The sequence below is a fragment of the Equus quagga genome, chromosome 12 (assembly GCF_021613505.1).
Source record: "Equus quagga isolate Etosha38 chromosome 12, UCLA_HA_Equagga_1.0, whole genome shotgun sequence".
Taxonomy (NCBI): Eukaryota; Metazoa; Chordata; class Mammalia; order Perissodactyla; family Equidae; genus Equus; species Equus quagga.
Window position 1 is genome coordinate 12,115,795 of NC_060278.1, and position 72,089 is coordinate 12,187,883.

The window sequence follows — 72,089 nt, forward strand, 5'->3', positions numbered from 1 at the left end:
GTGGGACTGAGCCCTTAACCTGTGGGGTCTGCGCTGACTCTGGGTAGTTCATGTCAAAATTGAATCGAATTGTAGGACACTCAGTTTGTGTGCAGATAGTTGGAGAATTAACCAGTGTGGGGGAAACCCTCATGTTTGGCGTCAGAATTGTTGTGAGTAAAAACAGCACAGGAGAAGGAACAATGAGGTCTCCTCGTGGAGGAAATAGAGCACAGTAAGGAACCCGGAAGTGAGCAGAGAGAAAGATAAACTCTTGAACTATCTGACAAGGAAGAGTTAGGGTAACCAATTAGAAGTAGAAGCTTATAGGAAAAAAACAGGTGAACTCAGCTATCAGGACAGAACAGCCTGGGGCCATTTAGTGTCATATCCATGGTTGTACGTGCCTCCTTGGTCTCTGAAGACACCATTTTATATCAGCATTCCACCTTACCTGATATTCATAATAAGGACCCTGAGATACTAAGGAAAGGTTAAACTACATGGCCTCACACATTCAAGAGATTCTCATTTTTAAACACTTTTTGTTTTGTTTTCATTGTTATCGTTGGATGCTTAATGATAAGTTTGAGCTATCTGGAAAATTCACAAAGAACACATTATTCTCTTAGAATGCTAGATAAATTACTAATGGACCTTGTAAATTTAGCAGAAAAAAATTGGCATTTGTTCCTATATATCATCTGCAAAAATTTACAATTTGTCTAAGAAGACATTCTGTAACTCAGCTAATAAGCACGATACATAATACATCAGCACCTTGGAAACATTATTTTCTCTGCTATAAATTTGAGGAGCTTAAAACTAACCAGAATTAAGGGTCAGATACACAAAGATCAGAGGCAGAGCCGTTAAACATGCAAAAGATTTGAGAACTCTAGCAAATATGCACACGAAATTTGTTTATTGCTTTTAGTTTAATTGGTGTTTTCACTGCACTTGAATATTGACAAAGGAGACACAGCATGATGGAGCAGATTTTTCCCTCCAATTAGATTGAAGACCAGCCCATTCCAAAGTTTGTACATGGTTTCCGTGGATAGTTAAAGATTATAAGAATTTTACTTTGCTAATGGAGATGGACTTTTATCAAAAAAAAAATTGCTTCTTTTCAGAGACTAGAACAGAGATCACGATAGTCGTTTATGCAGAAAAGTATCCATGTGTCACATTTTAAAAATCTACCTGGGTAGTATCTTTTTCTTGGTATATTTATAATAAGATATCTTAAAATTTTGCTATATGTCTGATCTACAGGGTTTTTTTTAATTTCAGTTTCATTTTGGAGAAATTTTAGATTTTTTTGAAAAAAACACAACTCAGATGACAGAAAGCAAAAGTAATTGGACAGTTTAAACAAGAGGATATATTTTTGTTTTAAAAGAAATACTTAATAGAAAATGGATTCCCATAAAGCCAAAGGATTTTTCCTCTTGCCCTGGTTTAAGAAATGTGTAACAAGACGTAGACATTTTATAAGAGAGGCCTCATCTGAAATGAGATTGTAGTCAGTTTTAAAGGACATCGTTTAACAGAGGTTCTTTCTTTATTTGTGAAATTCTCACTTAATACTCTGCACTGCTTAACGTGTTTGGGCTGGAAGGCAAGTCCCACAGTCAGCTATCTCGTTTCCAGCCTGCTTGTGGCGGACAAGCTGTGAAAGATGACATGAGTGGCGCCATATTATTAAAACAGAACCAGAACAGCCATTTGAGAGGAATTTCCTTGCGTGTCATCTTTATCTTCCAAACTGGACCAAACGACCAACATACCAAGAAGTCAGTAAGGACAAGAATATCCTGTTTGTAAGACTGATAAAACTGGTCTTTGCTGATGACCCAATCGATAACCAATCAACAAAGTACAAGTCTAGCCGTTGGCCTCATGACAGGATCCCAAGGCAATCTCATCTAGCACCAACGAACTCTTCTTTAATGCCACTCACCTCATCCTCCCCTTTTCCCATAAAAACCCTGTAATCAGAACATGGTTTGGGTTTCTACCTGAATCTGTGTTGCCTGAATTGCAATTCTAATTGCCCAAATAGATATCTGCTGTTTAAATTGTAGTGATTTTTCCTCGATCAACAAACCCAGGGTTGAGGCTCTGACCTTGTATGAATCATGAGAAATGCGAGAACACAGAACTTATTAATGCATTTTGTTCCCTGGTAAAAGGAAGTCATTCTCAAACCATGCTCTCAAAGAATATTGATTTTCTTGTGCGGCACAAAGATATCCTGCTCCTTAAAAATTAAACAATGATGACTCTTACACAACTCAAAGAGAAATTTAGGTTAATGGCTAGTGTTTTATCTTTTTTCTACAGTTTTTTTTTTCTTAAATCTTTGACTCGCTAGAAATTGTATATAGTCACTATTTGTCTATAAGAGATAGTATTTGATTTAACACAAAAGTATCTATTTAGTTCCTACATATTCACTCTATTGATATTTCATGGTATTCCATAAAAAGCATCGTGACTTCTAGATACTCTGCCACATGAAATTATTTGAGAGCCGCTAATATAACTGTTATTAACGTTAAAATTTTTGACCTCTGATTTCTATTTATAATAATATAGTATATATTTTAAGGCAAAGCACAAACTAATATAACACAGAAACAGCACATAAAACGTTGACCAACTTAAACCAGTTTCACTTCCTTAAACCTTGCTCAGCATCAGAGATAGCACTTCACATGTGCCAGGTGGGAACCCAAAGGCCCAGGATGACCCAGGCCTTCAATAAGAAAAACATGGCTTCCAGCCACACGAGCAGCTTGGTTACCATTTATAGACTGATTCAAGACTAGTCAATCAGCTTATATGGGCCCAGCTGCAGCGTGGCCCCTAACTCCTTAAATTTTGCCCCCAACCTTGGATTTGGGAGGCAGAGGTAAGAGCTTTGCCTCCTGTCTCCTTGCTGGTAGACCTAGAAGTAAAGCTTTTTCTTTTCTCAAAAGCCAGTGCCAGGGGCTGGCCTGGTGGTATAGTGGTTAAGTTCGTGTGCTCTGCTTCAGTTGCCCAGGGTTCACAGATTCAGATCCCAGGCACAGACCCATGCACCACTCATCAAGCCATGCTGTGGTGGCGTCCCACATACAAAATAGAGGAAGATTGGCACAGATGTTAGCCCAGTGATAATCCTCCTCAAGCAAAGAGATATTAGCTCAGGGCCAATCTTCCTCAGCAAAAAAAAAAAAAAAAAAAGTCAGTGCCATAGTATTGGCTTCTATGCATGTCAGGCAGCAAGCCCTTGCTCAGTAACAACACCTTGATAGAAGTTTGCAGGTTTTCTCAATCTATGTCACTGTTATCTGAGAATGCTTGCTAACAAATCGTTAACCTCCTTTGTTTTTTTCTTATTTTTAACTACTGACTATGTAGTTTCTTTCCTGTTCAGTTGATGGATGCCTTTTACAATTTAGCTTTCAATCACTCCCTTAAGAATGTAGTTTTCATTTCTCCCAGAAAAGGCCACACTTGGGTTTTTGTTCATAATATTCTGTCTCCCAGCTCATTGGAAAGACGGCCTCGGTGGCTGGCCTTCCTTCGGAACGGGCAGTGCTCTGCACTGGAGGTCTCACTCCAGCTCAGTGTTTTCAAACGTGGCTGCACACTAGAATCACCTGGAAGCTTTAAAAGCTCCAGGTATCCAGGCAGCACCCCGACCAATGAAATCAGAATTTTGGTCTGAGACCCAGGCAGAGGTGAGTTAAAAGCTCTCCAGGTGATTCTAATGTGCACACAAGGTTATAAACCGCTGCTTTAGACAGAGGTCTTGCCTCCACGTCACGACCTGGCCTCCATGGAATTCTCTGATGCACCATGATTCAAGGAGGTAAGTTTTCCTCACTCCTCCTCCTAAATAAAACCTGAATAAATAAAACAAAACAGCTATGAAGGCAAAGCTTATGTGATTTCTTCCTGCTCATCCCCCACCTTTTTAAGTCAGCTCTCCAAGCTTAGAAAAAAAGGCCAAAGCAGATTAAAAAAATAGCAATGAATGCTCCCTGCTATCTCATCTCCTGACTTTGCCATGATTTCCTACCGTTAGCTTTGCATAGTTGTGACCAAGAACGTTTCAAAAGTCCTAGATTTATACATAACATGCACATGAAAATAGTTAAGTAACTGTAAAAGGCCAAGAATAATATAAAGTCAAAATGAGTGATATGCATAAATTGAATTACGTAATTTCATAGGAGATGGAGATTACTGCAGCTTAAAGCTGCTGAGAAAAGCTCTATGGACCCAAGATAAACTTTTACATACAATCTGGATTTAGAAATGGTATGAGAAGGAAGATCGCCCAAGGCAGGAAAATAGCAGAGGCAAAGGGCTGGAACTGGGAATGAATGTGGGGCATATTCAAGAGACAACACGGAGACAAGTCAAGCTGGATCAGAAGTTTCCTTGTGCGGAAAATGGAGTTTGGATTTTGTCTTATAACCTTTGGAGGGTGTGTGTGTGTGTCTGTGTACCTGTGTTTAAGCAGGGCAGTGATATACTATTTGAGTTTTCAGAATAATTTATATGGTAGGAAGTATGCAGATGAAGAACCAGAAATGGGAGTCAATTTATTAGGACAATAGCCCGGGTGAGGGGCATCTGGAAATAAGTGTTCATATTAAGAACTAAAAAGAAAAGGCATGACAGCAAGTGGCATTTAAGGTGAAGAAACCATGGGACTTCAGGACCAGTGTTCTCTGTGAAACAAAGGAAAGGGAACAAGCAAAGACGATGCCAAGGCTTAGAATCTAAGCGATACCCAATTAGCAAGGAGACTGAGGGACAAACAGATCTCTCCCCATTTTAAGACAGCATCTAAAATCCTCTTGTTAGGATTACAATGACAGTTTAGGTTAGCAAAGCGGAAGTAAGCTTCTGTTCACTTCAATAATCAAATCTTAAGAGGAGGTATCAATTACTAAGGTAAATTTAAGCAGCCATTTGATATAATTTATTTTCAGAGGCACGGATGTACGTTATTTTCAATGCAATTAACCTCTAACTGAAAATACCCCCTCCGATGTCTGACAAGCTTTCTAATTTTATCAGAGAAGAAAATGTTCAGGTGGGCAGTCATGTATACCACACATTCTGAAGGTTTATATCAGCCTTGAACTTATAGGCCAGAGTACATCTTTAAGTGACCCAAATAAAACCCAATCAGAAGGTGAAAGGATAGTAATACATTTTTGTATCAAAGGCACACTCTGAATAAATTTAATTTTTTTTAACTCTTTGAGATGGTAAAATGGATGGAAAGGTCAGTGGTCTTCGGTAGTACAATCTGAAAGAAGCTATCCTTTTTAAACACTCCTGGCAATAATGTTTCCAATTACATCTCACAGCCGTCATGAACCACAACAGCTTGTGCCGTTCACAGTAAGCAATACAAGCATTCTCTGAAAAAATAGAATTAACTGGAGTCATTAGACCAGAGTCTTCTATTTTCCCTTGTCTGGGCTCTTGCTCACGGCACCATCTCACTAGTGGGCTTCTCCACATGGTTCTACCCGTCCTCAAGAGTCTGCTTAAATATCATGTCTCCTTTGTTGAAATTCTATTGCACTTGCTGGCTTTACACCTTGTCTTAGTTAGTTCAGGCTACTAAAACAAAAACCACAACCTGGGTGGCTCATAAGCAACAGACATTTATTTCTCACAGTTCTGGAGGCTGGAAGCCTGAGGTCAGGGTGCCAACATGGTCAGGTGAGGCCCTCTTCCAGGTGGCAAGCTTCTCCTCATGTCCTCGCGTGGTGGATGGGGCAAAAGGGAGCTCTCTTAGGCCTCTTTTAAAGGGCTGTAATCCCATTATAGGAACCTTGTCACCTCCCAAAGGCCCCATCTTCTAAGACTGTCACCGTGGGGGTTAGGTTTCATCATATGAATTTGAGGGAACACATTCATACCTTAGCACACCTCATTTCAACTTGTCATTTTCTATGCTTATTCCTTGCTTTTTCTTCACTAGTGACTATGGAAGAGCCTTCCTGCAGGATGGAGGAATAAGCTAAATGACACCCCCTCTAGGAAGTACCAGATAGATCCAGAAGGTGCGAAATTCTGCCGTTCAACTGGCCTTGTCTCTTTAAGGAGACAGTACTATGAAGAAAGAAATTGTGCTCTATGAAATAACAGCTACGATATGTAACCATCAGGTGCATTTCATGGTTTGGGGTTGGAACCTGGTTTGGACAAACTAGATACAAAGGCCTTTTTGAGGACAACTGGGAAAATTGTAATACAAACAGGATGTTAGATGGGAAGAAACTCACAGACACGAAAAGTTAGAGATTGTTAACTGAAAAAATCAACTAATGAGCCAACTCAGACAGTACGATCTCCTAGAAGAAAGATTAGGAAGGCCACACACTAAGAAATTAATAGTGATAATCAATGGGTGATGGAATGGGGTCTTTTAATTGGCTTATTTGGGGCTTCTTTGCATTTTCTAATTTTCTACAATGTACATACAGTGCTTTTATTATAGTGAAAGCTTATTTCTTTTAAGAGAGAAAAGTCTCCCTGTGTTCACAGCTGATCTGTCCCTGCCTCATATCTGCTTCTGCTCCCATATTACATGTCAACTGTACCAAGATCCACTCAGGGGCCCAGAGTCCTGGGAGAAAGGCCGGGCAGCTCACTCTCCCTCACCCACCACAGATTGTACCTCCTAGACATTCTCCAGTCTGTCTACTTCCATCCTTCTCTTCTACTGCTGACCTCCAGCCAAGCCCGATTGTCTCCCACTGTGGGTAAAGCAATGGTTTCCCAGCCAACCTCCCTGTCTCTGGTCAGGTTCTGTTCTCCACCAGCCGCCAGAGTGAGCTATCCAAAACACCGGGCTGACAATATCATTCTCCTGCCTAATTTCCCTCACTGGTTCCTTAGCCCCTATAGGCTGTGGTCCAGGCTCTTGGTATAAGATAGAGATGTATGAAACTTGGAGATGTCCCTCTTTATCCTTTGCCTCATATGCCCTGGGCTAGCATTACCGATCTGCACTCAGGTCTCTGCACACATTACCCCTTTCAGGCCTCGCTGCTTTTCCTCTCTCTCTCTTGAATGTCCTTCCCTTCTCGCCCTTACCTATGTGTGGCCAATTCCTATAATCCTTCAAGTATTATTCCTCCAGCAACACTTTCCTGACAGGCCCTGGTACTCAGGCTGAGTGTCCCTCTTTCTGCATTCAGGGTACTGTGCATACTCTGCTGTTGCACTCATCACTCACCCCGTTGTACAGAAATCATATGTCTGTGTGTCTGCATCTCCCACAAAACTAGCAGCTATTCTGAGGAGGCGCCGTGAAGTCTCTTGTTCACAGACATGGTAGGTGTGCGACACACATTTCAAAGGCTGATCTGAATGGTGCAACTGGGCGGTGTCCTCCTTCAGCACTGGTTTCCTCGCTCTCCCACTATCTGTAGCCACTTCCTAGAGGGGTACAAGAAGCAATATCAGGACTGCAGGTCTGATGCCTGCCCCCAGAAAGAATAATGCCCACCAAGTGATGATAACGGCCATCTCTGAGCTTGGCTGGACTGTGAAGTTATTGGAGAGCCACCAGCCTCCTGGGTAGATGCCTGCCTGAGCCAACCCTGGGAAGCCGCTTTCCCTCTGGCTTCCTGCCTTCTAGACTCTAGCTTCGTTATGGCCACAGATAGACACAGATGCTCTATGGCCGTCCAAAAATATCTTCTGCAGAACCTGACCCACTTTATTTAAACTTCCTAAGCTCCAGTCTAGTCCCCGAGATGGGCTCCTGGGCAGCACAGACCCTGCTGCCAGTGGCTCCTTCGTCACCGCCTAAGCCTTGCAGGACAGTAAGCCTTGTCTTTCCAGCTGCATCATAGGCTCCCGAGAACAGAACCGATGCATGTCCTTGTGTTTCTGATCATGCCTAGCTCAGAGCTTTACATCTAGTTAGTTTCAGCCCATCTTTGTGGTTTCACTTATTTCCTGACTATTATCCTTCAAGGCACTCATAATTTCGTGCTCTATTGCTAACACTATTTTTAACGTTTCTAGAATAGTCCTTATCTGAATCATTGGTTAGTATCTCTAACCATATCTCCATCTTCCGATGGTTTTAAAGTCTACTACTCGCCCTTTTCATCTACTCCCCATTAATTCATTTCTTCTCCGATCTGCCTTTTAAAAATTATTTTGAGCATATTTAAAAGCACCTTTTGTAGAAACCACATTGGGATCAGCTATATTCTGGAAACATGCATATTTGAATTTTTTTATTCAACTGTCTTCAACTGAATTATTAAATGCTCTTTTTTCTTCCAAGTTCTGTAGATGGTGCCCCATTATCTCCTATGTCCCACTGCTGGAGAGGAGAAGTCTCAGCCTGAGCTGGCTCTGGTTCTTTGGAAATAATATCCTTCTAAGCCTTCCCTTCTCCAGCTCCACGGAATGATGGACTGGGAACTGTAGGTCCTGAGGCCAAACTTGTGTCTTGGTTTCCGGGATAGAGTCCCCTGAGGCCCGGTAGACCATTCAACTGCTGAGAAGAGACAATGTGAGGGCCTGGAGGACAAAGCGGGGACCAAGGCTGGGTTCTGGGAGCCCAATGCCTCAGGGTTCAGAACAGGAGAGGAAGTGAAAGCAGAGGAGAATGTGAGCAGGATCCAGGAAGGGTTCTAGTCCTTCGTTTTAGGAGCCAATGGTAGGTGATGTCAGAGTAGGTGAGTCAGCCTAGATTCAAGGGCTGAGGCTACAAAGATAAGATCCTTTCCCAGTTTAAACATTTCACCACAATATGCTCTTTGTTTTTGCACTGTCTTTGAAACATGCATCGTGTGTTTTCTCTCTCTCTTCCCTACCTCTACCCTACCTCACCCATCTGGAGCCTTGGTTCTTAGATTTGTTTTAGAGTTAGATGTTAAATGTTTTAGATTTTTAAGTGATGTTTTTCTCTATTCACTTTTCATTATTATTTCTGATTTCTTTTGCTCTACTTACTTTTTTCATAACAGTAGTTTATATATTAGCAGCTCTCCATATCTGCCTCCTTATTTTGATTATTTGTTTCAGACAAAAACATAGGAGAATATCTGTGTGGCTTTGAGTTAGGCAAAGATTTCTTAGAGGGGGCATAAGAAGCACAAGCTATAAAAGAATAAATTGATAAATTGAACTCCCTAAAAATTAATAATGTTTGTTTCTTGGAAAACACCGTTAAAAAAATGAAAAGGCAGAGCCAGACCCAGTGGCCTGGTGGTTAAGTTCCGTGTGCTCCACTTGAGTGAGTTGGGTTCAGTGTCCAGGTGCACACCTACACCACTCGTCTGTCAGTGGCCATGCTGTGGCAGTAGTTCACATACAAAAAAAGGAAGTGGGCAGCGGATGTTAGCTCACAGCAAATCTTCCCCAGCAAAAGAAAAAAAAAGAATGAAAAGGCAACCCACAGATTAGAAAGGAATATTTTTTTAATCTGTAATATAAAAAGAACTCTTAAAACTTAATGATAAGAAGACAATCTGATTGGAAAAATCAGCACAAAAGTTTGACTAGACGTTTACAAAAGAAGGATAGTTGAATGGCCAACAGGCAGATAGGAAGATGTTTAACCTCATTGGTCAGTAGAGAAATCCATAATGAGATGCCACTACACATCCGCTAGAATGGCTAAAATTAAAATGACTGATAATGCCAAGTGTTGGTGAGGATGTGGTGAAACTGGAACCCTCACGTATTGTTGGTAAGAATGTAAAATGGTACAGCCCTTTGAAAACAGTTTGACAGTTTTCTTTAAAAGTTAAGCCTACATTTACCATATGTGTGTACCAACTTACCAATGTACGTACCAACATTTTTATTGCTAGGTACCTACCTAAGAAAAATGAAAACATATGTCCATATGAAGACTTTTACATGAATGCTCCTAGCAGCATTATTCATAACAACTCCCAAACCACCCAAATGTTTAGCCATGGATAAGCACAATGTGGTATATCCATACAGGGGAACAACCATAAAAACAAATGAACTACTGAAATACACAACAGCGCACATGAATATCAAAAACATCGTGCCAAGTGAAAGAAGCCAGACACAAAAGAGTCTATACGCTTTTATTCCATTGGTAAACTTTTCTATAAAAGGCAAAACTAGAATGACAGAAAGTTGATTAGTGGTTTCCTGAGACTATGGGCTGAGGTGGAGGTGAGAATTGAGTGCAAAAAGGCACCAGAAAGGTCTCAGGGTGATAAGTCTTCTAAAACTTGTTTGTGGTTGCGCAACTGTGTACATTTACCAAAACCCATCAAAATGCATGCCTGCAATGGGCAATTTTATTGTGTGTAAATTATACCTCAAGGAAGCTGTAAAAAAGTATTTCCTTCACATTCTAAATCATTTCCGTAAGCCAGTCATCTACACATGATTCAATTTTCTACAGTGTTAGGTGGCATAATACTTTTTATTGCTTTCAATTAAAGTTTTATTTCAGTTCATGTGTGTGTGTGTGTGTGTGTGTGTGTGTGTGTGTTTATTCCAAATATCCTCTTTTATTGAGAACTAAAAATATATTAACCACACTTTTCTTCTGTTTCATGAGCAAATCTCCTTCATGGAAGTGGGGTGGGATTTTTCTCTAAGCATTTGTAAGTTATAAATCACTGGTGAATTTATTCACAACTCCATTTGTTTTCTCCTTTCTCATTTTAGAGTATGATTTGTTGGTCTTTGCTGAATATGTTAGGAAGCTGTTTTCCAAGCCTGGAAGGCTGGATGGGAAGGCTCAGGGTGGGTGGAGAAGTGGGTCCGTGGGACTTGACATCTCAGAGCACAGAACAGAAAGCAGGACCAGGCTGGAGCTCTGCACGCCACCCCCCTGCATGTGGCAGGCAGGGCTCTGAGTGTGGCTCAGGAACAGGAAAGCAGGGCAGTACTGTCCAAGTCTGATCATCAGGCATAGAAAGCAGAGACTGGAGGCTGGCTGGGGAGAGCCGGGGCCAGAGGTAGAGTGGGAAGAGCTACAAGGCTGCCAGGCGGGCTGGAGTGCCTCTCATCTTCCTGAGATGGCAGAGAACTGGAGAAATGCCTACAGAATCTGGAAGGGTTTCCGTTCTTCTGCTTCTCACAGTGGCTCCTTGAAATTCTCTTTACGGATGGACACACGGGAGGCTGGGAGGCGAGGCTCGGTGCTTTCATCGCCTCGCCACCCCGCTCCCGGTCCTCCCGGTTGTGGCTCCTGAAATCCCCAAGCAGCATTTGATCCTCCATGAGCTCTCAAGATGCAAATGTGCTTCAGGAGCTTCATTTTAAAAGAGAAGAAAAGTGTGAAAGCTTCCTTCCATATCTAAAGAAAACTTGCCTTTGGTTGTCTTCAGGTGGGCTCTCTATTCCTACCAGATAGATAATGAAATAATTAATTTTCCAAGTTGCACCTTAGGAGTAACTACTATTAGAAAAGGCTTGTTAGAACCCATTTCTTCTCGGCTAAATTCCCTCCCTACCCCGCTCCTGCCATCTGCCTCCTTTCTCATTTCTTACCCCAAGTAATTGCTCATTGCACCCCAGTACAGTTCTGTCCATTGAGATGTTCCCTTTCTGCTGAATGGGGACAAAGTAAAGAGTATCTTTGTGTTTCCAATACCCTCTAGAAGTGCCTTGCCCTTAGTGACTGTCCATGAGCTATGGTTAAGCGACATTTAATCGAGATGGGGTAACTGTTTGGGAGAGGCAGTGGGACAAGGAGAATGCTGAAGCCTCTCAATTGACCTTCCAATGTAGGTGGAAAGGGAGAAATATGAATGTATTAGAGGATAATTCCAGAAAGTAGGAGAGAACAAAGGACTTCAAGAACAAATAGGCTCTGAGAGGGTCTTCTGAATGAAGCAGCATCCGCTGATGACTTCAGAAAGGAAGAGACGGTTATTATCTGAAGACTCAGACGCACATATTGTTCTGGCCCGGGGCCAAGCGCACGTGACGATCTGGCCAGGATTATCAGAGTTCCACTGTTAAGCATGGATCACATGTGTGCTGAAAATGTGTTCTTTCTCTGGGTTTGAGGTGACAGACAGCCACATCACACGCCATCTCTTTTTCCATCCTGGTTCCAGCAGGGCAATAAACCCACTCATCACCCAGTCTGTCTCAACCATGTGGTTTCCCTAGCCAGCTGAACAAAATATTTTCAGAATGTGGAATGTAAACAAGGTTCCCACTGTTAGCAATTCTGTGTCATTTACTTGTGGTTTATTTTATTTTACTTTAAGTCGCTTTTAAATTCAAAAGATTGCCAGCCTGCATGATGCACGTAAACAAATCAGAAATATAGATTAGAATTGCAACTGATAAGTTAGCTGTGAAAGCGTCTGTGTAAATGGAAGAAGGAGGAAGAAATCTATTAGGCTCCTGGGATATTGCTTCTCCACAGGAAATTCAATTGTGAAAAGAGCTTTAAAAGCAATGACTTTAGTCGTCTGTGTTTTCTACACACTAGTTACAGGAAATGCTAATGGAATACCTAGGCAGAACCTCCGCCAGTGTTCACGTGACACAGCCTCACAAAGAAAGACAGGGAGCGATTCCAAGATGGAAAAGAAGTCGTAAAAATATGCATTAGCAGACGGTGATCACAAAATGGGTGTCTCTCAAGCTATTGAAGATGTTTTTCAAGAAAACACGATTTTCCAAGTCTATTATTTCCTGTTGTTTGACAGTATATGTCTACCGTGTATGTTGCTAAGTGACAAAGGTTGTCTGAGCCTTCCATTACTCACTGAGAATCCAAATCAAGACTTGCCTTCGTTTATCAATTTCCTCTGAAATGTATTCCGTCTTCCAAATCGATAGGGAGCTAAATGAGGCATAACAATTTCATTATTTACCCAAGAGTCTATATGATTGATGTTTTCCTGGCACAATGCCATGAATTATACATTTTTCTAAAATTTGGTAGACACTCTATAGTTACATTATCCCCCTTTTCTATATTATTTGGAAGCTTGTAAGCTAACATGAAAATTAGCTAAACTATACATTGCTTTGAATTTTTCATGGTATCTTCAGAATTGTGGTTAAGTAGCAAACCTGGGGTCACAAACGCGTCAGGCAGCAGACGATGTACCCCTGTGAGTTGACAGCTTTCCATCTTCACCTGTTCTGCCTCCTTCACTCCGAAGTAATTGGTTTCTAGATCACCCAATTAGTCTCATCACACTTTCTCAAGTGACACCAGCTGGACCATGACTCACAAAAGAATCTTCCTCAGAATAAAGCCCCATGAAATAAGAGTGTGTGCCCCACAAGATTAGGCACCTGGAGGATTGGAGGAACAATCGCCTTGAACCACAAATTATTTGGATCATTTGGCAAAAGGAAAAGCAACTTCCTCTAACAGATGAGATTTGAAAAAGTTTTCATCTCAGAGGGAGAAATGGATAGCTCAAGAATGGGAACTGAAAGCATGCTGGGAGGGTTGGGAGAGGATAATCTGGGTTTTGAATCAAGTGGTTCTCCAGAAAGATTTTAGTTCCACACCTGAGCACTCTGACAAAGAAAAGCGAAATTTAATTGTTATCAAGTAAAGCCCTGAAACCAAATAAGACCTTCTCCAGCGTGACAGGCGGAAGTTTAATTTTCCCATACGTTTCTGGTTTCTTTTATAAACATAAATTTCAACTCAAGCTCTCATTAATTTGTTCTGAACATGAATCATTTTTGATCAATTATGGAAAAATTATTGTCCATTTTGTTGGATTACTGTGCCACACTTTTCTATGTTTTCTGTGTCCAGAATCTCCTATTTTTCAATTGCATTCGCCTGTTTCAATTGCTTATAGTAAGTACATGCATGAACTATATGGAAATCTGACTTCAATTAGGCATCCACTTGAAAGCCACATCTTGCGCGTTTCAGTGAGAACTGTTTTCATTGTGAATAATTCTTACTGAGAGAAGAATCTTTCTTGATCTAACTTGAATCTCCTTGATCTAAATTAAAACCATGCTTGCCCGTTTTATGAGGAGAAATGTTTATTCCTCCTACTCATAATTCCAATTTGGCTCATGAAGGATGGGGCATCTACCTAGCCCCCATGAGGCAGTCATTACGTTCAGGTCTTGCCCAAATCCTCCCTTCTTGCACGGACGAGAAGGACAGGGCTATCCTCTGCTTCCTGTCCCCTGAGTGTCCCAATGTGCTCTGAAACCCACCGCATACCACTCTCCCCAAGGGTACTCCAGAGCCTGGAATCTTCAAAGAAAGGAGCCAGGAGCCTTACTTGGGTCCCAGGGTGGAATAACATTCTCTACCACAACTATCCTGCATTGGGGGTGGGGAGGTAGGGGAGGAGAGTCATTAATCTGACCGTTTTAAAAAGTGTGACTAATGGTCTCCATGAGATAGGTCTTAATTAGCGCATCTGCCAGAGGCTGGAGTGGTCTTAGGCCTGCTATGGTCTGAGTGTTTGTGTCCTCCCAAATTTGCATATTGAAATCCTAATGCCTGATGTGATAATATTAGGAGGTAGGGTCTTTGGGAGGTGTTAGGTCATGAGAGTGGGGCCTTCATGAGTGGGATTAGTGCTCTTATAAAAGAGACCCCACAGAGCTCCCTAGCCACTTCTGCCACATGAAGACATAATGAGAAGTCTGCAGCCCAAAAGAGGGCCCTCATCCAACCAGGCTGGGACCCTGATCTTGGACTTCCAGCCTCCAGAATTGTGAGAAATAAATTTCTGTTTATAAACCACCTAATAGGGGGCCGGCCCAGTGGCGAGTGGTTAAGTTCACGTGTTCCACTGTGGCGGCCCAGGGTTTCGCAGGTTCGGATCCTGGGCTTGGACACGGCACCGCTCATCAGGCCATGCTGAGGCGGCGTCCCACATGCCACAACTAGAAGGACCCACAACTAAAAATACACTATGTACCAGGGGGCTTTGGGGAGAAAAAGGAATAAAATAAAATCTTTAAACCACCTAATATGTGGTATTTTTATTATCGCAGCCCAAATGGACTAAGACAGACCCCAAGACCTAGCATCTGTATATTCTCTAGAGAAGTATTATTCTTATAATTGTTTTACATGTGAAATAAGGCTGTCTGTAGTTGTTAGTTAGGCACTTGAGGGACCCAAAAGAGAACAAGCCATGGTCTCTATCTTCCAGAAGTTTCAGTTTTATCTCCGTTGACTGAATGATTCAAGGAACTTACTATTTCCCTTAGGTCTTGTTTTATTAGATAGTAATAATTTTATAGCTTCCCTTCTGGATATTTCTAGTTTCTAAATGTGATTCTGAGAGTGCAGAGTGTTCTAGTAAGGCCTCATCAAAATGAAGTACTGCTTCCTGATCTTGCAGAGTCAAAGCTTTGCATTTGTGTTAAACTTTAAAAATAGCATCTTTGTCTAAACAATGGGCACCACTTCGCCTGTTCATGTAGCAGCTGCGGGTGTGTCGTGTTCTCTGCCATTCTCACACTTCTGGTGTCATCCAGCTGGGAGCAGCTCTCCCTGACTCAAACACATATGTGGCACACATTTGAGCTCTCGGCCATCTTTCTTGCTATATAGTTAAAGAATAGCACACAAGTCGCGGAGCCAAATGACTCAAGAAGTTAGATTAAATGTCATTGGCTGGTTCCAACCCTACTGCTGTACAGAATTCTGGTTATTACAACAGCTCCAGATTTTTTTCTTTCAATTTTGGGTAAAAATGGCTTGAAGTTATGTTGACAGCACATTGTGATGCTACCCTGTCTCAGCTTCCTGAAGCCTTTTTTGAAAATTTGATTCGTTGCTTCTTCTATTAGTTTATCATTGGGTAGTGTTCGCTCAGGCTGAACTAATAGAGTGTTTAGGATGGATGTAAGAAAATTATTTTTCCCTCTCAATGGCAATTGGCAATTTCCCAAAAAAGCCATCAAGGACTCATAAATAAAGCTCATGTTATGTTTTATTTGAAAAAGAACATACACTGTTTACGTGGTATTTAAATTAAGAGAATATAACATTCTATTCTATAAAAACAAGAAATAATAAAAATGTATACAGTGGTTCTATACTGTGGACTAATTAAATACACAGAGAGAAAAGACAAAAAATAGAAAAAGAAAAAATTAAGAAGGAAGACCAGATGGAGAGTGAAATAGGAAAAAAACACAGAAACACAGGTAAAGCGAGAGAGAAAAGTTCAGACGAGCCAGGAGCATAAGCTTTAAAGAGTAACAGCAAAACAATGGCTTCTTAACATGTTGCCATTAAACAATGAAACGTTTTCACAACTAGAGCATAAATGAAGAAATTATCTGAGTGGACTTTGCGCTCAGAGCAGGTACCCGAGGGAGAACTCGAGGGCCAGCGTTCTCTCACCCTGGCCTCGAAGAATGAAATATTACAAAATAGAACAGCTGAGTATTTGGTATTTAGAGATTGGGCTCATTTTAGGCAGAAGTATCCAATAGGAGTTGGAAAGAGAGAAGAGTGAGTCAGAGGAAACAAGAGTGTTGCTCTAAGCTGGTTTCCATACACCATCCAATCAGCATGCCCCAGAAACCTGGGGATCGACCATCAAAAAGTGGTAGAAAGCCCTCAATGAAAACACGACGTGATTCTGGCTGAGCCTGCATCCTCCATCCCGCAGCCCCCCTCCCCACTTTTCTCTGCTTCCCTGGTAGAACGTTCCAGGAGCCCACATGCCATCCTCTTTGTAGACATCGGTGTAGCTGTGATAGGATGAGACAGAGAAGGTGCTGGAACCTGTTCATACTGATTTGTAAGAACCAATTATTAAATTTGCAGGAATTCTGCAAACGGGTTGTTAAACACAAACGTTATTAAAAATTAAATAATATAAATGGACAATAAGTTGTATTAAAATCAATGAGAGTAACTGCTCAAAACTCATCATTTCCTAATTATTTTCCTACCTTTTATTTTTACCTACGCTCTGGCGGTTATTTACATTATTGTACCTGCATGGTGGGAATATAATAATGGTGTGCGCCTCTCTTCCCACCGCCTCACTGAGTGAAGTCCTGTTGGTAATTTGAAATCAGCCACGTGGGAGTATTCACACCACGGAAACCAGCAAATACTACAAATCAGGGCTATTTTACACAGAACTAGTTGTTGACCATTTACCAACTCACCACTGGATGGAGGGGAGAGTCGAATGCCATTGCCTGATTTCCGAAAGAAAAATAAAGTTCTCTTACTACTAGAATGCCATGGAATGGTCAATGTCTATAGTAAGGCAACTGCTAAGTTATGAACACAAATCAATTTTATTTGTCTGTCACAAACATAAAAACTGTGATTTTGTATAAATATATAAAAGAAAGAACAAAGAGGAAAAGATGGGGGTTAGCAGCATCCCAGTGGCATTAACAGCGTTCCCACTGTCTGCTGCGTTGTGTTGGCTACTCACTCACTGGTCAGAACAAGTCATATGGCCAAGCCCAGTGTGAACACGGGTTAGACGTGAACACCTTGGGACCCTTCCTGAAATCAACCCACCACCCAACCAAACCAGAAGTACTAACATCTTTATGTTTCCCATATAGCATTTCTCCAATATCCTCCATCTGTGCAATGATGCAGCTATGAACTTTGAAAAGGAAAACAACAACAAGAATCCATGCTCATACGTGCGTGTGTGCATGTGCGTGTGTTCTAGAGAGAGGGAATTTCTGAAAATAAGAAAACTACACAGAATGCTAATTAAAAATAGGAGCTACAAAATAACTAGGCACATTTTGCCAACTACATTTACCGACCAGTCTTTCTGGCTGTGTACTGTCGTATTCATTTTTCCTCCTTTCTTACTTAGCACTTAACCGCACCTCTGTCAAGCTACAGTTCCCTGGATAGACAGATGTTTTCCTGGCATATAAAACATTTTTACTCAGTTTATCCCAACAGAATCTAAGCTCCCAAGGAGGATTTTCCTCTTTCTTAAAAATTAAAAACTTAAGGAGCCAGCCCAGTGGCACAGTAGTTAGGTTCATACATTCCACTTCGGTGGCCCAGGGTTCACTGGTTTGGATCCCAGGTGCGGGTCTATGCACTCCTTATCAAGCCATGCTGTGGCAGGCATCCCACATATAAAGTAGAGGAAGATGGGCATGGATGGTAGCTCAGGGCCAGTCTTCCTCAGCAAAAAAGAGGAGGATTGTCAGCAGATGTTAGCCCAGGGCTAATCTTCCTCAAAAGAAAAAAATTAAAAATTAAAAACACTGGAACCAGTAGTTCATGTACAAATGTACCTCATAAGGGTAGGGCCTGTGAAACAGCAACCCCTCACCTATAGGATGCATTTCGATGGGTACCAGGAAAACCCCTTTACTGCCCAAATAGTCCCTCACTTCCAGGGAGCACGGGATGCATGTTTAACAATTTCAAATGAACCTTTTATGAACGAGAGTTTTACTGGTTAATATCTGTTTTGGCTAAATTCAGGCTCAACAAAATGATATATGTGCCAGGCGCTTGGGATGGGGCCAAAAAGATGTGTAACAGAAGCAGGGAGAAAACCTTTAAGAAGAGATGTGTAGAGATTTTTTTTAAAGGCAACCTTTGATTATTTAAAAATTTAGCTAAAGTGAATTTAACAATGAGCTGGCTAGTCTGTCAACTGATACTGATTTTCTTGGGGTGTGACTTGAAGCTGGCAGCATCCCCAGTGTGGTCTGTGGATGACCCTAGACGAGGGCTGCCATGAAGCGTGCTTTGGTTCTCCAGGAGCTGTGGTTTTGTCCAGGTGTATTTAGGGTGTAGCAAGAAGATCTGGCGTTTATCCTACGTTCAGTGGAAGTGCCCAATTGAACAGCTGCCGCTCTCATTTCTAGGACTGCCTCTTTGCAACCATCACAGCTCTCCTTTCAAAATATTTAAAAATAACAACTTGGGAACTATATCAAGTTTTCTCCTTTTTAGAATCTTTAGATTCCTGAATTCTTTTCTGATGTCTCAAAATTGAAGTTAATGACCATACCCTAACTTTAGTCAATTTCCCAAGTATCTATCAATTAAAAGAGGTACTTCCTGGTGCCAGTCCAGTGGAGTAGTGGTTAAGTGGCCTGGGGTTTGCAGGTTCAGATCCTGGGTGTGGACCTACACACCACTCATCAAGCCATGCTGTGGTGGTGTCCCATATACAACATAGAGGAAGATTGGCACAGATGTTAGCTCAGGGCCAATCTTCCTCACCAGAAAAAAAAACGGGGGGGGGGGGTACTTCCTTCCATAAACTAACCTCATTCCCTGCCCTACCATCAGAAAGAATGTAAACTCAGGTTTCTGATGCAACTGATCTTTATTTTTAAAGACTGAAGCTAGAAAGTCCTTCTCTTAATAACGTCATCTATATCTTTCCATTCCCTATAAAGAGAGAGAAAATACCTTTCTGGGTCTTTATTTTTGGTCACATTCATTCTGAATTCCTTATAATTCAGCAAGGAATAATCTGATTTTCCTTTGAACTACCCATGAAGAAAAGGGCTGAGTAAGTAAAAAATGAGCAAGATTACAAGGACAATAAATAACTGGCCTAGCTTAGATAAGAACTTTCAGCAACTTTAGGAGAATACATTTGCTTACAATTAATATAAAAAATATAAATACATCGCTGATGGGAACGTAAAATGATACAGGCACTTTGGAAAACCATTTGCCAGTTTCATAAGTTAAACATACACTTACCATATGACACAGCAATTTCACTCCAAGGTAACTATCCAAGAGAAATGAAAACACGTGTCTGTCAAAAACCTGCACACCGATGTTCATAGCAGCATTATTCACAATAAACAAAAAGCTGGAAACACTCCCAACATCCATCAGCTGGTCAATCGAGAAACGAATTGTGGTACATCCATACAACGCACCAACGAAAAGGTGAGAACTGTGGACACCGTCAACAACACAAATGAACCTCAAAAGCATGAGGCTAGTAAGAAACCAGACACATAAGACCACATATTGTGTAACTCCATTGATATGAAATTTATAGAAAGAATAAAACAATAGAAACAGAACACAGATGGGTGGTGGCTTGGGGCTGAGATGGGAGTGGGGGTTGTCTGCAAATGGGCATGAGGGCAGCTCCTGGGAGGATGGTGGTGTTCCTCTAAAATAGGATTGTGGTGATGGTTGCACAAATGTATAAATTCACTAAAACTTGTCTAGCTGTCCACTTAAAATGGGTGAATTTTATACCAGGTAAATTATGCTCAATAAAGCTGTTTTTAAAAAAGCATATATAGTAGCAGGAAAAATAAGAAAATCTGTGACTGTTTACCTGTACAAAAAGAAAGACAAGAAGGATAAACCAGAAAACCATGAAGCTGGTTACCCATAAGGAGACTGTGGTAGGCGAGATCTGGGGAGGAGTGGCACGCATATACCTTTCTGTTCAGTTTTTCTTTGGAAAATATGATAACCTTCTATATACTCAAAAATCAATTAAGTTAGTAAAAATGGGATGTGGGAAGTAAAATGAGAGCAAATTGAAACCAGTCAGCTTAATTAGATTTCAAATGGGTAGTATAACCACACAGGAGGGAAATAGAAACAGAAAGAACGAATCTGAGCAAGGTATTAATATTCGGCATTTGACTATCTACCCTCAGTTTGTGGCGGACTGATGGGCATGGAGGACATTACAAACCAATCCTGAACTCTTTTCAGTGGGTTTGTTTTACGTAGAGACAAGGATGAAGCAATTCTGAAACTATTTTCGATGTATTATGCAATTGAGCAAATAAGTGAATGTATTGTTTGAGGAATCCAAGGTCCTCACTGAAAAAAAAAAGTGCAAATATGGAATAGAGGAGAATGCAAGAAAAAAATCCCTGTGGGAACGGATGGAAATTGAAATTATTTCTGTGAATTCGTGATTTCTAAAGTACATGTATGTTCACATGTTTATGATTTATCTATGCATATACTTATATGTCTAGGTATATTTGTATGTAAGTGTATATATGTACACATATAAATATCTGTTGATTTTCTAGTTCACTCAACTGAAAGATACAAGAAGCAAAGACTCCCCACAAGCAATGAGCATAGCTCACATCCAGATCTTGGTTTCTAATGCCTTTCCCCATTAAAAAGAACCAAGGCTCTTCATAGAAATGGCTGACTTCAGGGCCAGGGCAGATAGGTACAAGAAAAGCCTGGAAAATCTTTTTATGCCAGATATTAAGGCAGTGCTCAACATGCTGGGCAGAGGTGGGTCACACATCACAGGGACACAGGAGCCAGCTTGTAGGGACTCCACTAGGCAAATCTGGGACAATTTGAGCAGCAAAATAATCAAATACATTAGTGAATTATAAATCATTGAAAAAATAGGTATTCATGAGCCCTTGCCTGTGACAAATATATAAAAAACTGAGGGGATTACAGAGGGTTCCTGCTTAAAGCAGAACACTCAGTGCCAAATGGTATATGGTGAGGGGTGCTAGAGTTGGAAGATACCCATTTTGCAGCCATCATAGTAAAGATCAGTTCAACAGAAATCATCCACGGATGCTGAATCCAGAAGGAAATCTTGATGAGGAGAAAGATATTTGTAAGGACTTAAAGTGTCTCCCCATAGATTGCAGAGAGAGAGAGAGAAAACGAATGATGAAGCAAATGGATAAAGTGTTAAGAGTAGTTGAATCTGGATAAACGGTATAGAGGTATTATTGGCAATACTCTTACTCATGCAACTTTTCTATGTTTAAAATAATTTCCAAAAAAAGGTTTAAAATTGAAGGGAAAAAACCCTGAAAGTCACCCTTCTTCCCAACTCTTCTTCCCAAGAATTGGCCAATGTGAACAGTTTGTATGTATGTTTCTAGATCCATTTCTGTGCATATTTTTAACTGCGGTAAAATATACATAACATAAAGTTTGCTGTTTTAACAATTTTTACGCGTACAGTTTAGTGCATGACGAACCAAAAAGCGGGATGCTTCTTGAATTTGTGTGTCATCCTGTGCAGAGGCCATGACAACCTTCTCTTTATCTTTCCAATTTTAGTATCCACACTGCTGAGGCGAGAACTCTATGCATATTTGGAAGTACCTGTTCCGGTATCACAAATGCAATTACTGCACAAAGGAAGAAAAAGAAAAAAATAAATAAAGGTGAAAGACAGACTTTTTCAGTAAAACAAATACAAAAAATTTGTGACCAGCAAAACTGCAGGAACGTTCAAGAAAGCTCTTCCGGCAGAAGGAAAATCATAACAGACGAAAATTTTAATCCACACAAAGGAATAAAGAACACCAGAAATGGTAAATAGGTGGGTAAATATAAAAACATTCTTTCTCCTATTTAACCTCTTTAAAAGATGTTTGGCTCTTTAAAGCAAATACAATAAAGTGTGTGGCATTTATAACATATGTAGAAGTAAAATGTATTTTTTACAACAATTACACAAAGGACAGGAGGAGGAAAATGGAAGCATACTGTTGTAAAATTCTTACACACCACATGAAGTGATATAATATTATTTAAGGATAGAAAATGATTAGTTAAATATTTTAAACCCTAGAGCAACCATTAAAAATATTTTTTAAAAAGACGTATAGCCAGTAAGCCAGTAGTGGGGATAAAATGGAATTATAAAAAGATTAGGTTACTACAAATGAATAAAGGAACAAAGGAAAAAGAGAACAAAGAGTTGATGGGGACCCATGGAAAGCAAATAGCAAAATGGTAAATGCAAACCCAGCTACATCAATAATTACATTGAATGGAAATGGTCTAAACACTCCATTATTATATATATGGAATCATTATGTTGCATGCCTAAAACGAATACAATGGTATCTGTCAATTATATCTCAATTTTAAAAAAACACTCCATTAAAAGACAGAGATTGTCAGATTGGATAAGGTAAAGCAAGACTCAGTTATACGCTGTCTGTAAGAAGCAGACTTTAAATATAGAGACACGGGCAGGTTAAAAATAAAAGAGTAATAAATATACCAAAAAACTTACCGAAAAAAGTAAAAGGATAGATAAATCTATGCCACACAAGCACTAGGCGGAAGAAAGGGAATTGGCTATAAGAATATTACACAAAATAGGTTTCAGATCCAGGGATCATAATAATAAAGGAATTGATCCATCAAGACAGAATAATGCTAACAGAGCTTCAAAATACATCAAGCAAAAACTCATCAAAGTAGAAGAAACAGACAAAATTATAGTTGTAGACTTCAACACTCCTCTCTCAATAATTTTTAAAATATATGGACAGAAAATCAGCAAGGATACAAAAGACTTGACTAACGTCCACTGACTCAAATTAATTGGCATTTGTAAAATATTTCACATAACAATAGCAGAATAAACATGGTTTCCAAGTGTGTATGGAATGTTTATCAAGACAGACCATATTTGGGGCCATAAAACAAATATCAATAAATTTTAAAGGATTGAAATCATTCATAATATTCTTAAGAAACTAGAAAAGGGGGCCAGCCCGGTGGCCGAGTGGTTAAGTTCGTGCGCTCTGCTTCGAAAGCCCAGGGTTTCGCTGGTTCGGATCCTGGGCGCAAACATGGCACGGCTCATCAGGCCACGTTGAGGTGGCGTCCCACATGCCACAACTAGAAGGACCCAAAACTAAAATATACATCTATGTACTGGGGAGATTTGGGGAGAAAAAGCAATAAAAAAAAAAAAAAGATTGGCAACAGCTGTTAGCTCAGGTGCCAATCTTTAAAAAAAAGAAAAAAGAAATAAACTAGAAAAGTAAGAGCAACTTAACCCAAAGTGGAAGGAAAAAAATAACCAGAAATCAGTCAAATAAAGAGTGGACAAACAACAGAGAAAACCAATGAAAGCAAAAGCTGATTCTCTGAAAATACAACTGGTAAATCTTTAGCCAGACTGAACAAGAAAAATGGAGAACCCAATTACCAATATCAGGAAAGAACAATTTTACACACACTAACAGGGCAGTAAGGGAACATTATGAATAACTTTAAGCAAACAAACTCATCAAATTAGATAAAAAGGAAAAATTTCTTGAAAATCAGAACAACTTAAAGCTCGCTTAAGAAGAAATAATTTAAATTTCTCAATTCATATTACAGTAATTGAAGTTCTAGTTATAAATCTTCCTATGAAGAAAATCTGTAGGTCCAGATGGCTTTACCAGTGAATTCTACCAAATATTCAAGGGTGGAATGAAACCAATCCTATCCAAATGAGTAGAGAGGAGAAGATTTTCCTATTTATTTTATGAAGCTAGCATTACCCTAATACCAACATTAAAGAAAGAAATTAAAAAGACAGGAAATTACAGACCAATACTCCTTATGGAGACAGACACAAAATCATTAACAAAACTTTAGTAAATCAAATCCACCTATATCTAAAAAAAGAATACATCATGACCAAGTAGGGTTTATCCCAGGGATGTAAGACTGATCCAATATGCAAAAATCAATAAACACAATTCATCATATGAGACTAAAAAAGAAGTGACAAATTTCACTACTCATTTATGATTTAAAATTAAACTCTTGACAAACTAGAAATAGAGGGAAATTTTCTCAACCTGATAGAGGAAATCCACCAATAACTTACAGCTAACACCATATTTAACCATTTAAAACTGAATTATTTTCCTCTAAGATTGAGAAGAAGACAAAAAGTCCCCTCTTGCTATTTCTAGTCAACAGGAGTTCCTAGTCAATGTTATAAGTCAAGCAGCCAAATTAAAATCCATGTAGTTTGGAAAGGAAGAAATAAAACTGTCATTATCCACTGGCTATGTGGTTGTATATGTAGAAAATCCTAAGAAACCTACCAAAAAGCAACTATAACTAAGAAGTAAATTTAACAAGGTCACAGAGTACAAGGTCAACATACAAAAACAACTGTATTTCAATCTGCCAGCAGCAAATAGTTGGAAACTGAAAAAATTTAAATATATCATTTATAATGGCATCACAAGGCATGAAATATTTAGGGATTAATTTAACAAAATATGTGATGGCATGTATATTGAAAACTCCAAGACTTTGTTAAAATAAATTAAGGAAAATCTGAACTATGATACTGGAGGAGAGCTCTATGGATACCCTGGACTGCCAGAAAGATGAACAAGTGGGTCCCACAGCAAATTAAGCCTGAACTGTCACTGGAGGCAAAAATGATAAAACTGAGGCTTTCCTGGGGCCGGCCCTGTGGCCGAGGGGTTAAGTTCGTGCGCTCCACTTTGGCGGCCCAGGGTTTCGCTGGTTCGGATCCTGGGTGCGGACCTAGCACCACTCATCAGGCCATGCTGAGGTGGCGTCCCACACAGCACAACCAGAAGGACCTGCAACTAGAATATACAACTATGTACTGGGGGGTCTTTGGGGAGATGAAGGAAAAAAAAAAAAGATTGGCAAGAAATGTGAGCTCAGGTGCCAATCTGTAAAACAAAAAACCGAGGCTGCCCTACTTAGGGAACATCATGAAGATGCAGGATTCTGGGAAAATTCTGGGAATAATGCTGGGAAAAGTAGAAGGCAGAAGGAAGGAGGAAGACCAAATATGAGATGGATTGACTCCACAAAGGAAGCCATAGGCCTGAGTCTACAGGAGCTGAATAGGGCTGCTAAGGACAGGACATTGTGGACATCACTCATTCACAGGGTCTCCAGGAGTCGGAGCCAACTTGCCAGCACATAACGACAAAAATAAATAGTGAGACATACCATGTTCATAGTTCAAGTAATTCAATATTGTTAAGATGTCAATTCTCCCTAAATTGATCTATTGGTTCAATGCAATCTCAAGCAAAATTCAAGCAGGATTTTTTTTGTAGAAATTTATATAGAAATGCAAAAAACCTAGAATAGCTAAAACAATTTTGGCAAAAAAAAACAATCACTAGCTGATTTCAAGACTTGCCATAAAGCTAAAATAATCAAGGCAGTGTAGTGTTAGCGTAAGTTTAGCCAAATACATCTATGAAACTGAATTGAGAGTCCAGAAATAGGCCCACATGTAACTGGTCAATTGGCATTCAATAAAGGTGCCAAGATATCAATTAGGAAAAGATAGTCTTTCTAATAAATGGTTGAAATCATTTCAGAAAAGATAGGCTCTTCAGCAAATGGTTCTGGAAAAAATTGAATTCTCATATGCAAAACGAAAATGAAAAACCCTCAACCCTTATCTCACACAACATAGAAAATTAATTCTAAATATATTCCAGACCTAAATGGAAAATCTAAAACCATCAAATTTCTAGAACAAAACATGATAAAAATCTTTATGAGTTAGGGCTAGACAAAGATGTCTTAGGACACAAGGCACAAAGCATCAATATAAATTAATAAACTGGAGATCTCATCAACATTTCAAACTTTTGCTCCCCAAAATGCACTGTGAAGAAAGTAAAAAGGCAAGCCACAGATTGGGAGAAAGCATTTGCAAAATACATATCTGATAAAGGACTTGTATCCAGAGTTTGTACAGAATTCACAAAACTCAGTAATAGGACAAGCAACCTGATTTTTAAAATGGGCAAAAGATTTGAACAGACACTTTACCAAAGAAGATATACTAATGGCAAGTAAGCACATGAAAAAACGCTTGACATTATTAATCATTAGGGAAATGCAAATAAAACCAAAGTGGGGGCCGGCCCACTGGTGGAGTGGTTAAGTTTGTGTGCTCTGCTTCAGCAGCCCAGGGTTCAAGGTTTCAGATCCTGGGGACGGACCTAGCACCACTCGTCAAGCCACACTGTGGTGGCATCCACATAAAATGGTGGAAGATTGGAGGGAGATTGACACAGATGTTAGCTCAGTGACAATCTTCCTCACAAGAAAAAAACAATGGGCTACCACGATACACCCTCTACAACAGCTAAAAAATTTTTAATGGGCAGTAGCAAATTTGACAAGGATGCAAAGCAACTGAGATTCTTGTACCCAGCTGATAGGAATGCAAAATGGTGCAACCGCTTTCAAAAACAGTTTTTCAATTTCTCATGAAGTTAACTATGCACTTACCATGTGACCCCACAGTTCCTCTTCTAGATATTAACCCAAGAAAAATAAAAACGTACGTCCCGGTGAGGACGTGAATGTTCATAACAGCTTTCCTTAATAATAGTCCAAAACTTGAAACACACCGAATGTCATCAACAGGTGAACGGAAAAGCAAATTACAGACCAGTAACTGGCAATATAAAGGAGCAAACATCTGAGACATGTGACCACATGCCACATTGAAACTGCATCTTACTTGTTCTTTGGCTCCTTAGCTGTCCCCCCACACACCTTTGCCACTAGAAACCCCTTGAGATCTGGAACTATTTCCTCTTTCCCATCATAGCCCCAGTGCCAAGCACAGAGCCGACACACAGTGTGAGTGCCCAGTAATTATTCGTTGATTGAAGGAATTTTATTGCTTTTCAATGTTCATGAAGTTCTTATTTATGCCAAGTCAGCTAGGGCATTGGGTTCTTTTCTCGTGCACTCTGTTTTGGTGAAGAACACCCTTCATTTTGAATCCTTGATGACTTGGCAGAGTTTACAGGGCGGTAATGAAAACTCTCGCACTCCTGCTCCGTTCTTCGTTCCTTTTGATCCACGAAAGGTTTGAGCCAAAGTTTCTTCCATCTCTTCTTTAGGCTCAGGCACAGTGCCAGCTCCAGCCCCAGTGTTTGAATTATATGCTCCTTTGGCCAAGCCTGAGGAGCCAACTTGCAATTTGGCTGTTGCAATATGTTCTGGCTCATTCCCTGTGTGGTTTGGGCTCATTGATATTCATGAACTTGCAAAGACGAGGCTCAGCTCACCAGGGAGGCCGGGCAGTGGAAGAAGGGCCTTTCCTCTGGCTCACTGTGGCATTGGCCGGGCTGCTGTCTCCACCAAGAACAGCCCAGATGCTTCTAGAGGAATTCTTTGTCTTCCCTTCCAGACAGAACAGACCTTTCATCCTTGAGCTTTGGGTGTTTTGGCCTCCAGAGATGAGTACTCAGAAGCCCATGTCACCTTGTAAGACATTGACTAAGTTTTGACCTCTTGGGACCCCTGATGTGTTTTTCATTCAGTTAAAGATGTGTTCCCAGGTCCAGCATCCCAGAGCAGCTAAGAAGGAACACCGGAGCAGAGAGCAATGTCGGTGGTGGCAGAGGTTGCTACAGTCCTGTGGGCCAGCAGCCAAGGAGATTGTTTTTTCTTGGAATAGATTACTACTTCTGCTTTTTTGTTCTGGTTAGGTCATGGACTCATAATACAAGAATGCCTTTGCTTTATTCAATTCAATTAATTCATTTTCCAGAATCAGCACTCCAGCTCCTTGTTTGATTTCATTAACTGGTGTGTGTCATGGGGGCATGTGTGGTTGTATGTATGTGTGTGTCACTTTCAGGGAGTATCCAGCGTGAGGGCCTCTTGGTAGCTATGGTAAAATAATAAAGCTGCAACATTTATATCCGTATTTATAGTACATTCTATGTGCCAGGCAGTGTGTTCAATACTGTTCAAGGTTTATCTCCTTTAATCCTTATGACAAGCATGTGAGGCAGACTAGTGTCAGTTCTGCTTCACAGGTGAGGGAACTAAGGTTTGTGAAAGTGAAATGATTTGCCCAAAATCCCACCTCTAGAAGGGAGAGAGCTGGTTTTCAGCCTCTGCAATCTGACTTCAGAACTATGCTTTTGATCTCCACGTACTGAGATTGATGGGGCAGCCATCAAACAAAGATGGAGGACCACAGCAACCTCTAATTTGACGTTGTTGGCTGCAAATGGGTTGCGTGTTCCTCAAAGGTAGAGGTCAAAGGGTCTGGGCTCTGACTTACTGGTTAATTTCTTGCAGAAGTGACTGCTTGGTGTTTCTCAAACATCCTCTAACCTAGAACCACAGAAACTTGACCGAGGTTCCTTGAGATAGGAAGGGGTTAGTGTTTATGTAGGAGCCTATGAAGAACTGTAACTCTGGTGGGAAGAGTGTCCTCTCCTACTTCTGGGAAAGGACTGGGAGGAGCCATTCCTTCATCAAAGATTTTAAGCACCTCTTTTTTGAGGGTGAGAAAGGCAGCAATAGACCCTGCCTTCATAGAGTAGAAAAGATGACAATTCCATAAGGTGCCGAGAGAGAGATGCTAGTGGATGTGCTGGGTGTGACGGGAGCGTGGAGTCCTAGAAGACGCTGTCTCCCACGTCAGGGTCAGGAGCCACAAGAGGCACAGAGGCAAACCCCAGGGTCAGCCCAACAGTGAGGAGAGGTAGATGAAGACCACGCGGAAGCCTCATCTGTAGCTGTCCCAGGACGTTTTTAATGAGCGTCAAAGGAGTCGTGTGAGCTCTCTGGGACACTGCCCGAGCAAAAGACAGTGGGGGGCGTTTCAGGGTTCTGGTGTTTCCACTGGCAACCATACAGAGCCAAAACATTTCTCATTCTCATTGTTAATGTCAACCACACTGCTAACCGGCTTTGACCTACTGAAGCTTGATTACATCCAGCCATTGTTAAGAAGTTTCTTTTTTTCCCCAAACATAATTTTTTTTCATATATTGGATCTGCCATCCTCCCAGGGAGCGTAATTCATTTTCCAAAGTTGATTGTTCTAAGGAATAAATTCTCATTGGTTTTGAAAGACTACCATGAAGTGACTTGGCAAAACCCGGGAACAATCGCAATAATTAAAGAGAACAGTTCAGGGCTTCTCCAGCTTTTCATCAAGAGCCCCAACAACAGAGGAGAGTAAAACCCTACCCCCAGGAAGTCTGGAACATTGCTACAAGCTCTCATAAAGTTCTTTGAAGTTTTTTGTTTTATTTTAAAACCTTATATGAACACTAATGAATTTTGTGTTAATTCTGTAACATATCAGAGATTATTTTAATATGAAAACAGTATGTTGCCTCCAAATCTTTGGGTAATTGATGCTCCAGGAAAGTGAGCAGGCTGCATGTCCCAGAGGGAGAAAACCCTTTTCTTTTTCATTGCACATTGCCTTTTTTTAAAAAAAAAACAAAAACAAAAAAACCACCAGTGAGCATACAAAATTTATGGTAAAATTTGAAAATATTCCAAAACTCTTGACAATGGTTTCCTCCTCTCTTGGGATAGTGATCCCAAACCCCAGATCTCTTTAGACCTCTATTTTTGTTTTTAATCTGTAAAATGGGACAGGAACATTTGCCACATAGGGATGCTGTAAAGATTAAATTGAATTAATGTATGTAAGGTATTAGGCAATAATGGATATTCTATAAAAATTTGTTTCTTTCCCACAGGTGCATTTCAGTGCAATTTAGACAAACTACAAAGAAAACAAATCAGGCTTCTTCATGGAATTATCTGAAAGTCAAAAATACTTAAAGTTTAAAATAGATGATTGAGGAACTTTAATGTCTATTTTCAACTCCCCTGCCAACTTTAGAAATTCATTTGTTCTTTCTATGTTGTGGTCTTACTATCCAAATGTTGCAATAGTGATGCTGACTTCAGATGGAAATAGATGAGATGAAAGAAAGACACTTTAAACAGACATCAGTGACTGCTCTGTGTACCATCCTTGACTATGGCTTTCTAAGTGAATTTCAGGAGTTTTATGAGCACTTTTCTGATAGAATAAGAATTACTCTTCTCCTAGGAACAGAGGAGAAATATGAGGGAAAAGGGATGAGCAGACCCACCAAGGTGACATGGTAACCAGTGAGCTGGCCAACATGAGAATGTCCATGTCCCTGGCTTTCACACATTGCAGAGGCCAACGCATCTATAAAGTTACTATGCTAGTCCAATGTTAGGCTGACAATTTGGAACATTGATCAAAGACTCCCTAAGTGCCTTTTTAAAAATTATTGTACAAGAAACTGAAGAAAGGAAAGGGAAAAAACATCATTGGACCTCAAATCTATAACTTATGTTTTTAAAGTCACAATATGGAATTCTGTATCATCAAGTGAAACAAATGGCAAATCATTGGTCATGTGCTATTAAAATAGATAAATATATATTCTATTTTTAAGAGAGCACAATGGGAACTAAAATGAGCTATGTGATATGAATTCATCAGAAATATGGATGAGATAAACCTTCAAATTAAATTTTTTTGTGTAGTAAATTACGATGTGTCATCACTTTGTTAGAAACAACAAAAGAATTTTAAAATATTTAGGTATAAGTCACTAAGAATTATTTTTATAGCCATATTCCTTTAAAAGTAAATTTGCTAACTTTAACTGTTTTAAATGAAGGAATGTTGCAAAAGATTTGTTAGACAGAATTGAAGAAAATAAAACCCTATTACAATGCAAAATTCTCCTCCTTGCCTTGGTAAAGAGAGCAAGATATTGCATAAATTACTATGATACTCTGAAGAGTTATTACATTTCTTTGATAAATATGATAGATGGAAATGGTATAAGAAACAATACACTAGATATAAAGGGTGGCATTTTATTGTGCACGTAGGATCCTCATTAGTTATGCATTAGATGTGTTTATATCATACAACTATCGTTGGCATTTTCCTTAATCTATTTTATTCATTTACTGCCTTCATAATAACCATGGCGCCTTGCAAGTAGAGACTCACAAATTTAATATTTTCCTATTAGATTGCATTTTCGTATTTACAGGGCTCTTTGGAAAAAGGAAGAGCAGAAGAAAACTTTGATGCCAGATTGTCACATGAAATTGAATCTATGTCCTTAAAAATGAAATGGTGCACTCAGCACATGGCTGTGCTTTTGCAGAATTAGATCTAGCATTGTTTCTGGGTTTTCATGTTGCTAAGAACTATTTCTCGCTGCCTGGACAATTCCTTTCTGAAATTATCTGTGCAATATTTCATTTAAATTGCAAGATAGGATAATGTCCTGTATTTCACTAACACTTCTAGAACTACTATGTAAATAGAGACATCTGCCTAAAGACAGAACACTAGCTTATGTGTAATAAGAGAGACACAAACAGAAAAGCACTATATTTCTGTATAGCCGTCTATGGCTGATGCTGATTATCGAGTATAATCTTTTGCCTTGATTTGAGTTGTTAGCACATGACAATCTGTTTCCTGGAATTGGCTTCTTGTTGTGAATATCAAGGCACATGAATTTCAAATAAACGTGGAGGAATCAGAACCATTTTAATTTCCTAAGAGTTATAATCAGATTTTCTTATGTACGTGTATGTTTATATCATGTTTGTTAATATTAGCAGAAAATACTATTAGTAATAAGAGTAATGACATAAATGTGTTGAGTGTCTTCTCCATGCCAGGCATCGCACTCAGTACTTTACCTGAATCACCTCCTTTAATCCTCACAAAACTGCATAAAGTAAAAACTCTTATCCCCATTTCACAGATGAGGAAACAGAGGTTTCACAACTTTCAATAACTTGCCCTAAGTTGTACGGTCAGTCGGTGTTAAAACAAGGATTTGATATGACACATTTTGCTTTTTTGTTTTTCCTTTTTCTCCCAAAGCCCCCCAGTACATAGTTGTGTGTTTTTAGTTCTGGGTCCTTCTAGTTGTGGCATGTGGGATGCCACCTCTGCATGGCTTGATGAGTGGGCCGCCAAAGCAGAGCACACGAACTTAACCACTCGGCCACGGGGCTGGCCCCCCCATGTTGCTTTTAAACTACTATTATATCTGAAAAAGAATTTATGGTAGCTTTGAAAGATACATACTACATACCAAAAGAACATGAATTAGGAGCACATAAGAAAAAGAATAGAGATTAGGAATGTAAATGGGACCAGGAGTCAGACCAGTACATGGAATGTGCAATACTTGCTTAGGTTGAATCACAGACGTACTCAAAGCTTTCTAGCGGTCTTCTGCAAAGACCCAACACAATATGGTGCCTATATTATAAAATTGAACTATTTGGTCAAGAGAAGCACAACTATTCTTTATATTAAGACTATAAAGACAGTCTCCAAAGATCCTCATAACCAGAACACCATGCAATGTAATGAAGCCCATTTTCAACAATATCCTTACAGTAAATGTGAGGATGAATTTCTCAGAGCGATTTCTCACTGATCTGCCACCACAGGCAAATAGCACAGGTCAGTGAAAGCAGCTCTCCAGGAGGCCAGCTCAGCATGGTCCAGATATACAAGGGCCATAAGCAAGACTGAAGGCATTAATGAAACCAAGCAATTTGCTTTTGAAAGAGGAAGCTAAACCAAGACATAAATAATAAATGGCTTTCCCTCACTAATAACTGACTTCTGTCCGTAGTGATGACATAAGTACACCATTTTTCAAGAAGTAATGAAACATCAACTTTTATCTCAAGACTTTATATCTTAAGCCAGAGGAAATTCAAATATCATGTAGTTACCTTTACAGGTATCAGTGACTTAGAAACACCTGATTTTCACATCTGCTACTGCATATTCCCCTCTTCCCTTTTTCCATCTCTTCCGTGCTGCCATGACAAGGAACATTGTGGTAAAGTATGTGGAGCTTCTAGAAAACCTGGAGGTACAGAAGTAGACGCAAAAAAGGAAGTTATAAAAATCAGTACCTGCTCAAGAAACCATATCATAAGGTCGGAATTCAAGACAAAGCTGGCCTTTTTTACAACCTTTGCCCCCGAATTATCCTGCCCCACACTATCGGAATTGTTTCATTTCACTTTGTTCGACTGCATGAACCACCTAGAAGAATTGTTTTCAGGCTAGCAAGCATCCTCTTTTTAAAACTGCAGCTTCTTCTGGCAGTCAATGATCTTTGAGTCATTCACACCTGAGTATGAAGTAGTTTAATTAACTACTGTTCTATTACTTAGCTGAGGAAATTTTCCTGGGAAAAGACAAAGACACAAGGTAAAGGAGGCATTCCCAAGGGGAAGAGGGCAGGTGCCAAATTATTTCAGAATTTTTCCCAAGGCAGACTTTTCTTTTACCGGAGGAAAAGAGAGAAAATAATTTCCTCTATCATCCTTTGCTTTCTCTTCTAAGCAGCAAACCTTAAAAATGAACTGAGAAAGGCCAGCATGAGGAATACTAACTGTTACAGGACTTTTCTATATCTCGACTGTGGTGGTGGTTACGTAAATAGATATATGTGATAAAATAGCATAAAATTAACCCACACAAAAACACACACACTAGTGCAGGTAAAACTGATGAAATCTGAATACGGTGGGTAGATTGTACCAATGTCATTTCCCTAGTTGTGACATTGTACCATAGCCATGCAAGAAGTTACCACTGGGGAAAGCTGGGTGACAGATATGTGAGATCTCTCTGCATATTTCCTACAATTGCATGTGAATCTACAATTATCTTAGAGGAAAAGTTTTTAAGACAAAAAAAAGAGTTTATATCTTAGAAATGGATCTTTTCAAATTCTCGCTGTGGTGTTGACCAAACTCACCCTTTGATGTCACATTTACTTGCCTTTGTTTATCTATTTGGGCTCACTTCTCAAATATGCTTTTTGAATTTTTTCTCTACCTGAAAAAAAATCTTACTCATTCTTTATGATCCAGCTTCCCAGACTCCTCCACAGTTTTTCTCTGCCTTTGCTCACCTAACAGAACTGATGGAGTCTTCTGCTGTATTTCCATAGCACTCTGAATAGAGTAATAGACTAGTACTACTGAGCATTTACCAGGCACTTCACCTTTAACCTTTACAACAGCTCAGTGAGGAAGATGCTATTACCATCCCCATTTTACAGATGAAAGAACTGAGGCACTGAAGGTAAACTTGCCCAGCGTCACACAGACAGCAAGTGGCAGTCAGCTTTCACAGCCAGGCAGTCTGGATCCAGAGCCCACAAGGGTAACTGGTGCCCATCCTGCCTCTTATGTTCACCACTGGCTGTCACTTGGACATGGTGTTTGGTTGTTTGCATTCTTATCTCTCCCTTCTTCCAAAGGAGGAGGCACCCATACTGGCTTTCTCCACTTTTTCACTTCCCATTCACTCCCCCACCAATTGGGCTCTGGCTTCCTTGGTGCCCCCACTCACTACTCCACTGGAACTACATTCAAAATGGCACCAACGACTGAAGGTTCTCAACTCAGGTAGACACTTTTCTGTCTTTACCTGTCTCCTGAGTTGTGTCAGAAACTTCTGACCCTTCTCCCTCTGGAAACCATCTTTTCTCTTGGTTTCCCTGACACCCCTGTTTTCTGTTTCTCTTTCTATATTTTTGGCTGCTCCTTCTGTCTCTTTAGCTTCCTCTTTTTCTAACTTCTCTTAACTTTCCGTCCCTGCCACCTACCCCCAGTTCAATTCCTAGCATTCTTCTCTTTTCCCTCTACATACTTTTCCTAGGGAGCCTCATCACTCCTAAATATTTCTTTCCAGCCCAGATATTTCTCTTGAGCTCACCAACCCTATAACCAGGCATTCCTGCCCTTCTCTGTTTTGCCGTGTAGACCTTTATCATAGCACTTCTCTTTCATCTTTTTTTTCTTAGCACCTGGCATAGAGCTGGTGCTCAATAAATATATTTTTAGTGAAAGAACTTAGGTAAACGAGCTTGGAGGATGTTTTGATAAATCAGTCCAAAACAATGATGCTATAAACTGTAAAACTCCCCTTGAGAAGAATCTGGATTTAAAGACACAATAGGCGGCCCTGGGGACTGATTAGATGTGGGGTTAAGAGCAAGAGTCAACGTTAGTCCTAAGTGTCTAGGATGGGCCACTGAGTACAACATGTGCAAAGAGAGAAAGCTGGCTCTCTTCTTTGATCAACTTACCAGATAATCTTCAATATTCCATTTTATTTCTTTTCGTGCTTTATAAGATAGAACCAAGGGAGGAGGATCTTTTCCCTAAGCCATTAGTTAACTGCACCAATTGCACCAGTCTATGAGCACCACGAGAACAGAGACTCTGTCTGTTTTGTCCTCAGTGCCTTGCCCAGTGACTGGTAAATTGCAGGCATGCAACAGATATGGATTATCTTCTATTGAGCACCTTCCATGCACCAGGCACTGCACTTGCTTTGCATATATTTTCTCCCTTAATATGGACTACGATTCTGACACCAAATTCCAATTGTGTGGGGTTCGTTCCCCTACACCAAGCATTTCTTAGAGGCCACCTGGATATCCTACAATTCAACTCAATTCTGACACTATCTACCTGGAGATAGCACCAGATCCCGCAGGTTAAGGACTCAGCCCCATGAGACTGCCCTCCAGCCCCGCTTCAGACCCCAATCACAAGCCCAGGTTGTTACCTGTGCTTCTGACCAACCGGCTATAGATTTAAGGCTCCTACGACCCCCTTTTTGGGGTTGAGTAATTTGCTAAAGCAGCTCACAGAACTCAGAGAATCATTTCACTTACTAGATTACCAGCTAATTATAAAAGGATATAACTCAGGAAAAGGCAGATGGAAGAGATGCATAGGGCAAGGTATAGGGAAAGGGCGCAGAGTTTCCATGTTCCCTGGGTGCACCACTCTCCCTGAATCTCCAAGTTCACAGCCCAGAAGCTCTCCAAACCCTGTCCTTTGGATTTGGATGGAGGCTTCACTACACAGGCGTGATTGATTAAAACATTAGCCGTTGGCGATGGGTTCCTCTTTCAACCCTCTCCCCTCCCCAGAAATGGGAGGGGTGGGACTGCAAGTTCCAATCCTTCTAATCTTCTAATAGTTGGTCCTCCTGGCACCCAGCCCCCATCCTTAGGTGATTCCAAAAGTCACCTCATTAACATAACAAAAGACGCCTTTATCAGTCACCTCACAGGAAATTCCAAGTGTTTTAAGAGCCCTGTGTCAGGAACTGGATGAAGACCAAATATATAATTTGTTATAAACCACATTATCACACTCACAAAAAAAAAAAAAAAAGATCCATTTTAGGAGGGAGGATGCTAAGGCTTGGAAAGGTTAAGTGGCTTGTTCAAGTTTCCGTTGTACGAAAAGTAGCTAAGGCAGGAGTTAAACTTCAAAGGGTCTGATACCAAAGGCCCCTTTAACATGAAACTATATGGCTTTCCCATATGTAGTTAAATCTTCCAGGGAGATAAATTTATATGAGTTAAGTCAGATGATAGAATGAGAGCGCAAGAATATTCACATTGGAAGATACAGTTTGATGTGTTTTATTGAAAGCTATTATTTCCTTTATGAGTTTCATTTATTTATGCATACGCATAAATGTGACCATTTAAAACTGGAATGCTTTTCTGTCTGAGTTCTTTCAGCACTTCATACAATTCTGGGAATCTTATTCAATATAAAAAAAATGCACAAGTAGAGTGGGTTCTTCATGGTCTGGCGTGTGCGACTCTTGTTATTGTTTCTGTTTGTTTGTTTCTTAGGGGGAACAGATTGATCATTTTGATCAAAACAGCCACTTCCTTTCTTTTTTTTTTTAAAAGATTTTATTTTTCCTTTTTCTCCCAAAGACCCCCAGTACATAGTTGTGCATTTCTAGTGGTGCATCCTTCTAGTTGTGGCATGTGGGATGCCGCCTCAGCATGGCCTGATGAGGGGTGCCATGTCTGTGCCCAGGATTCGAACTGGTGAAACGCTGGGCTGGTGAAGCGGAGCATGAGAACTTAACCACTCGGCCACAGGGCCGGCCCACAGCCACTTCCTTTCTTGATTAGACTCTGGAAAAAGAGGTATTTTCCACATATGTCCTCTGTCGGGAGCCCTGAGAGTAGAGAGAAATTGGAGGGACTTTGTGTAACTGAAGAAGAAGGAAAAATGAAAACAGTCGCTCTGGTAGGAAATTAAGAAATTCTCATAAGAATACAAAGGAAACAAGCCAGAGATAAGGAAAAATATTCAGTTTGCGAGATGAGAAATACAAAACCTTGGCAGGAGAGGGAAAAATTTGAGGGTAGGGACAAACAGGCGAGACTAGCCAGACTTTCTCCAGACAGAAGTGTTGCCTACTGTGGCCTAGAGGGAAGAGATGGGAGCAAACGCTTTCCCTGAGCACACTGTCAGAAGCCGCGCTGCCTTCTTAGCAAAGTTTGAGGTGGTGCATTGGCTTGACATTTAAGAGCAAGATGAGAAGGTCTCGCAGGAAGAGGTGTGACCGCAAGACAGACCAAGAGAGGAGAGTCCAAGTGTGCTTGCTTCTCCCTCCGCCAACCAGAGACCCAGTTTCCACTCCTGGTCCAGCCTGGACCAGCCCAGTCCTGATCTCACCCGACATGGACACACACACACATACACACACACACGTACAGACACACACATCCTGATGAACTGCTGAGGGAAACCCAGCCACTTGAGTCCTCCAGATTATAGCAGAGAAGCTCAGTGGAGAGATTCAGCACTCTCCTATTGGTAATTTGTATTTCTTATATATCCTGGGAGACCAACCAGAAAAATTAAGGCAGTAATGTCTAAGAATGAGCACATGAGAGGAAACCTTTTTTTACCTTAATAGAGTGAAATTAGAGAGCCTATTGGGCTGTTTCCTTTTTAAATGATCTCCTCCCCTTTTTAAAAAAAGACACTGTTGTTGAATGTCCCAGAAAGTTTTTTGAAACAAGCAGTTTGTCCCCTTTTTCTAAGCACCAGGCCAAAAATAGGAATTATTTGGCTTTTTCTTGTGAGGCAGTTCTGTGGAAGCCTAGCTGGAGAAAATCCTCCTTGCCCATTAACTAAGGGAGCTGTCACGAAGGAATTCTGGAACTCACGATATGCATTTATACACAGAATGTCTAAATGAGAAACAAAGCTTGACCTGGTTTTCTTCAGAACCAGACCACACTTCTTTTTCTCTGCTCCCTTTCAAGAGGAAGAGAAGAAAACAGCTTCAAATGAACATGGCTACCTTCTCCTACATGCTCTGTCAACTTGAGTTACCCAAAGGAAGATGGACAGCTATGGTATAATCTGATTTTATAGGCATTTGGCCTCTTGGTAGAGTAAAAACACGTTGCTCATCAAAAGGACACATTTACTAATAATAGCTCACCTTTGCTGAATTCTTCCAACACCCCAAGGCGCGCCTGCTAAGCAGATCACACGCTATCTCATTTCATCTTCACAGCCCTAACAGGAAGTGTTTTGATGAGCCCCATTTCACAGATGGCTAAACTGAGGCTTGGAGAAGTTGCATCATGTGGTTATACACTGACAAAGCCCCATATTAAACCCAGGCAATGGGGCTGGAGCCATCACTCTTGACCACGTGGCTCTAAACTTACATCTCAGTTATGGAGACAGAACGGGAGCCTCCAAATATTTAATAACACCAGTGAGCATACGATTCATGCCGAATAAATGGAATGAACAGCTACTTACACAGAACATAGAAAAAGGATGGTTTCAGTACAGCCAAGAGCAGAGACTAGGATGGAGGACTGGCTTCCAGGAGAGCCCTCTGGACTGATGCTTCCACCATTGGCTTCCACAAAGGACCAGCATTAAAAAGGAAGTCATTTCTCACAAACGCTTTAAGTTGTCTTCCTCTGGTAGACCCAGCTCTATGAGCAGGCGTTCGATCCCGTGAAACGTGTGGAGAAGAGCCTGTTTGCTTGTTGGTTGAAATCTCTTTCATCCTCCCGACTCGGGGGGCAGGTTCTTGGATTTCAAGGCCCTTCCACCAGGCCATGAGCATCCTGGGCTGTCGTTTCTAGCGAAGGAGAACCCAGAATAAATTTGACTGACTGTAGGCCCTAATCTTGAACAGAAAGAGGAAAAGTCCCCCGCCCCACCCCCCTTAAAATTGTCACATCCTCTCTGCAGTTTTTGGCAGACCTTTCAGGAAATATTAAATTAGACTGAAAATTCAGACATCCTAGTAACTTTCTGGGCTACTTTAAAACACCCAGCATATAAATACAGTCTAAAACTATTGAAGCCTTGATTCTACTAATTTTAGCAAATATAGTGGCTGCCTAGAATCAGAATTGGGAACGATAATCAACTGAGAAAAAAAGGATGAATCTTTATGGGAGCTAAAATTTCTTATGTGATAGATTTTAATAGCTGCCAAGGACCTCACCCCATGCTAATATCGACTTCAAAGAAGAGCCACAACATTAAAACGTGTTATTACTTCCTCTTTGGCGTCCTACACGGAATGCAGGACTCCACTCCAGGACTGTTGGACCAAAAGTGTTTACCACTTAACACAGCGACTGCTGCGGCCTGGGCTTCAAACATGCATTTCCTCATGGGGTGCACAGTTAGCCTCCTTTCAGAGGACAGATTTGGAACAAAAAAAAAGAAAGTGGGGAAGGCAACTCCATCTTTAGCTGTGTGTAACCAAAATGGGAATTTGAGGGGGTCTTGTATTTTACACAACATGTCGCCCATTGCATTTTTGGTCCTCAGTTACCTTCATGCAAATAGAGTAAGACGTCAGAACTACAGACATTTTACAAGCAAGGAGAAACTTCTCGTACCTAAATTCATGCCTATGCAAACTGTACCCTTCTCCTTAATCTTGCCATTGATTGGACTCTTTGCAAGCCACTAAACTGTGACAACATGTGTACTTGACTGAAATAACATGTAAGCGTTTCATAAATGAGTCCCCAAATATTCGTGAACTATTTTCAGACACAGTATTTATGAAACTATTAAAAGCTCATTACTTTCGCCATCTCCTTCATGAGTTGAAAAGTAAGCACAGGTTATTTATATCTTTGCCCTAGAGACACTAGTCATTTTGGTCTGGAAGACATTTGCATTTAAGATACATCATGCAACTGGCATCAGTTTATTTTTTTAACGTTATGTTTACACACTCATCTATCGGTAGCAATTCTAGTTGGTTCTTTTAAAGGGCCACGTAGAGGAAACAGATCAGATCTTTATTTGATTAATATCATTGATGAATCTTATGCTTTGAAGCGAGAGGGAAGCAGTCTCTGGAGAAATCTGAGTGGACATTTACTGTTTCTCCATTAAACTGGACCAGAAGAAAAACAGGACTCCAGGAAAAAATTGTCCAGAGTTCTTCCCCTTCTGTAAAAAGAGTCTCAGGCTTCCTTCCTGTTCCATGAGGAATAGACGGAGAACACGTTAGAAGTGACAGAAGCGTGTCAGAGAGAAAGACATCCTTGTGCATCAGGAGACCCCTGAGTGTGAGAACATCAACGTTTAGTAACAAGTGTTGTAGACACTTTGTTTTCTACGAGTTAACTTCAAATAAAGCACCCTTCAGTGTGTGCGTGTCGGGGGGTTGGGGAGTGTGTTCTGAGCACGGCTGGTCCGGCTCGTTCTTTAGACGGATTGAATGACCCTGCTTTCCTTCTCCATAGGTTTACTGTTCTTTTTCATAAGCTCTGGCCTGAGGAGAGGTTTGGGCAGACCCCAAGGATGTGCAGGGCTCACACACCGATGGGAGCGGAGCCATCCTAAAAACAGTCCAGGGCGAGGCGGACGGTGTCCGGCAGGAATTGGTCAGAGCCCCAGACTTGGAAGCCTGAGTCCGTCCGTGTCCCTGGTGTCCTAGTCGTTTTTCTTGATTCCTGACCCTCAGAACCCAACTCCAGCCTGTCCTGCATCATTGACTGAACCCATCGCTTTGGACTTCTTTGTTTACTTGTCCATCTTATTGTTTTGATTTGCTAAGTAGGTCAAAACTGGCAATAACAGTGCGAATCCTAAATGCCAAAACTTAATTATACAAATGACCGTAGATCTCTTTTTTTCCCTGCCTGTCACATTCAATTCATCACCATGTCCTCTCGATTCCACTTCCTAAGTGCCTGTGGAATCTGTGCTCAGGGCTCCATGCCCACTATCACCTCACCTGAGGACCTAATGACCCCTCACCTGGATAACTGCAATGGGGTCCTCTCTGGCTGTGCTCCCCTCCCCAGAAAGCAGGGCAATGCTCTAAAACAAACCTGCAATCACAGCTGTCCCCGTGGACAGGGTACAGAAAGAGCCCTTCCTTGGTTCCCCCTGGCATTGGCAAGGAAGTTAAAGCAGTTTGCTATGCACAAAAGGCCTCTCCCGGCTCAGCCTCTTTCCGGTCTCCCAGGCCCTCCCAGCCCTGTCACCCACCTGCTGCACGCCCAGCCCCCCTGCCACACCCACACCAAGCCCTTCATGCCCCATGCCTCTGCTCACCCGGCTGTGAATTCACCGTTCTCTGTCAGATGCTTACTGTTTTGTTGTTGGGACCTTTGTCCCTTCCCTCAGTCAGCTCACCTCCTCAGGGAAGCCTCTCAGGCCACATCCATCATGCAACTACCAGAGCGGGTACCGCACTGTGGAATCACCGAGAAGTGGCAAAACCAGGGGTCTGTGCTAGCTGATATAACGGTCAGAAATTCTGAGGAAGACAAACACGCCACCATCAAAATCTAATCTGCAAGAGATGCTATTATTATTTAAAGCAAGTAAAAGAATAAAAATAAGGATTTCAAAGAATAGGAACTTTTGAATTCTACCCTCCAGGATACTTTTTCTGCTCAAACTGTAAGATCTTTCTAGCTATTTCTCTCTTCTGAAAGCACCTCTCTAGGCCCTTCATAACTACAAGATCGCAATATGTAAGAATGTTTTTATCTCGTCCTCAGTCAACTTGGGGTTATGCATACAGCTAGGCCACCACCACAGCTTTTATGTGGCAGACGGACAGACCTTCTCCCCCAGACATACAAGCAACTGATATCCACACAATCAATCAGATTAAAAGGCACAAGAAGGAAAAAAAAAAGACGTGCACAGTTAGGAGGCATTTTGAGGAAACGTCTACTTGACAAGCGTAGGGGAGTCAGAGAGATACTCCAGCATTGGCGTGTCTTACCCTCTGAAGGTTTGGTTTCAGTTCCTCCTCTGCCTTCATCCCTGTTTCTCAGTTTAGACTGAAACAATGAAGAGATGGAAAGATCAAACAAACAGATCTTTGTGGAACAACAAAGAGGTACAGTGGGGCTCTGGAGTGGGAGGAGGGGCGGAGACCGCCTCTGGCTTGCATTCCAGGCTCAGGGGCCGCACAGAGAAGAGGTGTGGCCGCTCACAGGTGTTGGAGCAGGGCAGCCTCCCGGTCCCCGTCATCTCCTAATTTCAGTCCATGGTGATGGGCTGCTCTTTAAGTACAAGGGTTCAATTTAGAGAATCTTCCACTGATACTGCAGTGACCCTGGAGCCAGATTGCCCAGCATGAATCCTGGCACCTCCACCTCCCACCTACCAGCTAAGTGATCCTGGGCAAGTTTCTTAACCTCTCTGGGCCTCAGTCTCCTTGTCTTTAAAATGGACATGATATCACACTGCCCTCCCAGGCCCACTCTGAGGATCATACAAGTCAAGATAAATATAAAGCATTCAGAAGATTGTCTCCATAACTGTCAGCTATTATTATGTTAAGCACGTAACAATTATTTTGTGCCTAGGTTTTTCAATCTGTAAACCTGAATTTGTTTTTACCAACCAGTCATTAGAAAAATTAGGAGGATATTATGAAAAAGCTTAGAAAATATGAGTTAGCACGTAACTTGGGAGGCACATTTAGAAAGACTTCGTACAAGACGCGCTTAACAAACAAGAAAGAAATAACCCCGTCCACATTTAATCTTACTCCTTTCAAACACACCCCCTGGAGATGTCATTAATTCTGGCTGCTCTTCATATCAGCAGGCAAAGAGAACAATCATCTGCTTTGAGGAGTTAAAAATGGAGTTCCCTCACCAGCCCTCTAAGTTCCTGTGAAAACCCAGTCCAGTCGAGAGGCTGAATTCATGTTCTTTGGGGCATGCTGCCTGAAAATTTAGAAGTTAATAATTAGCTAGAATTTGTGAAGTCCATACCATGTGCCAGATAATGCATTAGATACATGACATGCCTCCTGACGAGAACCTTATGAGTAGAACTATTTTTATCCCATTTTACAGACGAGAACACGGAGGTGCAGAAAGGTTGAGTCAGTGGTCAGATCTGCCTGGCTCCAGACCCTGTTGGCCCAACCATCATATGATGCTGCCTCTTTTAATCCTAAGTATACTGGATGATGTAATTTTTCACTGTATGAGTGCAACATTTGATATTGCCACTTTTGAACTATTTTTCAGTCTTCAAATCCGTATTCTGAGGAATGTTTACCAATTTATTGAATGTCGTTTCCTGGGAAGGCCTGTCATTCTGAGATGACATCTTTGCTACTTTTGTGGATTAAATGCCCTTCTGAAAAAATGAAATGATGGTCTCGGGCTGTGCTACAGTCTGAATGTTTCCCCACAAAATTTATAAGTTGAAATCCTACCCCCCAAGGTGATGGCATTAGGAGGTGGGGCTTTTGGGAACTGAGGCCTTTGGGAGGTGTTTAGGTCCTGAGGGTGGAGCCTTCTTGAGTGGGTTTAGAGTCTTTATAAAAGAAGCCTCACCTTCTAATATGGGCACATTAGGGGTTAGGTTTCAATATACAAATTTCGAGAGGAAGCAAACATTCAGTTCACAGCATGGTGTTGGTAGATGGTAAATTTCCCTTGTTTTTAAAGAACAAAACAAATTCAAAAAACAACTTTTTGTGGATCTTGCCAATTACTGCTTTTAATTGATGGACCATGATATTCAGACTAAGAACATGGCAGTATACTTTGCAGAATCTTCACAAGTTATTTCAACCGAAGACCTCATCTCTCTACCATTGCTCTATTTTCTGGAATGACAAGAAATTGCTCAGCCATCTTGTTAAAATGCATGCTCATAATTTGATTTGAATAAACCAAATGAAAAAAAAATTTTTTTTTACTGTAAGTTTCATTTACTCTCTCTCTCTCTTTTTTTTCTGTAAGTGAGGAAGATTGGTCCTGAGCTAACATCTGTCGCCAATCATCCTCCTTTTGTTTTCTCCCCAAAGCCCCAGTGCCTAGTGGTGTATCCTAGTTGTGGGTCATCCCAGTTCTTCCATGTGGGGCGCCACCACAGCATGGCTTGATGAGTGGTGTATATGTCCATGCCCAGGATTCAAACTGGTGAACCCTGGGCTGCCGAAGTGGAGCGCACAAACTTAACCACTCAACCACAGGGCTGGGCCCCAAAAAACATTCTTAAGGCAATTAGAGAAATCAATTATGCACTGACTCATATGATACCAAGGAATTATTGTTACTTTATAAGGTATGATAATGGTATTGTTATTTTTTAAAGTCCATCTTTTTTAGGGACAGATCCTGACATATGTAGGTGTAAAATAACTTCGAAATACTTCAGCAAATTGAAAAAGGAAAAGGAAAAAGAGAAAGAGGAAGCAAATATGTCAGTCCTGATAATTTTTTAATCTGAGTGATAAAGAGATGGGTACACTATATTTGTAATTATTTGAAAATTTTTCATAATAAACATATATATCATCATACATAGTATTCAAATCCTGTCATCAAATGCTGATACTTTTTTCCCTTTTTTTTTTTTTTGAGGAGGATTAGCCCTGAGCTAACATCTGCTGCCAATCCTCCTCTTTTTGCTGAGGAAGACTGGCCCTGAGCTAATATCCATGCCCATCTTCCTCTACTCTATATGTGGGACACCTGCCACGTCTTGGCTTGTCAAGCGGTGCCATGTCCACACCCGGGATCCGAACCGGTGAACTTTTGTGTAGCCAAAAAAAAAAATAGGTCTCTTTATTATATAAATAATTATTAGTAATTTTCATAGGTATATTCACTTTTAATTGGTATACTATGTTAAGGGTCTTAATGAAATAATAAAGTGTATCTAACGTAGAGAAAAAAAATCTTTGAAAGGTCTGACAGATCAAAGCTGCAAGGGACACTTTTAGAAGAACACTGATCCAGAAGGCACGTTCTTTCCCACCTTATTTCTCAGATCATCCGATTACTGATTATTGACTGTGAATGTGGCCCTAAGGAGGTACTCATTTTTGAAACTTTTACAAAAAAGCAAATGCGTTTCCTATGCTTTGCCACATGGATAGTTTAAAATTTTCAATTAAGAACTAACATTCATCATTTTCACTAGCACCCTCATGTGCCCAGACCCTTTTAAAGGGCATTGGAACAATTTCCTAAGTTAAATTGTGTCAAAAATAACATATCAAGCAGATGACAAAAGGAACCCTTGCTTTGAAGCTTGAAAAAAAATTGCCTTTCACTGTGAACAATCGTCTGACTTCAGGATCTGTTTCAAGCTTCTTCAAACGTTTCACGTCAACCTTTCCCCAGAGCAAAATTTGAGATGAAATTGTGTAATTTATTATCGTCTTTAACATATTATATTTTTTCTTCCCTTTGATACCTTTTTTTCTCTGAGGTCCTTGGAAACGTTGAGATCACAATGAATTGACTCTTCCTGTGGATACTGGGAAAGGGGGCAGGGTTAGCAGACAGGGAGAAGGTGACAAGAACACAACAGAGGAGAACAAGAATGCAGAAGGAGAAAAGTGAAGTTTTGCTGGTTTGGAAGCTGTAGTCCAAAGGATTTGCCTGCTGGGCCTAAAAAGAGAAGGTCAACCCACAGGTAAATGTCGCTGGGGCTATGGTCCTTGCATGGAGCGTAACTTCACGAAATCAAACCAAGTCCAATAGTCTCTTTCATACAAGAGAAGGGAAGAGAAATCACAATAAATCTGGGTCCCTTAGGTGTCATGAACTGTGGTGGGTGGGGTCTTTACATGTTAATCTCATGTCATCCTCATGACAACCTCATAAAATAGATGCCCCTTTCCACTATACAGATCAGAGACTGGGTGACCTTTGTGGCACAGCTGAACTCCAGTCTGTTAATTCAAAAGCTCATGATTCTCCCACAGCAGAAATCATCTTGCTATAATATCAAAGTTCTTTTCTCTCTATGGCCTGCTTTTTACTCAATTATGGTCCCAAATCAATCAACGGCATATAAAGGAACCTGATGTAAGAAAATCCTGTGAATTTGTCTTTTAAGACATAAATTGAAGAAAATCAATGAGGAAATGCATCTAAATGGGACAGAGATAAAAATCGGTAAATTTGATGAGATGGTTTAAATGACCCAATTATCATTGGAATTCATGGTTTTTTATTTTTGTTTGGATCATGGGACCCTTTGAGATTCTGATGACAGCTATGAAGCTGCACATTCACATAACCTTTCAGAGGGCTTAAGGACCACCACTTAAATTTATTTGGGTTTATAAACCCTATCTGTATTATTCAGAGTGTAAAATGCATTTAAATATGAAAATGTTTATACATATAAGTGAAGGACCTTTCAGGTACCTTTATGCATTCTGCAACATGGATTGCCTAAATCTTGACCATTGGTGATTGCATGACTTTTGAATAGACCATTGGTGATTTGCATAATTTTTGACCCATCAATATCAAGGGTTCCTGGGGCCTTGCACCATAAATCTGTCCATGTAAAGGAAACCATATTAGAAGGGGACCACCTAAGAAGGCTGTCAATGGCATGTAAAAACCATAAAAGTATCACACCCCCCAAAGTTCTGGGGGAGTATACCCAAGGGTGAATGCAAATTCAGTTCTTAATTTCATTTTCACCTGTTAGACAAAATGACATCCTAATTATTTCATGTAAACTGGTGCATGACAGGGCAGGCCTGGCCCAAAGGGCCAAAGCTTGACAGCCCCTGGGCATTGAATGCACTAGCGTGTATCCTCCCAGAGGAGAAGGAGGTTGTAAGAGGAACAGGAACTTTACCACCCACCACCTCCTCTCTTCCCTGAAAAGTGAGAAGCAGCAAAAAAAGGCACAGGAGCAAAGAGAGGCAGCAGACTGAGACAGCAAGGCAGCCACCGCAAGAATTACAAAAAGCGGATGGTGGCGAATAAGGCGCGTATGAACCAGCTCAACAGGCACTCTACACATGCTTAAGTTCGAAAAACTTTGCAAAAAATTTGTTTGAAAACACAACACTTTAGGAAAGTGAAACTGGTGAGTTAAATTAGTTCACTTTTGCCCATTGTTATTACTTAGCTTTTCATATTTTTGTACAAAGCATTGATTATTTAATATTACAGACCCAGCAACATGGCGTCTATCCTTGGCTCTGCCACCAGTTTGCTCTGAAAACTCAAGAACTTCTCTCTGGGACATGGCTCACACACGAAGGGAGCTAACGGGACTCTTCCAGTTTTTCTCATGTTTTAAGAGTCTGTAATGCACTGCAGATACGTATGGAAAATTTTCCCGTGGTACAACAAAAACAGGAAATAGGAAACTTCTGCACCAATTAAGATGAGGATTATTCTCCCTCCCTGCCTGAAGTAAGAGGATAACTGGAAGTTTGTCTGCCAGGGGGAAAAGGATTAGATGTTTGAATGGATCATTTTTTCCCCTTCTAAACTGAAAATTAAAGCCTTGAGACATGGCCAGATGTAGACAGATTCTCAAAGTGGGCAGTTTATTCTGGCACCACGCTACTCTCTTTCTGCCTTTCTGTCCCAACTTTGGAGCCTCGTGGCTGTATCCTGTCTCCCACCCTCCTTGCCCCCCATGAAAGTATGGCTGAAACTTCAGACTCAGCATCCCCAGCCCTCTGAACTGCTTCACCTCTCGAAATTCTTCCCTAACCCCAGCAAACTTGGTATCCTTTATTTCTTTTAGGTGCTTTAAGAAAAGCAACCTTTTCGAGCCAATTTACACTAAGATGTGAATGACTAAGAATCTTTAACATCCCTAAGGCATTTGCATTTTTTAACAGCATCCTGCAGAGAGAGAAGGAACGAGCAAGAGAGCTTTCTAACTGGTAGGATGTTGGGGAAAGTAAAACAAGACTTAAAAAGAAAAAAAAAAAAAAAAAGCCTTTAGTTTGAAAGATATCTGTTCCGCGCACATGGACGCACCAAATCTGCTGACGTCAGATTCCTGTACCTGATCCGCACAGCGCCTCCCTCCCTCCTTTCTTGAATCTGGAGAAGCTTTAAATGCTCGTTCCTGACTCCTTTGCCCACAGCGTGACAGCTTTTATGGGAATAGCTGAGGCTCCAGCCCTGCAGATAAGGGATAAACATTTGTAACGGTCTGTTATTTATAAGCCAGGAACTGTTTAAATTTAGAAGAGTTCTAAAATTCCACTTCTAAAATTGTGACTGATAACTCCTTTCTCAAGTATCAAGTTCGTGTTTACAAAGCAAATCAAGAAATGGAAAGCATCACTCTCGGAACTATTTTGCTCTTCCGTTGTCTCTGCTCTTCTGAAAAAGTCAAAGGGGGAGGGGAGGAAACAGAAATTGAAAGAGAATCATAACACCTGATTCGTTAAGAATTGACAAGCACACGATTGGGGAAATTACCCCTGTTGCTGTTTCTACGTCCCTTTGAGCTTTTTAAAAAGTGATTTGGAAGTCATGAAAACAGGATCTCCAATTAACTAAAAAGTGCTCAATATTGAAAAAAATTATATATATACGCACACATGCACATTTGTATACGGAAAGTATATGTGTGTGAATACATACACATATGTGTAAATGCATACATACGTATGTATATTGTGTACTGACATATACATATATAGTTGGATTTTATTCTAAATCTGTATGCTTTATCCCCCAACTTACCCCACTTTCATATAAATTGATAAGATCATTTTGTCATCCTTCACATTGGTATACTAACATTTGTATACTATTGGTCGCAGGAGATCAACAGCAGCAAATATGGTTAAGCATGTACTGAAACTGAAAGTTACAGCTTTCATCCAGTAATCCAGTTCTCTCAACACCAAAACTTGTAACTAGTATTTTGTAAATAACTGTCAACAAGTAAGATACGCAATTGCAGTGTCTCATGACCTGATTTGAGATCTTATTCAGTCTGTGCTCTAACAAAGATTATTTCTATTACAGGCCATACGAGCAATACCAGAGCACCAACACATATACTGTGTTTCCAAATATTTGGAATCATCCTAATCTGAACTATTAAAGGGTCCTTCTCTAGTTGCCAGACAGAAAACTGTTCAGATGGTAGAGACCTCATCAAAAACTTAAGAGAAGACAATATAGTTTTTTCCTGATTGACTATTTTTCTTTTTTGGAGGACCTCATTCTCAATGATAGAAGCTACATTAAGGAGATTTAGGAAATTATTAATTGTAAAGCAAAAATGTACAAAAGGGGAAAGGAAAATTGAAAAGGCCCCAAGGCTTCCCTTTGTCTATGAAAAGCTGTTTTTCTCTAGTGATGTAACTTTCCCCTTGGCAAGGGGCTAGATCACCATTTAATGAACACACAGTCTTCTCTCCAACAGAACCCCGTGCTCTGAAACTCACACTGTTAGCACCAGAAAGACACATGTTTTCTCTGCACAATCCAAGTGTAGATTGAGTCGAGGAAGGCAGAACTGGGTAGAAGAAAGAGCGTGGAGTCAGAGTTGAATTCCAACTCCACTTTTGCCATTCATTAGTTATGTGACCAATGGTGCTTTTCAGATCCTCAGTTTTCTCATCTGTATAATGGGGAGAATTGAGCCTATCTCACAGCTTGTTGGTGTGCTAATGTAAGGGATGCACCCAGCAAATATAGCAGTAAAGGTGGCTGTGGTTGTTCTTAGAATGGCCATGATGTAATGACACAACAGCTCTAATCTACCCTAGTCTACTCTTTATAACCTGTGAGCATTTCACGGCTTTTGTGCATAGGCTGGTTCTTCTAGATAAAGCGTCATACGATGGATTAACTGAGGTGACCTTAACAAGCTCTTCGGACAAGTAGCTTTCTAAATAGGAATGGAGCATGGGGCAATGTAAGATTAGGTTTGAACTTTTACCTAGGCGGACATTTTTAAATGTTAGCAAAGTGGTGTGGTGAAGAGTATGGGACTTGCCCCCTCTTGATTGTCCTCCATTAGAAGACCTGGGCTTAAGGCCAGTTCCACTGGCTCTCAGCTGGGTGACCCTGATTCATTTACGTTTTGAATCTTCAGTTTCCTCATATGTAAGAATACCTTATTCATATTACAAGGCTGTTACGAGCATGAAAATAAGATAGTGTATATAGAAGAACGGTGTAAACTGCAAAGTTCTAGACAAGTATGACTATATTTGTTACAAAAATCAGTCATTCAGCAATGATATTCAAACCTTGCTATAAAATTACTCCCTAATAACAGAATTTAATATAAGCCGGATCTTTCTCAGAGCTCATCAAAGATAATTCGTGTAAAGAAATATATCTCATTGACCTCATTTTAAGGGGATGTGGAATATCGATAAGGACCATGATGTAGGAAGACTCCCAGCGTTTGTTCTTAGCATGTCATGAGACAGAAGTCTTCTTCATATTTGTACTTCCAAAATCATGAATGCAAACCCAATAATGAACTCACTGAATACTAGTGTCAGTTAAAATGATTGTCTTTTTTAAAGCACTTTTTTCTTATTTCAAAAAACATATAGGGGTTGGCCCGGTGGCGCAGCAGTTAAGTTCGCACATTCCACTTCGGCGGCCTGGGTCTCACCAGTTTGGATCTCAGGTGCAGACTTAGCACTGCTTGGCAAGCCATGCTGTGGTAGGCGTCCCACATATAAAGTAGAGGAAGATAGGCACGGATGTTAGCTCAGGGCCAGTCTTCCTCAGCAAAAAAGAGGAGGATTGGCAGCAGATGTTAGCTCAGAGCTCATATTCCTCAAAAAAAAAAAAAATATATATATATATGTTTATGGAAGACACTTTAAAAAATACAAATAAGCAAAAATAAAATTAAAAATCACCTGGAATCTCATTACTCGGAGGTAACCACTATTATTTTAGATAACAGCTTTCACATGTTTTTAATATATATAAATAGAGTGAAAGTAGAAATATAGATATCAACTATAGAGTTTATAAAAATGTTATCTGAATTGTTTTTCATAATATGACTTTTTTTGTTAGAAAATACATCCCAAATATTTCCACGCCATTGCAATAACAATTTAATGGTTTCGTAATATTCCGTTGAGGACACTTTCCACATTTATTTGGCCTGGACTTTACTGCGAAATGTTCTGTTTGTCTTCATTTCTTTTTCTTTTGAACAGCAATGTTAGGAATATTCTTGCAGCTACATTTTTCTTACACATTCCTGATTATTTCCTCAGATTAAATTGCTAGAAAAAGAATTACTCATGCAAAGGGTATGTGAAATAGTAAGGCTTCTGATAAATATTGCTAAACAACCTCAGAGGGGATATGCCAAATTGATGCTTACATTAGTATTTTCTTAGAGTGCCTATTATTTTTCTTTTACTATTATTGTATGTTTTTCTTATAACGTATTCATTGAAGAATGCTTAGAAAACATGAGCAAACAAAAAAATTACAATTCTCATAATCTCACTATATGCTTAACCATTGTCAAAGCTTTGCTGTATATCTTTTCAGTCTTTATAAATATTTATATTTACATTTATGTTTTAATGTGTATATGCGTTTTTTAAAAATCTTTGGTGTATTTCTTTTTTTAATGAGTAAAGCCCTTTTAAGAAATACATGTTGCAAATTGTTCCGTTTTTTTGTCCTTTAAATTTTTTCATGATGTCCATTAAGTTTTTATTTTCATTACTCAAATCTATCTTTTTAGACTTTCACATTTTGTGTCATGCTTGAAAAGGCCTTCCATATCTGATAAAATTTCCTTTTTTTCTATTTTTTTTATTTTACAGTTAGCTCCTAACCCACCTGCAATCAGTTTGGCATCTAGTGTGAGGCTGAGAATTCTTTTCTTCATAAATAGCTAGCCAGTTGCTATAACACATTGATTTCTAAAAATCATCCTTTTGTGATCAATGGGAGGGTCTTCACTTTCCTTAAGCTTTTATGCAATCCGCCTCTAATTTAGCTTTCCGGCTAGAACTGTACCAGTACTACACTGGGTAGATTATTTTAGCTGCGTCGTAAAATTGCATATGGGAGCACAGCAAATTCTGCCTGGTTATGCCTCCGTGGGAAGTTTTCTTGGCTTTGCTAGAATGCTTATGTTACCCAAATAATGATTGCCTTTAAAAATATTTGACAGCTTGTTTAGACCCCTATTATGTCATGCGAAGAGAAATCTTTTTTCTCATTAGAAATAAGTAGGCAATTGCTCCCTCCCTGTCCTCTCTTTGGGGCCTGCGCACCGCCCCATGGAGCACCTCACTCTTTGTTTTATAGCAGTTTCTTGCTGCCTGTGTCTTCACCATACTGACCCTCTTGGGGGAAGAAATTTTGCTTTGTTTCTTATCATGATTTCTCTACCACCTGGCATGTCTCACATTGTAGGCAGTTAAAAAAATGTTAAAGCTTGTTCAGTAAATAAATTAATGTCTAATTATAATACATAACTTTAAATATTTAATTAGTCTCTAAAAGAACTAACTTTTTCTTGTAAACTGCTTCTGTTTCCTTCCTTTTATTTTTATTTATGTATTTTTTGGAGGAAGATTAGCCCTGAGCTAACTACTTCCAGTCCTCCTCTTTTTTGCTGAGGAAGCCTGGCCCTGAGCTAACATCCATACCCATCTTCCTCTACTTTATATGTAGGACACCTACCACAGCATGGCGTGCCAAGCGGTGCCATGTCTGCACCCAGGATCTGAACCAGCGAACCCCGGGCCGCGGAGAAGCGGAATGTGCGAACTTAACTGCTTCGCCACCGGGCAGGCCCCATGTTTCCTTCCTTTTAAAGAATACATGTAAACACACACACACACTCACTCCAGTGGAGTACACACAAACACAGAATTAGGAGCTTCAATGAGTGGGGCATGAGTCACTCCAACTTCCCAAACGGGAAAAAAGTGGTGGATGGAAACAGAGGACTTCCAAAAGTATGTGAGAAATAACTATATATGAAAAATGAGGCAAATTTCTCTATTTTCTGTCATAATTCACAACACTCATTTTCATCAAGATAGAAAACAAAAGCCAGGAAAAACTCAGATCCCTTTGTTGTAACTGACCTGCCGATGGCATTGCCGTTGCATCAGCTCCGTCCAGCGGGGATTCTGCCAACCCAAAGACGCACACTCGGTGATTCATGTTGGCACACGCAGCGCTTGGTACCATTTGGCTAACAGATTTCTTACTCTTCTTCAATTGTTCTTATGGTTTCTTTATTGGTAACTCTAATTTTTGAAAATTATTTTTAAAACAAATCATTCTACCCATTTTCCACAAAAAAAATTCCAGACATTTCTTCTCTTTCCCATCCCCCTGTCCATCCGGTGGAGTCCCAAGTTGCAGAAGCATAGAATAATCTAGCCTTTCATTTTCTTCAATAACTAATCATTGTACATCTACTATCAATAGTTATTAGAGAATTATGCAATTTGATGCCAGGATCCTGTCCGTGGTTTGAAATTCATTAAAGTAAGTGATGGATAATATCAAACAAAAAATTACCTTCAACGTAAAAAGGGTTTCTGCAACTCAAAAAGTTTTAAGAATCTTTGGTATTTCTATTTTTAAGCTTGAAATACAAGATTATAAGTAAAGCCAGCACTTGTATACTATTTACCACAGGCCAAGAACTCTTCTAATTGCTTTTCTCATTTTATCTTCAACATGAATGCTAAGAATGAGTCCTAAAATTCATGCATTGTTATTATCTCCATTTTACAGATGAGGAAATTGAAGCACAGAGAGGTTAAATGACTTGCCCAAGGGCACACAGCCAGTAAACATAAAGCTGGGGTTCAAACATAGGCAGCCGGGTCCAACATCCGTGCACTTAACCATTACACTGATTACCAATTCTGCTTTAAAAGAGACAAAAATTCAGAGACCATGAAAGCACTGAATTTTATTTGAAATTACCCCAAAGTTGGCCTGAAGATGGTGATGAAATATGACTGATACATTTGGATATTAGAGTCCCTGAAACTCAGAGCTGAAAGTTTTTATATTTTAAAACAGTGTGCTGCTGTGAATAAAGCTAACAGTTTGGAGATTAGAAAATAATTAAGAAAGTAAAAAATATATACATGTTGAAATGTATGAATTTTTGAAATAAAATATTTGGAATAATGAAGACAGCAACATTGCGGGGCATCGTCAATGAATTCAGTGCCCTCCAGCTTACTCAGAAATGTGATGAGACAATGAATGGAGGAATGGAAGAACAGCTGTCAATATGTGTAATACACACCCAGAAAATCTCCCAGGCCACATTCAATAAAGCGCAGCCCTTCAGTGCATCACAATGTGACTCCCTAGCAGGGTTTTAACTCATTTGCAGCAAATCAGACTTGATTTGAATTACAACAGATGGCCAGCCTAATGAAGGCAGTGCCAACAGGAGGGAACATTGTAAGAATTAAGTGGAAGGAAGAAGAGCCAAGAATTTTAAATGAACATTGTCAAGCACATACTTTGGATCTAATGATGACAAGGATTTGTGAGACTATTTCTAAAACAAAAATACTTTCAACACTACTGATTCTATATACAACAGTATTTTCCCATCTGCAAAGACATTACCAAGTTTTTAAGATAATTATATTTGGAATATAGGTATAAAATGCCATATACTTTAGTAAAAACATATTGGATGCTAGACCATTGTGTTTTATTAGCTGTGATCGAGAAGTTTCTGGAGATTATTAAAACACTGGGAATTGTGTCATGCAGTCCTTCACACAGGTATGCAGTGAATCCCGTGGTTTGCTGGTAATTGCCTTCCAGATTTGGGGTTATCCTCTGTTTCCAAATTTTTATTATGTGCTAACTTTACAGAAATTCTTTCTAAAGGCCTTAAATGAAACCAAAGACATTTTTCTTTGTCTTTTAAACCTAAAGCAGTATTTTGTTGTTTACTGTCGGACAGAAATGATGAATGTTTTTAAACCATTTGGAACAGAACAGATGAATAATGCCAAAATAATCTTGAGAAGTTTCAAAGTAAAAGAAGCCTTCCTTTCAAAGGAAAAGAGGAATTCCAAGAAAAATAGATAATGGCTCTTTGTATAAAATATTTGCTCTACTTCATGAGAAGAATGGAATAAAATGAGTAGTCGTGACTAAGAACTGAGTACTATGGTACGGAATTTAAATATTTTTAAAGAGTAATTATAGCAACACGAAATAAATTCTAGGTTCACTATTGAAATGGAATGAGCCATGAAATACAGCAATAACCAAATATGTATGAATAACAATTTTATAAGCACGAAGTAAACGTGATCCTGAAACTCCAATTTGATTGCAGCTACCAAAAGCTCAATTTCAGCTACCATTATATCAACCTAAGCAACTTGGCTATTTATTTAACATGATCTTTCTAACAGTGCCTTTGTGCGTGCTCAGAGCTATTACTCATGGCTTTGATTTGGCCAATCACTAAGCAAGTGCAGGCTGTTTTGTATGCTTTTCTCCCTAGAAACCTATTTTAAAGCATCACGGAACTACAGTCAAGGAAACGAAAGCAGTCCTATAAGGCCAGTAGATTTGGGCAGGGGTGGGGAAATCAGTGGTAAGACATTAGATTGGAAAAGTCCATAGCTGTAGGTCAGAAAGCTTTAGAAAGCTGTCCCCAGGAGTTGACACTTTATCCCGAGAGAACTTCAGGATAGTGATATAGTCAGATTGGAGTTTTAGAAAAAGCGCTCTGGCAGCTGTCTAAAAGATGTATTGGGGAAAAATGAAACTAGAGGCAAATGAGGGGCCAAGAAATAGACCAAAAAAGATCCGAGGAGTGAATGGGATATATTCAGAAGTGCAAGTGTTAGGATCTATCACACACTGGATTGGAGATATAAGCTGAAGAAGAAATGATTCCTGAATTTTAAGTTTATCGTTGTAATGAAAAATACAAAAGTGATCATTTTCATGTAGCCCAGAATTCCACTTAGATAAATGGCGTTCAGTCCAGTGGTTTCAAAAAATAGCACTTGTTTTTATTGTTTCTTTGGGATTAAATAATATGCAAAGGAGATAGTAGCCCACTGTTAGCCAGAAAGAAGAGATGATGTGTGAGTCTCAGATTCAGAAATAATTTCTGGGAACAAAAGTCTGGAGAGCTCAGTGACCATCTCTGAAGGCATCAGGAACTCTGAACCAGTAGCCTAAAACCTGGGGAGATTCTCTCTTTGAAGATAGATCTTTCAAGCCTTTGGACCCCATACACACAAATGACTCACAAACATGTTTCCAACCAGACCTCGCCCCATCTACCCAACTGCCGACTGGATATCTTCTTGGGAATCTCAAAGGCCTTTTGAAATCAGCATGTCTAAATCCAAACTTATGACCATTCTCTCCAAATTTGATCTTTCATTGTTCTCTAGCTCAACAATGGGTATCATCCACCAGAAAAGAAGCCTAGAAGTCAACCTTAATATGTCCCTAGAAAACCACCGTTTGCAATATCCCATCACCGACACCTGATACCTTACTTCCTAACCATGTCTCAAATCCTTCCATTTCTCTCCACGTCCAGATCCCAAGGATGCACTGCACGAATCCAGTGACAGCCACTCTGATGAACCACAGAATGAACAGTGGAGCCTCCTGGACTTGGGCAAGGTTGTGGCCATGTCCCCATCACCAACTTAGTGTACACTACTATGGTCTCTTGCCTGACAACTGCAACATTTGCCCTGTTTCTATGCTGGCCCCATGGAATTCGTTCTTCATACTTCAGACACGTTTCAAAACTCAAGTCTAGTTACGCAGCCTTCCTGCTTAAAATCCTCGTGTGGTCTCCCAATGCTCTTAGAAAGAAGACAAGTCTTTAACGTGTTCTACAAGGCTCTGCATAGCCCTGGCCCTACCCGCTCAGAACCAGCTCACGTCGTTTCCCCAGGCTGTTATGATCCATCCACATGGGTCTTCTTTCATTCCCGGGACCTGCTGTGTTTGCTCCTCACACACAGATTTTCACACACTGTCCTCTGTCTATAAAGCTCTTTTCCTAGTTAATGCCTTCTCATCTATACCAGTTAGCTGTTATGGCTAATAAATATTTCAAAACTCAGTCTCTTAAAACAACAAACACTGATTATGGCTTAGAGATCTAAGGGTCAGCCTGCTCTGGGCCAGGTCAGCTGATCTCAGCAGGCTCACTCTTGGGTCTGTGCTTGCTTAACAGGTCAGCTGGGGCCTGGCTAGTCTTGGATGACCTCTCTCACGTATCTGGCAATTAGCTAGTTGTTAGTTAAGGTGTCAGGGGCCACTGGGCCATGTGTCTTTTATCTTCCAACAGCGTAGCCCAGCGTATTCAAAGCAGCGTCAGGATTTTCCGAGGGTGAATAGTCATACACAAAGCCCCTTAAAGCCTAAGTTCAGAATTGACTCAACATCACTTCCTCCACATTCTATTAGCTACGGTAAGTCACAAAGTCAGCCCAGACAAAAAGAATCATGAAATAGATTCTCCTGGTGGGAGGGGTTGCAAAGTCACCTTGTAAAGGGACAGAAATAATTGGGACAATTTTGCAATCAATCTACCACATTATCTTCTGGATACTGGCTCCAGATAAGCTTCCTCAGGGGAAGTCTTTCTCACAGGCTCCCTGCCTAGATTAAACCACACTATTATAGACTTGCTCTAGGAACCACTTCTGCATCGCACTTGTCACAGCTGGTGTTTCACATGTATTTGTGTGATTATTTGCTTAAAGTCTATTTCTTGCCTTCTGCACATCACTTCTCCCCAGACTTAGTGGTCAATAAAAAGCCAATGTCCGTTTGTGCTCACCATGGTATTTCCAGCACCTGGCACAGAGTAGGTACTCAATAAATATTTGGTTAGTGAATTATTTTACTTCCTGTTGTGTTATTTTCAGAATATACTCCCTGTCTCCCAATAAAATGCTTTAAAAAAAAAAAGTAAGCTTTTGCTTATTTGGGAGAGGCAGCCAGAGGTTATTGAGTCCTGCCCACAGCAAAACCTCCAAGCTTGCTATTATCACCTCTTTGGGACATGTGGCAAAGAAAGAACTGCACAAGGAGCCACCAGGGGCTGGGAAGTAACTTTAGAACTTAATATATAAAGACTCATAGGGGTCTTCTCATTAACTGAGGCAAAACACACACACATGCACAGAGGAAAAACAGTAGTTTTTTGTTTTGTTTTGTTTCTTGGTGAGGAAGATTGGCCCTGAGCTAACATCTGTTGCCAATCTTCCTCTTTTTTTTTTCCTCCCCAGTGTCTCAGTCCATAGCTGTATATTCTAGCTGTAAGTCATTCTATTCTTCCATGTGGGATGCCACCACAGCATGGCTTGATGAGTAGTGTGTAGGTCCACACCCAGGATCAGAACTGTGAACTCGGGGCCACTGAAGTGGAGTACACAAACTTAACTACTTGGCCATGGGGCCAGGCCCCAGAAGAATAACTTTTTAAACAAAAAAGGATTTTACAATGTTAACATTTTGTAAGTCATGTTGAGGTGGTTGTGATTTGTTTCAACAAGGTACATGAGTAAAAGATTACACAGTGTTTGTATTTCAAAGAAGTTCATTAGAAAACATTTCAATATTTACACTCAATCAGAGATTCCGATAACATAATTTAACAATGAAAATGTCAATGAGAACTTGGTGTTACATTGTGGTAAATAATATTTCATATCAGTGTAAAGTTATTCCTTAAAGGAATGGATAGATTGTGAAAATAGTCACAAATTCTTCCCCTGCTTGCATGCATGCTTTTGTGAAGTGACTGCAGATTCTCCCATGAAGGGGTGGGGTCTGTTTCTCCACTCCTTGAATCTGGGCTTAGTCATGTGACTTGCTTTGGCCACGGTAACATCAGCAAATGTGACACAAGTGGAGACTTGCCAAGCACTTGTACATCAGGGTCTGCTCTCCTGCAGCTCCTGGAAAAGTCTGGAATATTCTACTGAATAATAAGAAACTAGGTGATGTGGTCCCGGGTAAGAGATGAGCCATCCCAGCTGAGCCTCTGAGACCTGCTAGCTCCCAGTGTACATGGACGCTGACCACAGACCCATGAGTGAGCCCAGCCAAGACCAGGAGAACTGCCCAGCTGAGCTCAGTCCAAGCTGCTGATCGACAGACTCACGAGCAAAAGAAACGAATGCTTTTTGAAGCCACTTAGTCATGGGGTGGTTTGTAACACAGCAAGAGCTAACTGATACAAGGACAGAGAACAAAAAAGCATCAAAGACATATTAATGTTTGGTAAACAAGGCTCAACTGGAAAGAAAAGAATATTATCTGTCTTATGTGAGATAAGAAACTGAAGCATGGTGAAGTCTCACAACTTTCTCAAAGGTCACATTTTTAATCTAATAAAGATTTTGGGGGCCGGCCCTGTGGCCGTGTGGTTAAGTTCATGCACTGTGCTTCGGCGGCCTCGAGTTTCTCTGATTCGGATGCTCGGCGCGGACATGGCATTGCTTGCCAGGCTGTGCTGAGGCGGCGTCCCACATAGCACAACCAGAAGGGCTTACAACCAGAGTATACAATTTGTACTGGGGGGGCTTTGGGGAGAAGAAGAAGAAGAAGAAGAAAAAAAAGAGTTTGGACAAAAAGATTTAAATGGTTTATATACCAGCTGTGTTCTAATTCCTACTCTCTGACTGTTCCAGATGACCGAAAATACTGTCGCTCTATCAGAGTATTAAAAGCTCATTTGGATTTTGGTATGTTGATTGCTGTTGTCACTAAAAATTCTAAATTATCTAGGCTACAGTTGGGTTGTGAAATCGTCAAAGGAAATGTTTCCTCCGTCGTAGGAGGATACGTTACTACATTTAGAGTGACTAAACTTTAGGTTTCGTTGTTCTAAAATTAAAATGGGAATATGGAGGTTTTTAATTACTGATACTTTGAGTTTTCTAGAATCTATATATATTCCATTTATCTTTTTATAGAGCTTTGTTCAGGAAAAAAATCAGTATTCCTCCTGTGTTTTTCCTTTACCCTCACACTATAACCACACTCACAACACTTCTGACACCAGATGTGGAGGAGTTTTCCTCGCCCAAGTAATTCTGTGACACAGCTGGGTGTCCTACAGTTTGACTCAATTCTGACACTCTCTACCTGGAGGCAGCATCAGATCCCACAGGTTAAGGGCTCAGTCCCCAGCCTACCCACAACTTCTGTCCGACTTGGCTACAAATCCGAGGTTCCCATGGTCAACCATGGATTCAATTATTTGCTAGATAATCACATAACTCAAAGAAACACTTACTTGCATTTACCAGTTTGTTAAAGAATATGATAAAGGATATGGATGAACAGCCAGATGAAGAGATACATAGGGCAAGGTCTGGGAGGGTCCCAAGTGTAACAGCATCTGTCCCCGTGGAGATGGGGTGCACCCTCCCAGTACATGGATGTGTCCACCAACCCAGAAGCTCTCCCAACCCCACAATGTTGAGATTTTAGAGAGGTTTCCTCACGTAGGCATGATCAATTGTTAACTCCATTTCCAGCCCTTTTCCCCTCTCTAGAGAATAAGGGTGGGGCTGAAAATTCCAAGCTTCTAATCATGGCTTGGCCTTTCCCGTGACCAGCCCTCACCTAGAAGCCCACCCAGCGTCACCTCATTAGAGCAAAAGACACTCCTATCGCCCAGGAAATTCCAAGGCACTTCGGAGCCCTGTGTCAGGAACCAGGGTCAAAGACCACATATTAGAACAAAAGACGCTCCTAGTGCACGTATCACTTAGGAAATTACCAGGGTTTGAGGAGCTCTATGCTGGGAACTGGAGTCTAAGACTAAATATTAGAACAAAAGATGCCCCTAGCACCCCCGCTTACAAGGGTTTTAGGAACCCTGTGTCAAGAACCAGGGGCAGAGACCAACGTATCTGTTTTTATTATTTCACAGGCTTACTTTTGAGGAAAGCACGAAAGTCTAAACGTCACTGGTTTTCAGTTCTTTTAAACAGCGTAAATGTTATGGAGGTAGTGGAAAATGTAAATTAACAGGAATTTAACTGTAGGATATCAATCTGTAGCAATCACACCTTCCATTAGGAACGATTTTGCGTATCGAATTCCCATTCCCTATTTATGGCTGAGGGCCATACGTCTGTCTGTTTGAGTCACAAAAGCAACAATGCAAAATTCCTGGCTATCTCGGCAATTTAGTTGAGCAATTGTCTAATTCTTACCCAGAATCATCACTTTACTGGACAAGCAGATATCGTGGCACTGCACCCTCCCATTTGAGGAAAATATCCACATTTGTAATAAAATGTTTAAGGCTGGCGTTCTTGCACAGTTTCCCAAAATATTCAGCAAAGCAATAAAATTTATGGATATAAACAAACAGCACTGGGTGAATATAAGCTTTGAGAGTGAATTAATTTTTTTTCCAAAGTGTCCTATGTTAACCGACAAGGTTCACTACAGTGGTCCCTGGATGAGAAGTCAGACCTTTCAAGGTGAGAGGTCACATTGCCCTAGATGGGAGAGGTTCCAGAGGTACACCACGCTCACAGGAAATGAGCACAAAGAGCAAAGGAATGGGAGTCTTGAGTTGACCATGACGGTGATTATTTGGGGAACTACATTAGAAAAATTCCTCACAATTAAGCTCCTCCCTTGTCCTCTTTTTGTTTTGCTTAGCAATGGGCAACATCGTCTTAAAGTCAGCTTAGCGCAGAGAATGCGTGTGTTGGGCCTGAGAGAAAAGTAGCACCCCAAGATAAGTGGTACCACTCAAAAGGACCAGGGAAACCCCACACCCATACAGCAAGCTGCTGGCGCACTTCACACAGCATCATATTGTGCCTTTCCACAGTCACCGGAGATAAGCTCCTACAAGTAGAACTGGCATCTACAGATGACCATGAACAACAAAAGGAAGGAGTTGAGGAAATCAGTACTCAGATCTCATGTCTTCCTTCCCTCTGAGCGCCAGCTGAGGCTCCCCACTTGCCAAACGCAATCACAAATCAGAGGGCAAGGAGGCCCACTGGTGGGGTCCATACAGATGAGCCTCGCAGGGAAGAGCCAAGTGGATGGCGTGAAGCGAGGATGTGGACAGAGTAAATGGATCAAATATATAGGTTATAGTTTTAATTGTGACGCTATAATAATAGAAATAATTTTCAAACCACTAGATCCAAAAAAATACAATAAAGCGAACACTTGATCAGTCCAACATTATGGTAGATTACCTGCGGTGAGGGTGAAATAGTTCTTCACATCCTGTACACACGATCCTTTACAATGATACTTTGCCATTCCTTCCATCAAGCTATGGAGTTCCCTTCTCTACCCTCCAAATCCAGGCTGGCCTCGTGACTGGCTTTGACCAGCAGAATGACGAAGTGATGTTACGGGTCTTCTGAGCTTAGGCCTCAAGATGCTTTGTAGCTTCCTCTCTCTCTCTCTTGAACTGCGGCTGCAGGTGAAGAGGCCCAGACCAGCCTCCTTGGGGATGAGAGACCATGTGGAGAGAAAGGTCCAGCTGAGAGTCAGCACCAACAGCCAGACATGTGAGCCCAGTGGGGCCACCAGGTGACTGCACCTGCGTGAGTGGTCCCAGACAGGACCAGCAGAAGACACCTCCAGTTGACTCATTGAAATATTAAGCAAATAAAATGGTAGTTGTTTTGCGTTTTGGAGTGGTTTCTTACGTAGCAATATATAACCAAGGAGTAAAATGAAACTACATATGACTGGCAAGTGGAAAACAGATCCAGTATTGCTGTTTGCAAGAGTTACGCAAACCAGACTCACACAGATAGTTTGAACATAAAGGGACAAGAAACAACCTGCTAACCAAAAGGTAATATTAAGATCAGAAAAAATAGAAAAGGTAAAAACTATTTTAAAAATAAAGATATTTCATATTGATAAATGTAATTTTACCAGAAATATGCAGGTCATGAATCTTTACACACCTACTGATGTAACTTCAAAACATACAAAATAAAAATGGTTTTAATATAAAGGAAAATTTGGGGCTGGCCCCATGGCTGAGTGGTTAAATTCACGCGCTCCACTTCAGGGGCCCAGGGTTTCGCCAGTTCAGATCCTGGGCATGGACATGGCACTGCTTGTCAAGCCACGCTGAGGCAGCGTCCCACATGCCACACACAACTAGAAGGACCCACAACTAAAAAAAAAAAAAAATGCAGCTATGTACCGGGGGGCTTTGGGGAGAAAAAGGAAAAGTAAAAATCTTTAAAAATTTTGACAAAACACCTTAGAAGTAAATAGATTAAAAAATTAGTAAAAATATAGAGGATCAAACTTATAAAATTAATAAACTTAATTGAAGAGTTATATTTTAAGAAAAGCTGTGCCAAACACATGGAAAAATACATTAGATAGTCTTTTTTATCTTCATTTTTATGTATTATACATAAACTTAAAAAGTACAGAGAATAATATAACAGGATGTAGCTGCCAATGAGATTTTTTAAAGGTTAACTTTTTAAAAATTTGCTTAGATCTTTCTATTTTTAAGAAATAAAATGTTACAGGCACTGCAGCCCTTTCTTATCCCATTTCCCTTTGTCCCTCCCTGGAGGTAACAAGTATCCTTACTAACATGGTGAATTTTCTACCCTGTTTTTATACTTTTATTGTCTATATATGTCTCCGTAAATAACATATGGGTTTGTTTTATGTATTTTAAATATATATACTGTTTGTTATTGTTAGAGCTGTGAGTTTTTTCTGACTCCTAGTGACCCTGTGGACAGCAGAGCAGAGCCCTGATCAGGCTTGCTGAGCCATCCTCTCACCTTCTGATGCTCTATCAGACAAGCTCCCTTGCTATTCACAGGGTTTCATGGCAGTTCTTTCAGAAGCAGGTGGCCCGGTCCTTCTTCCTAGTCTGTCTTAGTCTGGAAGCTCCGCTGAAACCTGTCCAGTATTTGAAACACTGGTGACAGAGCTTTCAGCATCACAGCAACACACAGCTGCACAGCATGAGAATCAACAGATGGTGTGGTTTCCTGACCAGAAAACGAATGCAGGGCAGTGCAGTAAAAGTTCCTTTTTTTTTTTTTTTTTTGATGAGGAAGATTGGCCCTGAGCTAATATCTGTTGCCAATCTTCCTCTTTTTGCTTAAGGAAGACTGTCCCTGAGCTAACATCTGTGCCGATCTTCCTCTATTTTGTACGTGGGACATTACCACAGCATGGTTTGATGAGCAATGTTTAGGTCTGCGACCAGGATCTGAACCTGTAAATCCAGGGCCTCTGAAGCGGACTACACAAACTTAACCGCTACACTGCCAGGCCAACCGCAAAAGTGCCAAATCTTAATCACTAGACAGCCACAGCTGGCTGTATACACTGTAGGGGAGGGAGAAGAATATTTTTTCTCTATCCTCCTAGATTCTATGTCTGGGGCCCTAGAAATTTAACTGACAAAAGACAGATTAACAAAAGGAAAACAGAGTTTATTAACATACATGGTAGAAACTCAGTGATGAGTAACTCAAAAGAGGATTAGAACTTTGGGTTTATATAGCATCTTAACAGAGAACAATAGATTTGTAGAGAAGTGTCAAGACACAGGAAAGGAGTCTCGGCTTTTAGAGTGGCAAACTGTGGGAAGGTAAATATATGTGGAAGCTAATGGACAATAAGGGCTGTTTAGCAAGACTTGTCTTGCAGAATCCGCTCTGAGCTGATAAGGGTCTAGAGTCATCGCTGGTGATGAGTTCAGTGATCAGATGATTAAGAGTCATTCTTCTCTGATGCACAGCATGGTGACTAGAGTTAACAATGCTATACTGTATATTTGAAAGTTGCTAAAAGAGTAGACCTCAGAAGCTCTCATCACAAGAAAAGAAATTTTGTAACTATATGAGGGGATGGATATTAACTAAACTTATTGTGGTAATCATTTTGCAATATATACATATATCAAATCTTTGTTATACGCCTTAAACTAAAACAATGTTATATGTCAATTACATCTAAATAAAACTGGAAAAAAATTTAAAAAAATAAATCAACAGCAACAGAAAAGAATTGTTCTTCTCTGCCTGGTGTGGGAGAGAGGCAATTTACAAATGCAAATCTATGTCCTGCTTTTGGTCAGACCGGGAAGGACAGAGAGCTTTTTTTCTATGTCTGCTGTTTCTTAATTTATACAAATGTGTATCTTTCTGTGATATTATTTTTTTAATTCAAAATAAAGTAGCCAAGCTATATCCATTTATTTTTTTCCAGCTTTATTGAGATTTGACATATAACATCTCCATTTAAATACGTAAGATCAAATTCATTCACCTTAGCTGCTGTGACATCTTCAATCCAGTGATTGACTCTCCTACTGATAAATATTTAAGTTGCTTCTAATTTTTTGCCATTACAATAATTCTGCTGTGGACATCTTTGTAAGCTTTCTTGTAGATTTATGGAAAAACATTTCCCGGAGATGTGGGATTACTGAGTCGTAGGGAATACACATCTTGAGCTTCACTAGGTATTTCCAACTTGTGCTAAGAAGTTGTACCAGTTTACACTCCCCCAGCGGTGGCTGAGGTTTCTGATTTCCCCACATCTTGACTAATACTTAGTATAGTTAGATTTTTTAAAATCTGTGCCAATCTGCTGGAAGAGATACTGTATAGTTTAGTTCAGAATAAATTCCTGAATTGATAGTTACTTTCCCTTAATAATCCATTATCATATGGCATTTAATGCTGCAAATGAGAGGTATACTATCTGTTGAACTGTCATACTTTTTAGGTGACATTTCTCTATCTATCTTTAATATTTTTTCCTTTGTCTTTGGTATTTTACAGTTTACTAATACATGTTTAGTTATTAATATTTGAATTCATCTCTGGTCTAGACTATAGGTATCTTCTTAGTGCCTTTATAACTTTCTGAAAAATTTTCAATAATTATCTTTTAAAATATTGTCTCCTGACCTCTGTTTCCAGCAATTTGGCAAATTTGATGAACCATCCAGGTACAGAACCATTTTTTTTTTTGTTTCTGAGCAAGATTTGCCCTGAGCTAATATCTGTGCCAATCTTCCTCTACTTTTATATGGGTCATTGCCACAGCATGGCTCATAAAGGGTGTAGGTCTGGGCCTGGATCCAAACCTGTGAACTGGGGCCACTGAAGCAGAGCATGCTGAACTTAACTACTACACATCGGGGTAGCCCACAGAACCATTTTTAAACGATGGATAAAAATAGGAAAATATATGTTTCAAAAGGATGCTTCTCTGCTGTCAAGAAAGTAAGAGAAAGCAATCAGAGGCCAGAAAGCATGATTTCATGATCATTCAAACCAACATTTAACCTGAGGGCATCTGCAGATCTCTGATGGCCCAGAATCTGAAGGCCAAGCAAAGTAAAAGTTCAGACTAGAGGATGCCCACAAAAGCCAGGACCTTCCCCTGAAGATGAAGTCATAAGTGGGTGAACTAGAAAAGATAAACCTTGAAAAAGAATACTTGCCTGTTTTGGCCTTGGCTCTGGGTAGAGGAACAAGAGAGGGTCAAAATCTCTTGAACATTGTAGCCCCAGCACTCACCCAGCATGAGGAGCCAGATTCACTGTCTTTATGGCAAAAAGGCCCCAGCCGGAACCCTCTCCAGAGGAGCATACGTTAAGCAGAGGCCTCCAAGAATGCCAGAAGACAAAGTTCCAAGCACACAGCTCTGTTAACACCTCGAGCATAGCCAGTGGAATCCATTTCAGACTTCTGATCCCCAGACTGTAAGATAATAAATTTTGTTGTTTTAAGACACTAATTTGTTACATCCTCCGTACTCCCATGCCAAGCTCTCTTGGAGGAACTCGTTGCTTGATCTAATATGAGGAGCAAGCAGCCCCCTGACATGCCACAGTGTTCTGTCAGATTTACTGTAAGTTGTTAAGCACCAACAGGAAACTAAGAGTCTGGCAAAAAATGCTTGTGTTTTCCCACGGACTTAGTACATTTGCAGGAAGTAGCCTGTCCAACCACTTCCCCAGGTGAATAGCAAACTTCTTTGCCCCTTTACCAGCCCAGTGGGCAGAGTTCTTTCTATTACCGTTTGCCTGGGTGGGGCAGACTTTTGAGGTCAGGCTTCATGCACAGAGCTCAGTTCCAGCTTGAAAACCTGTGCAGACCCAAGGTCATGACTCCTAGGCTTTAAAACCTTAGCAGACTGCCCCTCAGCCTTCTTCCTATCAGCTGTACAAAACATGGCAAACATAACATCAGTCTCACTTAAATCATTTCATTCTTTACTTCCGGCTTCTAGAGATTTCTTTTCCCTTCAGCTGAGCTATTTACTAAAAATATTTTTTGTTATATTTTGTCCCTCATTTCCAGGTAACTGTTAGGTTCAAAAGGACCTTCAAAATAAAATTACAGGGGCCGGCCCTGTGGCCAAGTGGTCAAATTCGCGTGTTCTGCTTCAGCGGCCCAAGGTTTTGCAGGTTCGGATCCTGGGCACAGACCTAGTACCGCTCATCAAGCCATGCTGAGACACAGCAGATCTAGAAGGACCTACGACTAGAATATACAACTATGTACTGGGGGCTTTGGGGAGAAGAAGAAGAAGAAGGAAAAAAAAAAAAGAAGATTGGCAACAGATATTAGCTCAGGGCCAATCTTAAAAAAATAAAATAAAATTACAAACTATTTAGAAAAGAGCGAAAATGAGAAAACATTAAAGCTGTGAGAGTTAGGCAGATTTGGTAATCAGAGAAACATTTATAGACTTAAAGGCACATATCAGAAAAAAAGATTAAAAATAAGTAAATAAAACATCTAATCATTCAACTTAAGAATCTAGAAAAAGACTAAAATAATCCAAGGAAAGGAACTAAGAAATTTAAAAGCTGAAATTAAAGTTATAAAAGAAAAAAATAAACCAGAACTAATTTAATCAATGAAATTTTTTCTGAAAGGAAGAATAGGACAGCTAGAACTTTGTCAAATAGGATCAAGAAAAAAAACAAAGAAAATACAACTTGAAATTGTACACAATTACAGGTATAAAAGATATTAATCTACAGAATACTATGTAGAAATGTATACTAATAAAATATAAAACCTAAGTGGTTAATTTTCTAGAGACATGTATATTATTAAAATTGAGTCAAGAAGATAAAAAATTGAACAGATAAATAACCACCAAGAAAACCCTGAAATAGACACTATGCCAAGAGGGCTTTATGAATGGGTGCTGCTATACTCCTAATGAACAGATGAATCATGTTTTATTTGAATGATAGGAAAAAACACGTGAAGTTTCCTAACTTATCTGCTACCAAAACCATTTAAGATTTATTAATAAAAATGTCATTATAAACCAATTTCATTTATGAACAGACACAATAAAATGCTATTAATCAAACCAGCAGATTGTTACATATGTAACATATTACATCATTGGAAGAAAACAAAAGATTTCATTGACAAAAGGCGGCGGGGGTGAAGGTAGCAAAATACTTAGAAGTAAACCTAACAAGAAATGTACAAGGCCTATGTGAGGGAAATTACAAAGCTTTACTGAAGGTAATAAAAAAAACCTTTAAAACAAAGTAGATGTACATGTTCTTAGATGAGAAGTCTCAACATTATAGGTTGTAATGTTTCAGTTTGATCTGTAAATGTAATGCAATCTCGATAAAATAAGTCCATTCTCAAGTTCATAACAGAGAGAAAATGCATAGGTATAGCCAAAAATTTTTGAAAAAAATTAAGTCATGATGGAAGATTTGACCAACCAGGCACCAAAATATAAAAATACAGTGATTTTAAAATGAGATATTAACAAAAGAATAGATAACACATCACTGGAATTGGAGGGCCAAAATATATTCTCATCGAAATGGAAACTTAACAGTATATTTTCCGTTTTACATCAGTCTGTAGAGAATAATCTATTAACTATATGGTCCTGGGACCTTACCTCTTACCACGAACAAAAAGTAAACTCAAGAAGAATTAAACAGCTAGACACTTTTTAAAAAGCATAGAAGTATACAGAGAAAATATAAAATATTTTTATAATCTTGGAGAGGGGAAATGGAAAATTTGACTATCTAAAAATGTAACAGGTCTTTAAAAGAAATGACCTCAATGTTGAAGACCAGCAATAGACTAAGATAAAATATTTGCAACACATATAATATACAAGGGATTAATATCCAGAATAAAGCACCACTACAAATCAACAAAGAAACAGAAAGAAGACTATGAACAGGCAGTTCACAAATTAATAAATACAGTTAGTGTAATGCTGGCTATGCCGTACTCCAGTTCTGAAGGATTTATTCCTCCAGCTACTGAGAGGGTTGCTGGCTGACTGCCCTTGTCTGTCAGCCCTCGCTGGGAATGACCCTCAGTGGAAAGAGTTGCCTCACCCAAGCGCATGTGCCTTCCCAGGGCAGCCCTTGTCCAATGACTGGGAGACCCAGGGAGATAAAGGCTTGGCCACCATGCTCTAAGGCAAGATGACTCCAAGGGCCATCATAGCTTCAGAGATCACCAACAGGTCAGCTGAACCCTTAATTGTGCAGCCCAACTTATCCCTCTGCCCATCCTGCTTCCTTCCCTGCCCCCATGGCTGTTAATCAAAAGAGCCCTCCCTAATAACTTCCTGCACCCTAATCTCCATCTCAGCATCTGCTTCCCAGGACCTGACCTGCAAGTCAGTGAACATGAAAAGATGCCTTGCCCTAGTTCTAATCAGGGAATTTTTTTTAAAGAAATCAAAGGTCTTATTTTGCTCATTAGATTGGCAACATTTTCAAAGACTGATAGCATCCAAGGTTGGAGAGGGTATGGAAAAAAAGCATTTCATGTGCTGTCAGAAAGTAAATTGGCAAATCATTTTTGGAAAGCAATTTGCCATAAGCTAGGTACCTATCTTAGAGAAATACCAGTACAGTTGTATAAAAAGATATATGAAGCAGTTCATTGAAATGTTTTTCACACAGTGGTGAAAAATTGCCAACAGGACCTGTGCTGTTTTGTAATCTGGTCAGCTTTCCTTCCTTGGGGGAACCACTTCTTTCCATTTCACTTAGTGCAGTTGGGGCTGTCAATCACAATAACCCCGTGATGGTTAATTTAATGTGTCAACTTGACTGTGCTAAGGGATGCCCAGATAGCTGGTGAAACATTATTTCTAGGAGTGTCTGTGAGGGTGTTTCTGGAAGAGATTAGCATTTGAATAGGTAGACTGAATGAAAAAGATTGCACTAGCCAATGTGGGTGGGTGTCTTCCAATCTGTTGAGGGCCTGAATAGAACAAAAGATGGAGGAAGGGCTAATTTGCTCTCTGCTTGAGTTGGGATAACCTTCTTCTCCTGGCTTGGGACATCAGTGCTCCTGGTTCTTGGGCCTTTGAACTTGGGCTTACATCATTGTCCTCCTGTTCTCAGGCCTTCCGGTTTAGACTGGAACTACACCACCAACTTTCTTGGGCCGGTCATGGTACTTCTCAGCCTCCATAATTTCATGAGCCAATCCCTCATGGTAAATCTCTTTCTCCATCTCTATAAATATTGGTTCTGTTTCTCTGGAGAATCCTGATTAACACAAGCCCCTTCCTCCATCTGGGCACACTGGCGAGCACTGGACTGAATCCTGGGCAACCACGGCATCTCATTTTCCTGGACCCAGTGCTAGATCCAGAGGTGTGTGGTGATTCCAACAGGGCCAACCTGAGACCTGCCAGAGAAGTGATAGACAGACACTGGTAAAGAGAAGCTCTCTTTGCAGAGCCGTTGTTAAGCTAGGGGCTGTCAGGGGCCATCTTCTCTGGCACATGAAGAGAGCCGGCTGGTGGTATGAAACTAACACACACACACACACAGAGGCCGCCAAGAGATGGAAACATTAATCTTTGAAGCAATCACTCAGTCTCTACATCCAGCTATGCCTGAATCTTCCTTTCAATAAGCCAGTAATTTCCCTAATTTTGCCAAAACTAGTTTAAAACAAATTTGCAAATCTTGCAACTGTAAGAATATTAAGATAATTTGTTGAGCATAGGGGATTAGTTAAATAAGTGCCAATACCTACATACCATGAGTCGACAAATTTTTTTCAGTAAAGAGCCAAATAGTAATTATTTTAAGCTCTGCAGGTCATATGGTCTGGTTATCCACCTCTGCTGTCATGGCACGAAGCAGCCACAGACAATATGTAAACAACAAGAGAGGCTGTGTTTCCATAAAACTTTATGTACAAAATCAGGTGGTGGCCAGATTTGGCTTTCAGGAAATAGTCTGCCAACTCCTGCCATATCAGGGAGCCATGAAGTAGTTAAAAAGTGATGTCCTTCTGGGCCAGCCCTGATGGCTGAGTGTTTAAAGTTTGGCTTGCTCCACTTCAGTGGCCTTGGCCGGGTTCCCGGGCATGGAACCACACCACTCGTCCATCAGT

At 40.3% G+C, this 72,089-nt stretch overlaps 1 long non-coding RNA gene and 1 other non-coding gene across 2 annotated transcripts; both read right to left on the bottom strand.

The window, feature by feature from the left end:
* Nucleotides 1–19,862: 19,862 nt before the first annotated feature.
* Nucleotides 19,863–39,553, bottom strand: LOC124248959 (uncharacterized). The gene is made up of 3 exons (XR_006891202.1): nt 39,203–39,553; nt 33,302–33,438; nt 19,863–22,074 (listed from the first exon to the last, which is right to left on the bottom strand). It is a non-coding gene; the product is annotated as an uncharacterized LOC124248959 (long non-coding RNA).
* LOC124249250 (U6 spliceosomal RNA) lies at nt 21,922–22,027 on the bottom strand. The gene has a single exon (XR_006891321.1). It is a non-coding gene; the product is annotated as a U6 spliceosomal RNA (small nuclear RNA).
* Nucleotides 39,554–72,089: the final 32,536 nt, after the last annotated feature.